Source organism: Aplysia californica, unplaced genomic scaffold (assembly GCF_000002075.1).
Source record: "Aplysia californica isolate F4 #8 unplaced genomic scaffold, AplCal3.0 scaffold00052, whole genome shotgun sequence".
In the NCBI taxonomy this organism is placed as follows: Eukaryota; Metazoa; Mollusca; class Gastropoda; order Aplysiida; family Aplysiidae; genus Aplysia; species Aplysia californica.
Window position 1 is genome coordinate 102386 of NW_004797322.1, and position 64424 is coordinate 166809.

At 41.4% G+C, this 64424-nt stretch overlaps 4 protein-coding genes and 1 long non-coding RNA gene across 6 annotated transcripts in view; 3 read left to right on the plus strand and 2 right to left on the minus strand.

Moving 5' to 3' along the window:
* Positions 1-3954, plus strand: part of LOC101848099 (pantetheinase) — a gene marked incomplete in the record, with an annotated part of 7922 nt that extends 3968 nt beyond the window's left edge. Inside the window, 2 exon segments of the mRNA XM_013079443.2 lie at positions 1-1250; positions 2008-3954. Coding sequence (XP_012934897.1) covers positions 1-1250; positions 2008-2157 — 1400 coding nt within the window.
* A 4714-nt stretch (positions 3955-8668) lies between these two features.
* LOC101859388 (peptide-N(4)-(N-acetyl-beta-glucosaminyl)asparagine amidase) lies at positions 8669-26106 on the minus strand. The gene is made up of 5 exons (XM_005092743.3): positions 25705-26106; positions 23233-23463; positions 18664-19873; positions 16353-16463; positions 8669-14522 (listed from the first exon to the last, which is right to left on the minus strand). Exons 1-5 carry the CDS (start codon positions 25936-25938, stop codon positions 14347-14349), a joined length of 1962 nt encoding a protein of 653 aa, XP_005092800.1. The 5' UTR covers positions 25939-26106; the 3' UTR covers positions 8669-14346.
* Positions 26107-28937: 2831 nt separating this feature from the next.
* LOC118477257 lies at positions 28938-35812 on the minus strand. The gene is made up of 2 exons (XR_004858250.1): positions 34504-35812; positions 28938-30033 (listed from the first exon to the last, which is right to left on the minus strand). It is a non-coding gene; the product is annotated as an uncharacterized LOC118477257 (long non-coding RNA).
* Positions 35813-37642: 1830 nt separating this feature from the next.
* On the plus strand, positions 37643-40983 carry LOC118477139. Of its 2 annotated transcripts, XM_035968333.1 has the most exons (3): positions 37643-38005; positions 38877-39030; positions 39957-40983. In XM_035968333.1, exon 3 carries the CDS (start codon positions 40197-40199, stop codon positions 40962-40964), a length of 768 nt encoding a protein of 255 aa, XP_035824226.1. In that variant the 5' UTR covers positions 37643-38005; positions 38877-39030; positions 39957-40196; the 3' UTR covers positions 40965-40983. The 2 variants fall into 2 exon arrangements, with proteins under 2 accessions (XP_035824226.1, XP_035824227.1); XM_035968334.1 differs by lacking the exon at positions 37643-38005 and having other exon boundaries at positions 38412-39030.
* LOC101859156 lies at positions 40968-42885 on the plus strand. Its single transcript, XM_013079449.2, has 2 exons — positions 40968-41700; positions 41848-42885. Exons 1-2 carry the CDS (start codon positions 41083-41085, stop codon positions 42589-42591), a joined length of 1362 nt encoding a protein of 453 aa, XP_012934903.1. The 5' UTR covers positions 40968-41082; the 3' UTR covers positions 42592-42885.
* The last annotated feature ends 21539 nt before the right edge of the window (positions 42886-64424 follow it).

Consider the following 64424-nt stretch of genomic DNA (forward strand, 5'->3'; position numbering starts at 1 on the left):
CACAAATCCTCGTGTTCCCAGAAGACGGTCTCTACGGCTATGAGTTCACCCGTGACACCATCTACCCGTACCTGGAGGCAATCCCTGACCCTGACTCAGTCACGTGGTCACCTTGCAGTGACCCTGAGCGCTTCCCCGAAACCCAGGTCCTGAGATGGTTGAGCTGTCTGGCCCAGAACAACTCCCTGTATCTCGTGGCAAACATGGGAGATAAAGTCTCCTGCGAGCCAGACATCGACTCCAAATGCCCGTCGGACAAACGATACCAGTATAACACAGCTGTCGCTTTCGGCCCCGACGGCAAGCTCTTGGCCAAGTATCACAAGTACAATTTATTTTACGAATCGCAGTTCAACAAGCCCAAGCCGGAAGTCAAGTATTTTGACACGCCTTTCGGCCGCTTCGGTTTTCTCATCTGCTTCGATATTCTGTTCGAAGAGCCAGCGGTACCCATGGTAACTAGCCATGGTATCAAAAACATCGTGTTTCCAACTGCTTGGATGGACGCTCTTCCTCTTCTTTCCGCCATTGGCTACCACTCGTCTTTTGCGAGAGGTTTCAGGGTGAACGTTTTGGCAGCAAATATACACCGGCCTGCATATCGCTTCCAAGGTAGCGGTCTCTACACGCCAGAGGGCATGAAGGAATTCTACTACAACAGAACAAACACCCCAGAGCCAAGACTCCTTGTAGCGGACCTAAAAGTCTTGTCGGAAACGCCAAGCAACTCCACATCTGAAAAACGCCACAACTCTGTCCGTGACGAAAAATGTATTCCGAGAGAATTCATCGATGAACTCAGCATTCCACCACACTTCCACTCTGAACAAGACGAGCAGCGAAACCAAAGATTAGCCAAAATCGATCCGCAACACCACATCGCAAGAACCAAAGATTTTTTTGTTAAAACCGCTAGGACCTCTGTCAGCGAACTCCGGGCCAAGCCTTTCAACAACAAAGGCTACACGTTCTTACCTCTGGACAGCGTCTTCCCATTCGCCACAACCTGTCAGGGTCAAGTCTGCTGTTACTTGACCTACGAACTGACCAACAAGTCCAGCTCGGAGTTATTCGTCCTTGGCGCGTTTGACGGCGTGTTTCACGGCAAGTACTACTTCCAGACCTGTGCTGTACTCCGCTGTCCCACGACCAACCACAGCACCTGCGGCTCCTACACCTTTGACTCGGACACCGGCTTCCGGAGACTGGAGCTCACGGCTGAGGTTCAAACCCCATTCGTCCTGCCTCAGGTAAGGCAATACTTACTTTACTTACTTTTACTTTGTACTTCCCCTGTATCCTTAGAATGTCGAGGGGAGGTGCAGGTTTCGGTTCTGTGCTAGGTGTGTAGTGTATTGCGTCAGAGATAGGTATGTTATGCTGTTCCAGTTCCTTTTTAATCCCCTCCAGCCAGGTCTTTCTTGGTTTGAAGCCGGATTCGTGGGTGTTGTAAGCTCTAGCCGCTTGTTTCTGGGGCATTCTGGTCAATGTCCAAACCATTTGACTCTTTGGCGCTCTATGAATTTCATTACTGGTGGTAAGGCAGTAGGTGGTTTAAAAGTGTCTATAGATGTGTTGGTAGATGTTGTTTTGGTGGTGGCCCACCCATTTCTTTTCTTAAGTCTTCGGAATTGATTAGATTTTATATACGTCATACTGTAAATTTGTTACTTTAACTCACACTGTCTCTCAAACCTCGTCCCCAAACCTCGTTCTCAACCCCAGATTTCATGTTATTTGCATCTGCTAGTTTTTAATCTTTAAACCCCCCCCCCCACACACACACACACACACACACACACACACACACACACACACACACACACACACACACACACACACACAAACACAAATCCAAACACACACACACACACACACACAAACACAAATCCAAACACACACACACACACACACACACGCACAATGACACAGTCCCTCCTTTTCCGGTGTCGACTATATATATGACATCTCACTAACCCACTCCCCTTTTCCCTTCTGTGACACCAGGCGGTCTTGTCTGACGGCGGTCAGTTACAACTCGCCCCTGCTGACCAGTGGGGCTTCCACCACCGCATGACACTCAAGTTTGAGCCTGGGCTGACCAAACCCCTCATAGAGGCCGCCATCATTGGCCGTGACTACGAGAGAGACCTATGATTGGTTGGCTGGAAGCTTCACAATAGATCACCGATGATTGGCTGGATTTCCGTGAATTAAACCCTTTGTTTGGCTGAATATCTGCGGCATAGTTCACTGATTGGCCGAAATGTTTGACAGAAATTGATTCGTAAAACTCATTACCAGGCACCGATAATATCATGTTCGAGTTTGAGACCCCTGATCGATGAATCCATATATTTTTTAAAATTATTATTCCATATGATGAAGTCCCCAAAGACGATTTTGAACCTCATCCGGCAGACCCAAAGCCTGGCAACCTGCAGTGTGTCTTTTCTCTCTATTGCCTGCCAGGATAATGTCTCATTTGTTAATTGTTCATGTTTCATTCCACAAATTCCCATACAGGCTCCTGATTGATCGGCTGTCAGTGTTAGAGATCCGTGCAAGACCAGATTTTTAAAAAAAAAATGTTATTGTTATACATTTAAACTTGAACAAAAGAAAGGTGAAATTTTTTGATTGCGTAAAAAAATCCAGTTCTTCCAGACTTGACGATTGTCCTATCAAGTGAGTAATACCAAGCAGTTTTAAAAAGGTTTTGGTATAAAAATTACATTTTGATGCCCCAGTTAGTGTTTACAGTACCAACATTTTTTAAAAATGGAAATTTAGATTTTTTTCTCGTCCATGTGCGGATTTTTTTCTATTCTTTGTTTCTATTAATGAAATTCAGGTCTTTATCAAAAGCCGCAACAAGTTATTGATCATTGTCAGTCAAGAAAGATGGTAGGTTTAACTCAGCTTGAGAGAAATCGGACCTTTGGCACCCTCCACGCGTTTCTGTTGTAGCCTGGACGTTCAACTTTAACAGAAGAACTGACATTGAATGTCCTGGCCACAGCAGAAACGCTAGAAGAAGCACGCCGATGCCTCGATTTCTCTGATGAGGTAAGCCTACTTTATTTCTTGGGTGACAATGAGCATATTATGTTCTTGTGGTTTTTGATAAATAAAGACCTAAACTTTATCCCGACCCCCCCCCCCCCCAAAAAAAAAAGAAAAAATCTCCCACGCGATCAGGGATAAATGACAATTTTCTTCTTTTTTAAAAATGTTTGACTTACTTTTTTAGAGACTTAGTAATATACATTACTCGTGTGAAAGGAAAAGATGTTTAGATGCAATCGAAAGGTGATACAGTCAAACCCCGTTATACCGCCACCTTTTGGACATGATTCTGCAGTGCGATCCGAGTTTAAAAAGTGACTTTTGCACATGTATTCAGACCCAAGAGTCTTCTTTCTCTCTAGCTCTGTGTCTTTCTCGTAGGAGAAAGATTATCAAGTAGCCAACCAGAGGGTGTTGTGCGCTGTGGGTAGTATGTATCTCTGGTGGTCCGTAAAGTTCGCTGAGGGTATGGTGGAACAAATGTACATTGGTTGATTAAATGACCGTACCACTCAGACAGTTGGCGGATGGCGGTGTGAAGACGTAAATACTATGTTTACGTAAGCACCCCTTTTCGTACATTGGTAAAACCTGGCAGTTAGTGGGCTGGCGGTAAACGGAGAGCGGTACAACGAGGTTTGACTACTTTTTTTTTTAGCAATAGCACCAGTATATAATGACTGAACCTCTATGTAAGGAATACTCCGATTTCATCTCAATGCCGGACATTGTTGATTGGTTGCATTAATATTACCTCAATCATTTAGTAAAATCTCATAAGGCTCATCATTCTGCTCCTGTCGTTTTGTTTTCTTCTTTTGTTCTGCTTCATGGTGGTGGTCAAATAATATAATATATTCCAAAGTCAAAGCCATCGAAAAAAAATCGAGTTTCTTTTCTTTGTGTGTATTTGTTTATTTTTTGTTTGTTTGTTTGTTTCTTTTGTTTCATTGGGGGGGGGGGGGGGGGGGTCCTTTTTATTTTTTTAATTTTTTCGGGGAGGGGGGGGGGTGATGTTGAGGAGTCTTGAAGGTGTCGTTTCACTTATAAAGTTATATTGAGAGTTTAGGAATGGGGTGTGTTGTCGGTTAAAATGGTATCAGTATCAGTATCAGTATCATTATCATTATCAGTATCAGTATCAGTATCAGTATCAGTATCAGTATCATTCATACATGATATTGATGCGCCTGACCTTGGTTTTACTCTCCAACAGAAGGTTTTGGATTGTCCAAGAAGTTTTCAAGGTTCTATCACTACCTTAGCTCACTAATTTTAATACCTGGAATGGATGTTCAATGGATTGATCGAAACTGCAATTTCAACGGCACTATCTAATTTTAGTCCTGTTAGCACCAAAAACAGATGTTACATATGATTATAACAATCAACAGCCTGTCCAACTATTAACTTAAAGGACGGAAAAGCATAAAGATCTTGATCTAAAATTCTTTACAAAAATATATAATAAAAATGTTAGATCTACCTTTTCACAATTTTATAGCTATATAATATAAATAATAAGGTTTATACTCAACCAAACCTATTTTATAAATACAATCTGATTAGTAGGCCTATCGTCTTTGGGGTCGGGGGAAAGTTTTAACATATATGTGCATAGAAATAGATAAGACATTTTAGACCTTCCTTGAGGGTACCAAAATAGTAAAATATTTGTTGCATGCCACGTAAAGGGGAGTTTCTTCTCTTTCAAGAATATGTGAGGCAGCGTGGTGGAATCAGGTTCTCGTCAAAATAAACAAAGTGAAGAAACATGCATTTTTCTGCAGGTTTGTGAATTTTCATCAAATTTTTGTTTTTTGACTCAACACCTTTCATGCAATTTAAAGAACTCATTCATGTGTGGATTTTTCTGAAAACCGTTGATTAAAGGCGCAAAAAAAAAGAAGAAAATTTTCAGTTACCGCTGACTCTTAAGCTAAGGATTTATAACAAATCGTTGGCGGCCGTTTCTCACTAATTTTACCTCTGAAAACAGGTGACCACCACGTCCTTCTTTGCCAAATATCTCGACTTATATTCAAGATAAATGGATTTTTTTTCACCCAAATAAAGACAAGTGAACAGGCTTTAATATGATTTCAATAACTCTATATGCCCAAAAATTGACGAGAGCCTGATTCCACCACGCTGCCTCACCACATATTATTTTGTGCGTTAAGTGCGTGCGTCTAATTTTCCAACATCTGTAGACAACTTTGCCTCATCGTATAAAATATTTTTTTAAAGACTAGTTGTTGTTGTTTTTTTCTGGGCGCAAGCTGCAGTAGGGTGTTGTGAGGTTTATTCTGTTTCTGCTGGTCCCAAATTTTAGTCTAAATGGATAATATAAATTATCAATAATTTGTAACATTGTGTATCACGTGAGAGAAAGGAATTCCGTTGTTTTCGGTATCAAGTAATTCCAAAAATTCTTTGGCAAAGTTATCTGCCAAACGAAGCTGTCGTTTTGCCAGATCGGTGAAAAAACGTAGTTTCATTCGGAGGGTTTTTAAAGGGGTTTTTTTTTTTTGTTTGTTTGTTTTTTTAAAGAATTAACGTGCCAGTTGAGTATAAGTATGAGTTTTACGACACTTGTGACACGATAAGGACGTACTATAAGTGCCGACGATTAGAGGTGTTACAAGAGTAACAAACACACAGAAAGAGGAGAGATAGGACGGCAAATTATACGTACCGCACCAGAGCACCCACTAACCACCCGCAATCGTGTCAAGAGATGTCACAGCTCTCCAAATACTAGATTGAACAGGAGAGTTATAACGAATCACGACGGAAGATTTAGCTTCTTTTCTTTCGAGATCTATTATTTCAAGGACGCTTCTGAATGAGGTTTTCTAAATTCTAAAACGTAAACTGTGTGGCTTTACAATTCATTAAATAATATTATGGTATTGATACTTTTACATTTTACTTTTCATCATTTTGCTGTACTACAGCCTGTAGTGAAAGTTGCGTGGTGTGTGGGCGATTATGCTTGTTTGTCTGTTTTAGTGTTTTACTGCACTTTCAACACAATACGGTCATATAATATGTGCCGAAGATTAGAGGTGTTACAAGACAGCAACAAACACAAAAAGGAGAGATAAGGACGATAGGTGTTTTATTGGAAAGAAGAAGCAAACCACACCAGAGCACCCGCCAACCACACACATACAATGTTCAATATAGGAGGAATTTGTTGCGTTGTTTTTTGTCACGGATACAGACGGGGAAAAATACGTTCCGTTCCGTTGCTTTCCGTGGTCTGTGGGCGGGTACCCAGAGATTTCTTTCATAACACGTGGATGGTTGGCGGGTGCTCCTGTGTGGTTTGCTTCTTCTTTTCTATCAAACATCTATCCTCCTTATCTCCCCTTCTTCTTTTTTATGTTTGTTACTCTCTTGTAACACCTCTAATCTAATCTTTTGGCGCTCTTATGACCTTGAGCAGTTGCGAGCGCCGTAAAACCTCTACTAAAACTAACTTTCATAAACACTCACGACCTTGTTCTCTGACGTAACCCCAGTTCTTCATGGAGCTCACCATTGTCCATTCCACTCAAATCAGAACCAGAAGAAGGGAAAGAAGGGAAAGGTAGAGTAGATAATCAACAACAGTGAGACGAGTGTTTTATTCTTCATTGTCTACGCCCATGGTGTGCACCAGCACAGCTAGCTCTAAGTCTTTATGCAGAGCCAAGAGCAGCTGCGGCCATGACAGTGCCCAATCTAAGATAAGGATACTTCAAATCTATGGCACAACCTCTCTGGCACAGTTTTGGGGGTCTTTTCTCTCTTTACTTCCTATACGTATCGTCCAAAAAGCTCTGTACGGTCAGCTTTGGACTCTTTTGTCTCTTCATGTAGACTATACATGTTATTATTATTATTATTATCATCATTATTATAATTATTATTATTATTATTATCATTATTATTATTATTATTATTCTGACAAGCGCTCTAACTTCTTCTAAGCTCTGAGTTGCCAGGTCAGTCAACTAAGGGTCCTTTCTTACAGAAAAGTGAGACCTCACTCAACGATCAAGCGGTTATGGAGCCTGGCTAAAAAAATGATCGATGTGTGTCTACTGAAAACCGGCGACTGAGAGAAGTGGTTCTGTGCTTTGTTGTCACATACACGAGATCCTAGTACTAGTACCCTTGGGGCGGGGTTCATTTTTAACGATTATCGCGGTCTTTCGGCTGAAATATTGTACCCTTTCACCCCGAGTTGGCTCCTACAGACTAAGTGGAGTAAAGCCCGCCTCCCAAACTAAATGATTTAAATTGTGTCGATGGGGGTAATAAAAACCTACATATATTTCTTTTTTTAAGATTTTTTTTTTTTTTTTGGTAAGTGTTTTACGGCGCTCGCAACTGCATACGGTCATATGAGCGCGTGGGACACACCTAATATTTTCAGTTGGTAGGAAATGTGGAATTTTGCCCAGGTGGCGGTCGAAGCCTACTCTTATCGATTTTAGACCACCAAGGGATCTTTAAAGTGCGCAACTTGCACACGGGCCCTCCGAGATTTTTTGCCCTTGTCCGAGAAGGCTAGGTGTAGATCTTTCCTACCAGAAGATCAGGGGTGTGGCTGAAAGACAGCAGTAAGAAGGAGCCAAGGAGTAGCCGTAGAAAAGCTGCAAAAAGAGTTATGAGCCCAGAGGAGAGGGCAAAGGAGGTGAGCGGTGGGTGCAGAAAAAGGAGACAAAAGCAGACGACAGAACATTGCTAGAGAGCAGAGAAGGGGGTGAAAGGAGACAATTTTAGAGAAAAAAATATTTCGGTCGCTACCCGAATTCGAACCCGGGACCTTTGAATGAGAGGCCAACACCTTAATCTCTAGGCCACAAGAGCCCCCTTTAACTTTAACTGTCTACTGAAAGGTGAAAACAAAAACGAATTGAAAACTTTCATGTAGATTCCTTTCAATGTAAGGCTCATATCACTTGGCAATTTTTCTTTGGTGGAAATAGAGTGGCTTTGTATGATATTGTAATATTCTTTTAGGTTCGGTAAAAGTTTTACAGCACTTGCAACAGAATAATCTATTGTATATTCATATATATTACATTTGTCAAAGTTTGTCATTTTGGTAGCCTACAACTTCCGAACCACTTAACTTTCAAATTTGAAAAAATTAATGGTGGTTCACAACCATTTAAAAGGTGCAGTTATATTAAGAAGTCTGAAGTAACTGTATAATTTTCAGTTTTTCATTTGTTTCGTTTAGATCTAATTTTGGGAAAGGCCGTCTTCTTAGTAGATACCATTGTAAACAAGTGAGGCTTCCGTTCACAGGCAGTGCACACTGCTTCCACAATAACTTGGCGATCGATTCTTTTGAGTCTGTTAACCGAACGGATACCCAGCTAGTGTCATATATACGTGTCGAAGATTAAAGGCATTACAAGAGACCAACAATGAACAAACGCAAAAAGGAAGCAGAGATAAAGATAGATGTTTGATACGAAAGAAGGAGCAAACTACACAGAGAACTTGCCAACCACCCACTATTAAAACATTCATGTCTGTTCAAGAAAAATGGGACAAAGACTGGTAAGGAAATTAAGAACTTCAAAGAAACATAACATGTTCAACATCTTTTAATACAGTACATGTAAATGCAACTTTGCGAAAGTTCTTTCAACATGATGTTTGTCCAGCCACTTAACTCAGGGCGAATAGATCTACATGGAATGAGCTTCCTTCATGATCATGTACATTTAGAATATGTTTTTTTCTAAAATGGAACGGACAGACTTTTTCCCCAAATTCAGCCATCACAGAGAGAGGACACAAAAGGACTAAACAATCCTCTTTGGTTTCATACTCATAGGGCACTGGTTCACAATGGTGGACACATATATGTGTATAATATATATACACATAAACATTTACAGTATAATATCGCAGGATTCCAGTAAAACAGAAAAAAAAAAAATCAAACACGCCAATAGCATGACTGGTTATTGCATAGCAGTGGAACTTCAATCAACTTCAGGGCTTTTTATTTAACTACACTTCACCTGTTTCAATTAAAGGCAGCCCTTGTCACAATTTTTAAAAATTAAACTTTGTGACTTTGCTTGATACTGATAGGCCTCTTCAACAGGGTTCACCAATATTGCCACCTAGAATTTCACAAAATCACATTTTTACTGCATGAACTTAAGGAAATAAAGCTTCATCTCTCATAATATAAATTTAGCCACATTCATACTGCACAATCCACGAAAAACATGATTTAAATAAGACTTTTGCCACTTGTAAAAACATTCACCTCTGACATTCTCGAATACATAGTAGCTGGTTTGCATAGGCCTATACTATATATAATGTTTACAAGAAAACAATCACCTGTTGCAACAGTCAACATGCAGTAAAACTCATTACCGGTAATAATTTCTATATATGCATATATTCAGAACAAATTTGGACTAAAATTATTTAACAAGACCAAAGAACATCCAGTCACCAGGAAGAAAAAACACAAAACCTTTTAAAAGTTAATCTCTTGTGTGTCATTGCGGTTAAATCAGGCTCTCTTTAAAATAATGAAATCGAAGAAACCCATATTTTTCCACCCATTGGGCAAATTGTATTGAAATTTTGTTGGGGGTGGGAGGTGGGGGTGGGCTCAACACCTATTATGTTCACTTAACCCTTTGTTCTATGACAGGACTCCTCACTGTAGAAGTTGACAGCTTGGGTCCGAAACAGAGAATTCAAGGTGAGTTAACAATAAAATATACCCTCTCATCTAAACAGTATTGGTATTCTCATTGTCGTTCATAATTTTTATGCTCCATGTTTTGGTGGTGCACATAGCCTAGATAAACCCTTTTAGTAAGAAAATGATGCAGACAGGCAGCAACGGATAAGAAAACGAGTGGGACAAATTCGTCCTGCCATGGGTTTGGTAGAATTCAGGTTCACTTGAACGCACACTTCCCAAGTATATTTCAGCACCAGTAAAGTGCAGTTCCATGATGCATATTTTGGATGTGCGTATTACGTACCTATTTTTCGTTTTATGTGTTTCTTGTTTCCACCATCCGAAGCTTAAAAAAAAAAAGCTACATACGTATTACAAACATGTTTTTGTGCCAGTTGTGAAACAAGATGTCTAGATGTAGGCGTCTTGTATAATTGCTCTCTTTGAGAAATCAAAAAGATGTTTTGCTTGGTTCTGTAATTAGGAAATTAAACAAAAAAAAAAGATATAGATTTTGGATCCACAATATTATAAAACAGAGAAGACAATATGGTGCCGAGTATTATCAAGTGAAAGAACTAGTACTGGATGAAAACAAGTACCCTGAATATTTTAGAATGTCCTCAGTATAAATGGATATGCTACAAGGATTCGCGGGCCCTGCTATTTGCAAGGACGCAACACATTATACAAACACAGGGTTTCTCTAACCACCTCGATCAAACGCTCATACTCATAGGTTTCGACTGAAAACTTCATTTCTTCTTTTGACAACAACTGACTGCTCTGCTAGTTAACTCTACTCTACAAGATACAATGTATAATAACACACTATACGCTACACAGTCCTTCTGTCATACGATAATATTGTCGTTTACCAGTATTCACTTCACCAACATTTCACTGTGATCAAACCTCATAAACGATATAGCCGTTGCTTACGAGGTATGATCATAACCATGGCAGTGCAATCATTCCTTGTAAGTGTCATAAAATAAGAAAATCAATATATGTTTTTAAAAAGTAACGAACCCTCACTTAGTCACTATTTTGAATGGTTTTACGTGAAATTGGAGAGGTCTGACAACACTGTTTTAACAAAAATTAGTTGGGTTTTTTTTTCCTCCAGGAAAAAATCTCTCTGGCACTTATGAGGTCTGATCATGGGGGCATCGGTATGTATTCTCATCAAAATTCGCAGCTTGATTCATATTTTAAAAACCATGAACGCGTTAAATACATATTACGTATCGCATGGAACTGATTACAGGAAATAGTGTGGGATCCGTATTTTCGTACATATTTTACCTGCATAAAATACATACGTAATATGGATGCAAAATACGTACCATGGTACAAGGCCTTAACTGCATTTCATTTCATATAATATAAAGCGTTCATAATTAATTCTACTACCAGGAACTGATTTGCTCTTTGCATTAAGATAAATAAACAGGTCTTTTGTTGTAAAAGAAAAGTGTTTTGCTATTTTGTATTATTATAATATACAGCAGAACCCACCCATAGGCCTTTTGATATCTGCTTGTTTGACATCCTGCCTACATTGACAATTTCAAAGTCCTTTTCTTGATCAAACATTATAAAATGTACTTGCTTAAACTTATTGCGACATTTGCTTATGCTGACGGCATTTCCTCGGTCCCTCGTATGTCAATAGAGTACAACCTGCTTATTATATTGACATGCTCGGGACTGAGGAAATTATGTTAATATAAACGAATGTTGATATAGCCATTTACATATTTAACGAATGTGACTATGAAATGTCAGTATGCAGGATGTCAATATATGTCAATATATAGTGAGGTGCAAAAAAACCCGCCAATTTTTTATGTTGAAGTAATCACCCAATGCTGAGTTCATAGTCGTGTGATGTGAACTCATATCACTCAACACTTGCCTTGAGCGTCTTGATTGGGCATTTTTGAACATTGCAAAGATATCATTGGCTGCGTAAGCAATACACAACTCACTGGGACACATTTGCAACTTGTTGTCAGTGGTGAGTTTATGCTCACTCAGTCCTGGGTGTATGCCTATAAAATCTGCGCCTCAAAATGTTGCATTCATATCGAAACAGACCAGCTACAGACATGCCAAGGTTATCAAGGGAAAACAGAGAAAGAGCTGTCGGACGACTGGCGGCCGGTGAGTCGGTGGAACAGGTGTCCCAGGTTTTTGGTGTCCACCCAAGCACCATTTATTAACCTTCGGAACCGATTACAAGTGACAGCGACAACAGCAGATCGACCACGAAGTGGAAGACCAACGGGGACAACTCCGGCCCATGACTGTGTCATGATTCGTCGGCACCGCCGTGATCCGTTTCTGCCGGCTGCAGAGACTGCCAGAACGACCATGGGAACGACTGAAAGCCAACTTAGCCGCTGGAGTGTGTCATGGAGGTTACTGACTGCTGGTTTTCACTGCAGGCGTCCTTACCAGGGAGCTGTCCTAACACCAAGGCAACCACAGCAACGGATACAGTGGGCACAGGCGCATGTCAACTGGCAGAATGCACAGTGGAGGAGAGTCCTCTTCAGTGATGAAAGCAGGTTCTGCGTCGATCCAGCGAACGGCCGTGTCCGTGTGTGGCGTAGAGACACGACTCGCTATGACGATAACAACATTCTGGAGCGTGACCCCTGGGTAGGCGAGAGCGTGGTGATATGGGGAGCCATGGCATTGAATCATGGAGTGGGACCTGTCATCTCTCAGAACATTGGTCCACGAAGGGGAAACGGCGTCACAGCTCAGCGCTACATTGTACAAGTCTTGGCATCTCATGTGGTGCCCTTTGTACAGAGGCATCCTGACTTCCTGACTCCTGTATCAACAAGACAACGCACGACCACATACCGCACGTGCTATCCAGAACTTCTTGGCGCAGAACAATGTCAATTTATTGGCACACCCACCTCTCTCACCTGACTTGAACCCTATTGAACATTTGTGGGACCTGATCCAAAGACAGCTTAACCAGACGCAGCCACGGCCTCGAACAGCAGCCCAGTTGACGGCAGCCATCATCCAGATCTTTGATGGCATCCAAAATGGCCAGATCAACCGTTTGACTAACTCTATGAACAGAAGATGCCTCACTATAATCGCTGCACGTGGAGGCCATACGCGTTATTAAGTTTGCTCACCAAGGTCAAGGTCAACGTGAGCTCAGATGAAAGTGCTGGACCCTCAGTTCATGTCAGCTATGTCGCTCAAGAAGTGTGCAAAGTTTCAGCTAATAAACACAACAAATAACTTAAAACCTATGTGTTGCATTTTGTCAATCAATGTGTTGTACTAAAAATCCGCGTTTCTTTTGCACCTCAGTATATATAGCCAATGTTGATAAAGTGCAGGAGGTCAATATATGTCAATATATATAGCCAATGTTGATAAAGTGGGTCCCACTATTTACTAGCAGCGGGTTGTGCGGTATTGTTCTATCTGTTGGGTATCGGGACAAAAAGTCACCCTTGACTTACCAAAATGCCCACTGTTGTATTAAAGTAGACATTGGACCTACGCACAATTAAAACAAACATTGTACGGCCTAATGGTATTATGACCCACAGTTGTGTTTTTACCATTTTTGGGTCATGGGACATGTGAGTCCCAGGAACAATAAGGTGTTGGAAATGCATGTTGAGACTTGTGAGTCCCACCCTACTTACTTTACTTTACTTTTCCGATCCAGCGGCCATTTGGGTTCTAGCCCTTCGGTCTGTCGATATATAGCAAAGAATGAGTCCCACCCTACAAAACACCCAGATAAAAATTTTGTACAGCAGTTTTGTTAGTTGAGATCTCTCATGAGTGTATTCTCCAAGAATCACATTGTTCTCTCTAAAAAAAACACACCCTCAATAAAGGGTTAAAAAGATTTCTACATGGGTTTTACTTTTAAAAACTAGATCTAGATCAATGATGCGAAAAGAGTAAATTTGCAGTTTCCAAGGACACCAAACTTTGCCGCCACATTCTTGCTTACTCTACACCTGACATCAGACTCCACACTTATTCAATAGTAAATATCTTGACTTCTATTCAAAATAGATGGGTAGGTTGTTTTTTTTTCTTTAAAAGCTTAACAAAAGAACAAACTTCAAGATTGTACCAATAACTCTATGTGTCCAAGAATTGATGAGCGACCAATTCCACTGTGTCATAACACATTATTTTTTCTCACAATTTCAATAGACACAACAACTTATTTATCCAGCCCACATATCTGTTCAACCATCATAGCTTTGCTTGTGAGAAAGCAAATGCTACGATGAAACTTTGAACGGAGCAAAAATCTTTCTGATCAATGAACCGTTAGGTTTTTTATCACCCGAGACAATAATACAATGTCACTTCCTTAAAACCCCCCCCCCCCAAAAAATGTATGTCATAGTGGGTTTCATTGTACCAAATCAAATACATCTATATCATAGCCAGGTTTTATTGTAGGCCCTACCATATCAGAGCAAGGTTCTACACTATTATGTCACAGAAAGGTATTACGGTACCATATCACAAAAATCTCAGTTGAGAAAGAGTCGCACTTCAAACGGGAACTCTCCTTGTGTCTGCAGCGACTGTCGGAACAGCTGTGTGTGTTGCCAGGCAACGTCACCCTTGCCGCCGCGCATGACTGCTGTGATGGTCAGTGTCTTCGTGCCATGCAGGTCAAAGGTCATAAAGTCTTGTAGAGATGCCCCTGAGAATTAAAACAAATCGTACACTGTGAGTTTTACATCCCTTTACACGCAGTGAGGTTAACAGAGAGAAAGAACTTCTGGTTTATAGGTCCATCCAGAATAAGATGGATAGCACGGAATCAAATGGACGGAAAACCTTGAAACCTCCGATTTCCAAGAAAATGGTGTGTGTAGTGGAGATTCACACAAAGGTCATCCACATTGCAGTTTTACATGACACACAAGAGAGTACAGAAATAATCAAGACAATGTTATCATAAATCATTGCAAATAATTTACTTGCTCATTTTAGACATAATTTATATTATTTTCAAGGTGGGCTGCTTTGACCTTGCCAGTCAAGGCCGACCTGGGATGAGTGGGATACAAAATACCACCAGAAAGACAGAGATACTTGTTACAATCCATTCGACGGGTAGGATTCAAATTCTGTTATATGGCGCTGAGCCCTGCATAATGTACTAAAGCATGCCAAGAAGCTCAGTCATTTCCACATGAAATGTCTCAGTCTCAGGAGAGTTCTTGGCATCACATGGCAGGATAAAACACTACAACGTGTTTACTTTCGACGGACCACGTCAAAAAAATACTAGCTCATTTATTCATTTACCTATGCCCACTAAACTTTGCATGGCACTTCTGCAGGCCAGTGACCAAACAAAAATATTTTCCAAAAACCTTGACCCAGTAATAAAAAAGTTTTTTAGTTTTTCTTTTTGAGTCCTTTATTAAAAATCCTCAGGGTAGCGTAAATTTGGAGCACCAAAAAAGACACCCTGAAAAAGTCTTAAAAGGACTTCCAACATCAATACCTTGACATTGGACAGCCTAAACTGACAGAATCAGTTGGAGAGCAGCAATCACAGAAGGCAGCACATAATATGAGGCATCACAAATTAGAAATGCTGCAGCCTAGAGTGAAGCCAGCAGACTGTGGACATCCCCAAATGAAACTGAAGCTTTTAAATGCTAAAAATGTGACAAACTCTTCCCTGCTAGAATTGGTCTTATTGGCCAAAGCAAAAGCCACAAAGGATCTTCTTAATCCTTTTTCTTCTATTTACTTTTTTTAAGAAATACCATTCACTGCAGATACATTGGTCATCATCAGACACTAACAGACAAACTGTTATTATTACTATAAGATTTCCATGGGCATTAATCAAACCCACATCTTTTGCAAATGACAAGCTTAGAGCCTAACCATTGCACTATAGAATCGCACTGAAAAGAATCACGTTAAAAAGTGTAGTACAGCATGTACAAGTGAATGAGTAACACCAATTTTTTCTTTTACTAACTGGGTTTTCCTGCCGTAAGAGGGATATTGTAAGAACACCAGTTTCTAACACTGCTCAGAAGTAGTCAACAATATAATAATAGCGAATAAAATTACATAAAAAAAAAAAAAAAAGTAAAGAAATCTACAGTCCATAAAAAAGGGGGAAGAGAGTAGGCCAATATTCCACAGCTGACACATACTCAGCACTCTTCTAATAAAACACACTCTATAAGATATAAGTAGCCACTTAACTTTTAATTTTAATTTCATCTGTCTCTAAAGAGGACCCTTGAAGGTGATCCATTAACCTACTTCTAAGCTTAACACCAGCCACTCTCGGAATGAACTATCATTAATTACAAATGAAAATTTTTTGAAATCCATAAAATCATACATTTTAATTCATTTTAGTTTTTTAAAATGGAAACAAGGATCCACAATTATTCAGTCATTCAAAAATATTCTATATCTACAAAATTGAAAGGGAAATAAATTAATAAATTAAATGATAAAAAAGCAACCAAACTTTAAGAACTCCAAAACTGACCATTTTGTGAGAAGCAGTTGTCTCCTGCACATATCTGCCACGATATCTTTCCATTCTCGTAAACGGCTGTCGAAGCTTTCAGCTCCATCTTGCTGATTCTCAAGTCAGTATCTGAGGAGAGCATTCATCATTTGTGACAAATCAAACATAGAAACAAACAATTAATGTTTTAGTACTCTCCATCTTTTCACTAAACTGAGGACACACGAGGGAGGGAGGGAGGGAGACAGAGTGAGAGAAAAAGAGAGAAACAGAGGGAAGGAGAGAGAATGAGGGAGAGAGAGAGAGAGAGATAGAGAGAGAGAGAGAGAGAGAGAGAATGAGGGAGAGAGAGAGAGAGAAAGACAGAAAGAGAAAAAATGGAAAAGAGAGAAGGCGAGAGAGAGAGCACAAGTGAATGCGTAAATTAGAAATGTATCTGCACGTAGCCTATCCCTGTTTATGTGTGTGGCGCGCGCGTGTGGGTGGGTGAGTGTGTGCGTGTACATGTGTATTATAACCATGCTTGCACTTATGAGAGCATGTGCATGAACATGTGAGAAAGTAAATGTAGGTGTGCATGTGTCTGTGCGCTTCTGTTTACACCTATCTGTGAATGTGAGCATAATATGTATTGGGGCTGGGAATACCCGGGAAATACCTGAGTACCCGTTGGTACCCTTAGAAACTTTCACTTCTCTGTTGGATTCTTAGAAATGCACACTAGTTGCTTCCATATAAGGACATTGAAATTGAAAATAAAGGCCTAGCCCTACCAAAGTATCCAATCGATTCTTGGAAACTTTCTGATATAACGTGCCCAAATATGGCCTTTTTTGTGATCTGCTGGTTTTAAGGGAAAGGAGGTATGAGAGTAGGCTAGTGGTGGGCACTTGTCGATATTGGCCAAATCGAGTACTATATGAATAAGAGAGCTCAGCATCGATAAGTACTCAGTACTTATTTAGGTTCGAAAGAAGGGACGTTATTTAAGTGCATTTGCATAGCATTTTAACAAAGGGAAGTAGAAAACGCAGGTATCCGACCCCAATACCCGGATAGTCGGTTTTAAGTTTTTTACCCAGGTACCCGAGTAAATACCGGGATACTTGCCCAGCACTAACATGTATGCTAATGTTTATATGAGCACGTAGAAAAGCTATCCTTTATATATATATATATACATAGCAATTAAAGGCAAAATAAACTCAGGTGACCTAACTCCACAAAGGTTCTTAAAAAATTCAAACTCTAACCAATAACAACAATCACAATGATGAGGATACTGGTAAATCCAATAAAATGTACAGTAATACTAAAAACACATGTTCAATAACAATAACTGTATGGTGATATCAAAACATTATCTATCAACCTTAATCGTAACACACTTCAAACACTTCCCAAGCATGAACAGTCACAAGTGTAAGCAGAGGCACTCAGTATTAATCCCTGAGGCGAACTAGTGTCAGCACCAAACAAAGTTCACATAAAATAATATCAAGATTAAGCTGCACATCATTCTCAACTTTCAGCACCATCATCATCACCATCATCATCATCAAATATCAAATAAGCAAAACATTTACTGCCATGGGGACACTATTCATACGTAAGGAACTTACTAAAATATCTGACACCAAATCAGGACATGGAACAAAAAAATAAATAAATTGATTTATAAAAAATGTTTAATCCACCCTACGAAATAACAGTTGGTCAGCCATCTCATATCAGACAGTTGTATACTAGTCTCTCTAAGTCATGACATGTCACAGCCTGATATTTCTTCATACACGCACAAACAAATAACAAAACAATATATGTACAGACAAACCCTTTTATATCATCCCTCTATTTCTCACCCAATTTTGCCAATGCAAGAAAAGGAGCCTCTCTACATAACACTGTCCAAGTTGTATGATCCTTACTTAACTGATTTAAACTTGCCTCGGAACACAGCCAGCAAACTGGCCACCAGAGGTACACAATACACAGAGCACCCGCTCGACAGCTAAGCAATGATAACCACCATATCTCTCACACACAACTCTGCAAACTTGCACTTGTCACCAATTTGCTCCCTCCCCGCCCATCCCATCTGACCACTGAAGTTTTTGACAAGGGGAAAGGACTCCTAATTGTCCACCATCATCTATTTCTGGTAGATTCATTACCTTGGGCAGCTGGTGCTATAGAACAGAAGACAACATGAAAACCCAGTTACACCTTCAGCCCTGTTACACTCCCCAGCTTATTGCTTGCCCCAAGGTAGGCGGCAAATACCAGGGTGGACTGTACATCAAGTTTGTAAATATGAGCAAATTCTTACCAGTGACATCAAACTTCCATGAAATCTCAGCACTACTGCCTCCATTCTGTCTCGCCAGGTAAACCATCTTCCAGTCATGCTCCTCTTTCCTGACAACATTTGAGGAAGAGTTGACGCAAGCCAACCAGCCAACCTGTTGTGCGTTTCCACTGGATTTGCGTACATATTTGTCTTCAGCGCAGTTGTAACATACATGTATAATTTCAGACTCCCTTTCAGATTCTGTTGGAGAGAAGACAAAATCCTTGGTGGATGCCACCGCGGCAGCAGCGGCCGCCCCATCACCGACTTCCCCCCGAGCTTCTCTCCAAGCCAGAGAACCCGTTGTTCGACCAGGGAGAACTTCTCCACTTCCTGTTTTCACTGTTAAAAATTCCACCAGCTCTTGTAATAGTCTGAGACGCAGTTCACTTTGACGAGCTTCAGGCAAAGTAGCCAACTTTTTCTTCCACAGTCCATGCACAGTTCTTTGAAGCCAAGACTCCCGGCATGCTTTGCGTCTTGACAAGAGTTCGCTGTGCTTCCCCGAGTAGCGCCACGACACATCTTGGAGGTCGTCCTTGGAGAAGGCTAGCACATAGCTCAGCTTCTTTCCCCAACCAGACTCATACAGCAGCGGTTTGTCACAGACATTCTCACACGGGTCACAGTGTAGCCATCGCTTCTGAGCCACAGAGAAAACCTCCGTCCACACATGGTCAGTCCAGTCAAGAACGTACCTGGCCTCAAACCCCAGAGCTCGGCAGCATAAGGTGAAGCAATCCGCCCATTCTCCACAACGCCCCCGCCTTGTTTCTAATAACCTGACAGCATTGGTGTAACGGGGAAACCGAGAAACATGCGAGCAAGAGTCACAAGTATGTGCCTCTACCCTAGATGCCCCAAAACGGAGGTCACTCTCCACAGGTGTCAGGCTTCCTGTGTTACGGGTCTGACCCCCGCAAAGCTCACATGGCACCGTGTCCACCCAGTGAAAAAACTCCTGTTTGAACCAGCGTAGCAGTGCCAGAACCAGGCAGTCCTGGAGATCCACGTTGAGGCCTGGGTTTGACCCCTCTTGCTGAAGTGATGCCAGTTTGGCTTTTGCTTCCGACTCAAGTCGCTCTATAGGAATTACAGCCCTGGCTCTTTCCTGAGAGGACTGGACTTCATAGTTTTGCACACGACTCATTGCTCCCATAATCCGATTGAGGAAATCTCTTTCTGAAGCCTGAGGGAGACAGATTAGAAAAAGTAAAGCTGAGTCATGTTCAACAAGTGATCAAGCCCTGGGATAAAACTTAACGAGACAGAAACAATAAATTTTTATTCAACCATGGTCTTAAGAAAACCTGCAAACAGCATTCTCTAAGTTATCACAAATACAAGAAAACAAATACTGTCAACATAATATGACAGTAACAAATATACTACAAATTTCTGAAAGATGAAGATACTTAGTTTAGTTTTAGTAAGTGTTTTACGGCACTTGCAACACAATAAGGTCACATAAGTGCTGAAGATTAAAATTGTTACAAGAGAGAAGCAAACACAAAAAAGGAGGGGAGATAAGGATGATATATGTTTGATAGGAAAGAAGGAGCAAACCACACCAGAGCACCCGCCAACCACCAGTGAAGATACTTAACATCATCATTTCTTCTGTATAGTAAACTGTAAACCTAATGAGTACTTTGGTATGAGTAAAGAGAGATCTGATTTCAATGATAATACAGTGGAGTCCACTTACAAAGAGTCCTGAAATAACCAGAAGTCTGTTACAAAGACACTTTTCTAAAACCCCATTTTTCTTCCTTCTTTACCTTTGGAAATAAAACTGCTATAGGGCAATCAGACAAACACGCGAGTCGGTTATAGTGGATTATTGCTGACTGCTGTGCTCATCGCATTGGCCATTTATAGAAAAACCTCGCCAGTTGAGAAACTTGGTGATTTAGCGAAACAAAGAATAGGAGAGCCCGCAAAGGAGGCCGGAGTGAATGAGTGGGGAGGGTGTGGCAAGCGCAGAAAAGCAGACAGCATCACGAGATAGGCCAGCCTAGTCTAGATTATCTAGCCTGGCTTACCATGCCTCTCACTTCTCCGATGCGGGAACGGGATGAAGAGGTCACAGTGCAGTGATTAATGGAGCAAATGTGTGATGTGCACAAGCAGACGGAATGCACCAAAGGGTGTGGTGGGGTTGGGGACATCACAGCGGGCGACTAGAGCCCTTTTTTTCAGATCGCCAACGCCGAGCTGTCAACATCGCTAGCGCTAGAGAAAGAAACCTGATTCAATTTTTGATCCAGAAATCAGATTCAATTTTTGATCCAGAAAGACCTAGATGTCATGTTGAAAAAAATCATCAGGAGGAGATAACAAAAAGAAATGAACAGAACACCAAACTCATAGATTAGGCCTACTATATCATTTCCCTTGAATTTATTAATGGATCCCTTTAAACGAGCGCTCATATGACCTTAGCAGTTGCGAGCGCCGTAAAACCTTATACTACATACCTTTAAACGACAACGCTGCTATAGCGGACATTCGGACATTCGTTAGAACAGGATTTTACTGTAATAGAAAATTACATGCACCCTGAGGCAGCACCATTGTACCTCCCTAGCATAATTGTGTTATGCATGATAATATCCTACACCATGCACTCCACCGGTCAACCCACGCAAAGTGGAAAAAAGAAGCAAAACCGAAGCTGAGGTTCGTCCAGCCGCCATCATACCAGCTTGCGGCCTCGCTCAGACAACAAGACGGCCGGCTTTTCTCCCAAATGAGAATTGGTAGAAAATCGCCCAAGCTGAGATCATACCTACACAAAATTGCGCCAGCAGTCAACTCAAATCTGTCATGTCAAGCCTGCAAAGAGGAGGACAAGACTATGGACCATAAAATGTCCTGCCAACTATCGTACCAAAACACATTTGCTGGGACATTTCAACGACCCAGGATCAGCACTGTTCAAGGGCCCCTGAGCAAGTATGGAGTTCCTGTGTGCTGTCGGCATCTCTGACCACTTAGATGTCAGTGCTGGAAGAAGAGAAAGAAAGACCACGCATTTTGACTTAATACCAGCTGCCTATGGAGTGCACCAATTAACTCAATTTGCAGCCAAGTGAAGGGAAAGGCTGCAAAAAATGCAAAAGAGTCAACTATTTTTGTACACACATAGTGAACATGCAGATAGTTAACAGATTTTCAAGTCCCAAATTTTTTCTTCTGTATAATTCGTATTCAAAACGTCTCCATAGTCAGTGCAAACATTTCGTACATTGTGAAAAAACTGGCATCATCCAGCGAGGAGATCTAACTAAACACCAGAGAGGGAAAGAAAGATAGAGAGAGATAGAAAGAGAGGGAGAGAGAGAGAGAGAGAGAGAGAGAGAGAGAGACAATGTTGGTGTAGCATATGGGTCATAATTCATGTAAAATTTTTACCAAAGTGTAAAACGTTGTTTGTTTCCCTTGATAAGGCCTACAACTCATACACATGAGCAAAATTCGTATATAATGAAAAGATTTCCATGTCCCGCCAATTTCACTACATGCATGCTGTACTGTGTTTAGCAAAACTGGTGTTATCCCCTCATTTCGCGCCAATACTGCTCATACATTGCAGTACTTTACTTTTACTTTTTATACTTCTTCCTTCCTCTGGTATCCTTAGGATGTCGAGGGGAGGTGCAAGTTTCAGTCCTGTGCTAGGTGTATAGTGTCTGTGATGGATATGTTATGTTGTTCCAGGACCTTTTTAATCCCATCCAGCCAGGCCTTTCTTGGTCTTCCTCTTGATTTAAAGCCGGATTCTTGGGTGTTGTAAGCTCTAGCCGCTAGTTGTTTCTGGGGCATTCTGGTTAGACGTCTAAACCATTTGACTCTTTGACGCTCTATGAATTTTATTACTGGTGGTGTTCCAGTTTGTGGACTATGGTCTATTTCTTCTTCTGGTGACGTTGATGGTTTTGCGGAGACACCTCATTTCCCATGCATTGATTTTTTCTTTCTTATGCCTTGTTTAGAGACCATGTTTGGCACTGGTATGTTGATGTTGGTATGAAGATGCTGTTGATAAGCTGGGATTTTATTTCGGTGGGAATGTTCTTGTGACTGGGCAGGGGTGCTAGCTGGTAGGTCACTGTATTTGCCTTCACAGTTCTTGTTTCTATTTTTTTGTCCATACGCCCGTCTTGTGTGAAGATGCTTCCCATATACTTAAATTCCTCTACTTGTTGGAGCAGCGTTCATTGCAGTGAAGTCTTTAAAGAATGGAGCAAGGTCTAGGACAGTATATATATTCAAAACTATGCTCCCTTATAGGGCTGACAGCTGACAGGCCTGCAAAGACCTCTCTGCAAAATCATTTTGAATTATAAGAGAGCATTCTATCGGAAGGGCACAATAATTATGTTATCACTCTGGCTTATGTGAAAAAATACTTTTAAAAAGACCAGACTGGATTTGTTTACTCTGTAAATAAACCAATGCAATATTCTTTTGAAATGTTCACGATTTTTTTTTTCAACCACAGGCAGCAGACTCAGATACCGTCTTCATTCGCTAACATCTTACCGCAAACATATTAAAATTTTGTTGAGCCGGGGAAGATATTGCAGCTGACGATGAGGCTCGGCTCTCAGCAACAGCTGGACTGGCAGCACTTATACTGGAAGGAGGCGGGGCAGGGGGACTGGCTGTCTGTGAAGTCCCTGACACTCTGTTTCGTTCTGTGAGTAAATCTGCCTTGATTTTCCCCACTTGCTGAAGACTTGCATTTTGTGGAAGAAGAAGACACTCTCCATCCTGCCGTGAGAAGAAAAATACAAAATACATTTAGACTATGGCTTAAAATCAAAGAAAAGTGACAAGACAATTTCGGATAAAAATGCTGATTTCCAGGAGTCTAGGGGTATAAACTTTGTAGTACATTCATATGACCTTAGAATATGTTTGCAAACATAATTAAACACCCAAGATCCCAGTGTCTCGGGAGAAAAGAAAATGTAGGAGCTCAGGTGAAAGGGACACACCAAGGGAAGAATCTACGGCGACCCATGTTAAGGCCCACAACTGGTAAAATGGTTTCCCTTCACTCTAAAATGAACTGACGTGACCCCTGGGTAGGTTTAGGTCAACCTTGATGACCAATCAGAGTGGCAGGAGGCATGCCATTTTCACTTATTATCCCATCGTGACTCAACATCTACGCCTAAGCATCAGTTGCCCCTCCCCTTTACCTATCCAAACAGTATATTTCCATCTCTTGACCAAAGACCCCGCCCAAAACTTTGTCATCACGCACCATTATGTTGTGACCATACCAATTAGAATTCAGTCTGAAACGCAAATTCGGGAGTAGAGACTACTGCTGCAACTGCAATGATCAGGGAAGAGTTCACAGTTCAATGTGATCCTGCCTGGAGCGAATCTGTAGGCCCTCCCACCCAGTGAGTGATATCAGTTAAGATAATAGGTGGAGAGTTCAGATGCATAAATTTAAAAAGGGGACCATATATGATTAATGAATGATAGAAGTCTGTGCATAGAAGCCTACTCGTAAAATTAATAAAACAATAAATCATAATATAAAATGGAAGAGATTAGCCATATATTTAACGACGACAAGACGGCTGGCCTAGCCATACTTTAAATAATGATGGCTAGACTGACAAAAGCAGCAAAAAATAGGCCAACAGAAATGTAAATAAATATTTCAAACCAAAAGGTGCCTTACTGACAGTGCATATTTTAAGCCTGAATAATTAGGCCTAGATCTACTAAAGAGACTTTTGTGTACTCAACAGGTTCCTAAAAAGGCCTTCTAAAATAAAATAAAAGTACTGCTAGAATGTTCAGGAAAATAAACTGAACTCTATTTCTGCAAACGGTTTTCGTTCTCGAGATTTGTTGATAATTTGCAAATGAAGTGGCCCACGCGCGCGCCTGTGTTTGTGTGTGTGTGAATGTGTGTGTGAGTGTGGGTGCGTGTGTGTCTGTGTGTGTGTGCGTGCGTGCGTGTGTGTTTGTGTGAGGTGTGAACGGGGTCGGGGGGAGGAGGTGGGGCGTGGAGGGATTTTTTTTTGTTTACACGTGATGGATTTTAGTTTTTGCTTTAAGGGAGACTAAATGCAAGATTTTTAGTTTACTCCCAAGGTTGAGTAGTCTTGTTTTCTCACAGTACCTTTTGAAGGCATTTCAAATGAAGTATAGCCCGTGAACGTTGCCCCAATCACAACTGGAGAACTGAATATTCAGACAGAAAGTGGCTATTCTCACCCGCCCGGAAGTTCTCGCAAGATCAACTCCTCCCCTCTTCTCTCTCTCTCTGTGTCTCTTTCTGAAAACTGTCTATCGGTGTGGACGATCAAATTGACCAAAACAAAGTTAAAAAATGATGTTAAAACACAAAAGTAAATTAATTTGGTTGTCTACAAAGATGCTACGGCTATTTAACTTTCCGAATCGAGCCGAACTACGCGGGTCGCCATTTTGTTTTGCCCGGAAATTCTCGCGCTACTCCTCTCTCTCTTTCTCTCTCCACTGCCCACAGACAAAATTGTACGCTTTTAGTAGGCTACAGTTGTAATGGAACGTTTGTTCACGGCACAGAATTCTACAATTTTTCTGTTATCACAGTGTAGAATTCTGTGGTTTAGGGGAACGCAAAATTTGGTGAACGCGCACCGGGTGAGAATAGCCACAAGACTCGCCTGCACTATTCTCACTCCGGGTGAGAATAGAGGTGGCCATTCAGACATGATTTTAAAATCTCTAGCTATTTTCCCGAACGTTCGGAGAAATAGTGTCGGCCAAGTGTTTTTATAGGTGTTTAAGGCATTGATTTATTGTTAGACGCCTTTGTTTTGAAATTATAAAACAGTTTTTTCCTTCTCCTGTAAAATTTACCTCGCTCGGGTTAGTCGGTTTTATTACAAAATACAAGGCCGACGATATAATGTAGATCTAGATCTATAGGAATCTCTACTTCGTGACTTTGTTCCCGGTTACCGGGTCTGTACACACAAAAGCAAGAAGTTCACTTACATCCGCTTCTTGGAACCCCATAGCAAAGAGACACTCAATGCCTCCAGTCACGTTCAAGAGTTTGTTTTGAACATTTTGATTTGCAATTCGTATCCTTCTGTACTTGGACTCAAGAGGGTGTTCTAAAACATTCGAGGCAAACTTGAGCAATATATCTGCAGCTGTTAAGAACTCCGTTACACTGTTTTCCTCAGCAAGTTCTTTGACAGCGTAATCAACCGTCGAAGAGGCCATGGTTTGTTTGAGACAATGAAAGTAGTCTCCTAAACAAGTTGTTTTGGTTTGTGAGGACCCTCCCGATTGATTAGCAACCTCCACCCAGGACACTTCTCTTCGTTCGTACGTGGTCTCACTCTAAATCTTTGTGACTTTGCGTATTGTTGAGTGAGGCATGGAAGGGGCAAGGGGACGTAACTCTCAATACTCTATTCAATGCTCAAAATGTATTTGCAGGATTCTGAACCGCGACAAATTAAGAAAACACGCCAAATGCCCCCCCCCCCCCCCCCCTCTATCTTTCTCTCTCTCTCTCTCTCTCTCTCTCTCTCTCTGACCTCCATGTGTGCAGTTCCACTTATTTATCCCTAATTTAATGTCAAGACATGCAGAATTTAAAAAAATGTTTTTTGTTTTGTTTCAGTTAGAGTTTTACGGCCTTCGCAACTACATAAGCGCGCAAAACACAACATAGTCAAAACACAAATTGGTTGCATTCCGGCGTAGAAAAGCTTTCTCACAGGGCCAATGCCACTGAAAACCCATATCAACGCTGGAGTAGTAGGCCTAACAAGTAATTAGCCCCGATATGAATCCTACAGATGGTATGAGCAGTCCCATAATACAGCAGCTGAAAAAATGCAACTTTTCTCACAATTCAGACCCTTTGTGTGCAACTCTCTGTGAAATTTGGGATGAAATGACAGGTGGTTATGTCCAATATTATGTAGCCTAAAATATCAAGTTGATGTTCAAAGGGAATTCGTGCTCTACACAAAACAAATGGCTCTAAAGCAACAACAACAAAAACAAAATAAAACCCCCAAAAAATCGATGAGCACAGTTCTGTTTGAATCTATCACAATTAAATAACGTTTATTGCATAGATAAAATTCTCCATTCATTGGATATTGGATATAGATCTATGCAATGTGTGTCCCGTCTATCAATATTGATACTTTTACTTTTTTACTTTGGTATCCGTAGGATGTCGAAGGGAGGTGCCTCCGAGGTGCAGGTTTCAGTCCTATGCTAGGCGTGTAGCGTCTCGTCTGTACCGTGATGTCATTCCAGGACCTTTTTTAACCCTATCCAGCTAGGTCTTTCTTTCCTCCTAGCCCGGTTCATGGGTGCTAGCCGCTAGTTGTTTCCGGGGCATTCTGGTTAGATGTCTGAACCAATTGACTCATTGACGCTCTATGACTATGAACGTTATTACTGGTGGTATTCCGATTCCGATTTGAAGGCGTATGGTCTTTTTCCTTTTATGCGGTATCTTCTGGTGACGTTGATGGTTTTGCGGAGACACCTCATTTCGCATGCATTGAATATGTAGCCTATTCTTTCTTGTGCCGTGTTTAGAGACAATGTTTGACACTGGTATGTTAATGTTGATATGAAGATGCTATTGATGAGCTGGGATTTCACTTTAGTTAGGGTGTTCTTGTGACTGAGCACGGGTGCTTGCTGCACACCCTTGCTTGAGTTAGCCACAATTTCCTCATTTCGGGAACACTTCAGCTCATGGTTGCGGACCACGCCCTTCGACTTGTGAACTTTTCGTGCCGCTTGGATACACAAGGAATACCACTGAAAGTCGTGGTCTTATCAAGTCCGGACAGTTCTTTTTACGATGCGGATTTGACGAGGAGTGCAAATAACTTAAAATAACATGTAAAATTTTGAACAATGTAATTTACAATTTTCCATACTTTATAAAATCAAGGATTCTGTTGGGATCAACGACGGAAAACAGGTCTTGCAGTTTTTTGCATCTAAAATATTTCCTTCGGGTGTCTTCGAAGTCTAGACATTCTGTTAAAATGTGTCTAATGCCAATGGTAAAACCTGTGTCGCACCCGACACAAAACGGCTTCTCTTCTCCCTGGCCTGAAGTAGATATTTGTGTCAGATGCGTATTCGAGTAAAAATGACTTTGTCTCTTCTGGAGAGGCCCGAAAGTTTTCGTGGACCCAGTTTGGGCTTATGTTGTGAAGTTTGTTGTTTATTTGTTTTTTCCAATGACTCTCCCACATACTGGAGGTGTAGTTTTTTACTTTATTTTTAGAGTCAGTGGTAGAGTGTTCGTCGTCGATCCCAACAGAAAGGACAAGGATTCCTTCGCCAGGAGGTCCACTTGCTCGTTTCCTTGGATGCCCACATGGCTTGGAAGCCATGCGAACACGATACTTTTCCCGGTTTCAGCCAAAGCGTGTAATATTTGTTGTAACCTAACTATTTTTGGGTGTGTAGGTTTTAAGCGAGGTAATGTAAGACAAAGAGTCAGATAGGATAAGAAAAGATTTGTTAGGAGAATTTTCTACTTCTACGGAGTCCAGTGCCATGTCAATGTTGTTTTGGAATTTGTTTATGGTGTCTGGGTTTGTTCTGCAAATACAGTCGTGTGCTGGGTTCTCTGGTGTCGAGCTTTGTATTATAATTGAAATTTTGTATTGTAGTTGTAGTGAGAGTTGTGTGCGTCTGACGAGTGATGGCATGTTTGCCTCGGCCTGGAGGCTCTCCACTGGAGAAGTGCGGAAAGCCCCCAGTACAGGGTGAGACGGAGTCCTTAGCTTTGTTAACTTTGTACTGGGTCTAGCATCTTCAGGATGTGGGGTTTTGCCGATCCATAGACCTGACAGCAATAATATATAATTATTATCAGATCTATAATTGTTAAAATGTACTATACCCGAATCATCATTACTAAAGGTAGTGGTATTGGTAGAGAGGAGGTAGCAGCAGCAGCGGTAAAAGTAAATTGTAGTAGTAGTAGTAGTAGTAGAAATAGAAGTAGTAGTAGTAGTAGTAGTAGAAATAGAAGTAGTAGTAGTAGTAGTACGACGAGTGGTAGTAGTAGTAGTAGGAGTACAGTGGTGGTGGTGGTGGTAGTAGTAGTAGTAGTAGTAGTAGTAGTAGGAGGAGGAGGAGGAGGAGAGGGTCAGCAAAAAAGCACTCGTCAGACTAAAAATAATAGCGCCAAACAAAAAGAGAAAACACATACACACACAAAACGCTTTGCATCACTGAAAAAATACTTTATTTTGATTTTTTAAAAACATCAACAGTCATCCTACCAAGACCAAGGTCTACAACTCAAATTCAAAGTTAAATTGGATTTACAATCACAAATGTACAATTTTATGACACCTCTCATTATACTCAATATAAATTAATTTAACATTTTGTATAGTAACCAAGAGACAGGAAGAAGTGAACCCAATGGAGTCTTTAGTCCCCTCTCTAGCTTCAACAGCATAAAGTCTGCCTCGACTATCAAGCATGGGTGAAAGTACTGACAGTGACAGGTTAAAAAAAACTTGGTGTCAGACAGCCCTCTCTGCTGAGGTGGAGGAAGAACTTGTAAACCATCTCCTTGTCTGTGCTGACTACGGCATACCCCTTGAGAAAAGTGACGTAAAACTTATTGTGAAACAGCATTTGAGGAGTACTGAGCAGACAGTTTCCGTCTTTAAAGACAACACACCTAGTGATGACTGGGTCAACCAGTTCATTAAACGTCATGAAGTGCTGTCAAACAGGATGTGCCAAACTATAAAGAGGGCAAGGGCTGTGGTCAATCCAGAGGAGGTGAAGTATTTTGATAATTCAAGACTTCTTTGGATGCTGTGCCATTAGGCAATATTCTGAACAATGATGAGACAAAATTTAGCGGATGAACCGCGGAGGAAGAAATGCATATTATATCTAGGAGGGGCGAGAAATACCCAGGAAGGGTGATACATTTTTCAAAGGGTAACATTTCAGTAATGTTTGCAGGCACTGCAGATGGTGAAATGATGACTCCATTTGTTGTATACAAAGCCACACATTTGTGAGAATCTTGGTGCAATGGGGGACCTAAAGGAACAAGATTCAGCAGAAGTAAGAGTGGGTGGATGGATGGAGAGAACTTTGAGGAATGGTCTTTAACAATCGTTGTGCCCAGGGCTCGTCGGCGAGAGGGTCCGAAAGTCATCATCGGAGACAACCTCAGCTCCAACCTTAGTGGTCCAGTGATAGATAAGTGCGGTGATCATAACATCCGGGTCGTCCTCCTGCCCCCCAACAGCACGGACAAATGTCAGCCATTGGATGTATCGTTCTTTGGCCCTATGAAAAATGAAAAGGGAGTGGCAGAAGGTTATGGAGCAACACAAGATGTCTCACCCAACATCAACTTCTTTAGGTAGTATTTCCATGTCTACTCTCAAAAAGCTAATATGAGAGAATGGGAATGAAGATGCCCCACAACCTAATCTCTGGATTCCACGCATGTGGTATCGCACCGCTCAACGCTGATGCGGTGTTGAAAAAAAATCCAGCTGCTACTCAGGGAGAGAACGAACGGAGGGTGGGGAGGGTATCCGAGGCAGTTCTCGAGTACCTACAAAAGTTCAAGTACTCACCAAGAGGCAAGCAGACACCTCGTGGATCCCGCAAATCGAGCCTGGGAAGTCGGTAACAGCAGCAGATCTTCAAAGTGCTTCTCGCCCATCTTCTAGCGACACCAGTGCTGCTTCATCTGCTACTGGTGCCTCTGCCAGTGCCGCCTCACCAACAGCCTTACCCACAGCTTCACCTGTTTGTGAACCTGCCAGTGCCAGTGCTAGTGAGTCTGGCCATTCTGACGAGAACATCAGTGAGGACAGCGACGAGGAATGGCAGCCTCCCAGAAAAGCACCAAGAAATCTGGTCACTGACTTTTAAGATCAATATGCCTGGTTAATGAAGCAGTACATTTCTTGCTCTTTTTTTATGCTCTATAGACTTTGTAATTTTGTATGCTTGATGTCTAAATCAGGAGAAACGGCCAACCTGTCTTTTCTGCTTACATGTACCTTTACCGGTACCATTTGGTTTTCTATGCTTCGATTTAGATGCACCGGCAGGTATGTATGTGTGTGTGAAGGGAGGGGGGGAAAGAAAGAGGGATAGAGAGGGCGGAAATGGGAGAGGAAAGAGAGACAAAGAGAGAGAGAGAGAGGGAGAGAGAGGTAGGAGCTGCTTATTGTATTATTTATCAATTTACTTTGACTCAATAGCTTTGAAATTATGAATTGCTTAGCTTCATTTTTTTCTCATTTGTGATTAGTTTCATTGATTTTTGTTTGGGTCTATTCTTATAACAGTGGATCTCTCACCTATGCTAATCCATGCAAAGTATAGGGTTTTACGGCGCTCGCAACTGCTAAGGCCATATGAGCGCGCGAAACACAAGTTGTTTACTTCCGCAAAAGTTCGCTGCACGATTGGTTAACTAATTTATTCTAAAATGCTAAAATGTTAAAATATTAAAATTGAGTGTAAATATATTTGTGATTTAAAACAACTCTTATAAGTAACAATAACAATTTTAGATAGTACGTTTTCATTTTACAATTTGCCATAAAGGCCAAGATCTTTTGCTGAAGATGAGAATCTCGTTGCAATAGAAGATATTTTGCCCGATGAGTCCCATGACCCTGAATCGACATCTACATTTGATGAGACATCAAATGAAATTATTATCAATCTGAAGAAAAAACTGTGTGCGGAAAGAGCCAAGAACTGGCGTCTGAAGAAAAAAATGAAAAAACCTACTTGTGCTGAAAAAACAAAAAAGGCCGACACAACCTTCACTGAGGACATGAGTACTTTAAGTGCTTTGCTAGATAAATATCTGCCCAAACATGCTCAGAACTTTGTCCTGTCCCAAGTATGTATGAGCAAGCTTGGTAAGAATGCTCGTAGGTGGAAATACCATGAAAAGAGTTTTGCTCTGTCAATATACCATGCAAGCAGAAAAGCCTACCGCCTCCTACAGCAAGTCTTTCACCTGCCCAGTCCTAAGACTTTAACTAAGTCGGTGAAAAATGTGAACATCCACCCAGGAATAAGTGAAAACATGCTAAAACTATTTAAGATCAAAGTAGACGCAATGTCTGAGCAGGAGAAGGTTTGCGCTATCATGTTTGATGAAATGTCTATTCAGCAAAGTGCGGTGTATGATCCTTCGGGGGATTTGGTGGAAGGTTTTGAGGATTTCGGAGTCCTTGGAAGATCTCAGCATCAGGCAAACCACGCCCTTGTCTTTATGATTCGTGGCTTAACCATGAAGTGGAAACAGCCTATCTCTTATGCCTTATCAAAAGGACTCACTAAACACAAAATGTTAACTACTTTGACTGTAGATGTCATTAAAAAAGTGTTAGAAATTGGGCTGATCCCAAAAGTGTTAGTATGTGACCAGGACACAAACAATCGTGCCGTATTTCATCAACTTCGGGTGACGACAAAAGAGCCGTATTTCATCTTGATAGGTCACAAAATTTTCTGTTTGTATGATGACCCTCCTCATTTAATATAATAATAATAATAATAGATAGCATTTGTATAGCGCATATCCCCGCTCAACAGCAGGCTCTATGCGCTTTACACTATATTATTACCCCAGCAGACCATAGAACACTCCGAAACATTCTCAGCTTCCCGGGAAGCATACAGTGCGAGCAGCCGATTAAGCGCTCAAACACTAACAAACTGACAAGATCTTTCGCTGTCTATAGCCGGGTACCCATTCCCACCTGGGTGAAGTGAGGAAAATTCGTGTAAAGTGCCTTTCCCAAGGACACAACGTCGGGCCCTTGACGGGATTCGAACCCACGACCTTACGGTTGCGAGTCCGAGAGCCTAACCACTAGGCCACCGAGTGTACGCAACAACATGAAGAGGACAGGCTTTGAGGTTGGTGGAGAAGATGTCTCCTGGAAATACATTGAAGAATTTTATTCAATGGATTCGAAGCAGAGTGTCAGAATGGCACCGAAACTTACCAACCGCCACATTCGGTTGCCTGCCTTTGCTCACCTCAGCGTCTCGCTTGCGACACAAGTACTAAGCCACACAGTCGCTGCAGGAATTAACTCCATGATGCCCATGGGAGCGCTACCACAAGAAGCCAGACACACAGTCAGTTTTATTAAGCAGTTTGACAAGCTATTTAACTGTTTCAACAGCAGGTCTCTTTCGAGCAGTGGTCCGCTGAGACATGCTATCACACCTGGCTCACAACATGTCAAGTTCCTTGAGCAGATAGCACTCTGGTTGGAGACAGTAAAATAAAAAAATAAAACTGGCACACTACCATGTATCGAAGGCTGGAAACTCTCTGTAAATTGTTTGTTACAGCTGTGGGAAGAGCTCAAAGCAGTACACAACTTCCATCATCTAGTCACCAGTAGACTAAACCAAGACTGTTTGGAGAATTTGTTTTCCATCATTAGAGGAAAAGGAGGACACCGGTTCAACCCGGATGCTAAGAATTTCAGGAGCAGCCTCAGGCAAGTGATGGTGAACTCAGTCATGGTTGCAGGAGAGCGGAAAAATTGCAAAGACGACCTGGATGCATTTTTGTTCAACATTGAACATATCACCAGCAAAGGAGCTCCCAGCACTGTGAGGACTAGGTTACAACAAGATGTGCCCAAGCAACTCCAGCAAGCCATGATAACAACCCCAGAAACTGTTTTCACGCAATCTGAAGAGAACATATTGGCATACATTGGTGGCTATGTATCCTCCAAACTTCGGCCCATCCTCTGCGAGAGCTGTGTGAATCTTGTTTCCTCAAACAAAGATGCTTCCAATGTGACCACACCTTTCTGCTAGAGAAAAATTTTGACTATGCCAAAGTTGGTTTACAAGCACCATCTCCAGCTCTTCAGCATCTTCTCTCCACTATGGAAGACTCTCTTCTTCTATCACAAACTGCTCGGTCGCGATAATGCGTACAAAAAAAACAACTTCAGTACAGTTGGACATTGAAAATGCAGAAACAGGTGTGCTTGCCTGCACTGTCCTCCACAATTTTGTTCTGCAGCGAGAGTCAGAGGCTGTTGCAGACCACGAGCAGTGGGAGCGGCATCCACTCTCCCACGACCAGGCTTCAGGGGTCGGCCACAAGCCTATGCTACATTGGTGCAGGATAAGTTTAATAACTTTTTAAATGTCCTTTGGCAATACTAAGGTGCAATGAATTTGAAAGCACAAGTTTTGGATGATTTTGCTTGCTTGTTTGTTTATATTAAGTTGGTTTATTTGTCTCATGTCCCTTTTTCGGATGCCATATCAGCCATCTTAACAATTCAATCGCCCTCAATTTTTATCTTCCTTCCAAGTAAGAATCAAGCAAGAATTTGTCTTCAACCCTTCAACAAGATCAGGTGACTACTCTTTTGAAGGCGGAGACCTACAGCAACCCCCCCCCCCCCCCACAAGTCATTTTATAGGAGTTTCTTTGAATACTCTGCTGAAATGGTGAAGGAAATGGACAAAGAAGTGGCCATTGTGGCAATATCAGAAATTCATTCCACAAAGGTTAAATATTCATCGGAACCCTCACAATAATTTCCCTATCCTTCCCTCTTTTTCTGTCTTTTTTCTGTGTTGTGTGGACAGGTCTGTCAAGGTAAAAATCTACACATTCATAATAATGCAGGGAGATACGATAAAGAGAATACGTCAAAATCATCTCCCGATATTTCAAAAACGAAAACAATAGAAAACTTTAGCGTGGACACATGTGTTTGTACATCAACATACCTTTCACGTTTTTATTTCATGTTTTACAAGTGCTCAATGTGGCCACCACCGACAGCACGGACAACATCAAGCTGATGAGAGTTCCTCCTGATCACGCAACAGGATGTCTGGTATGGGATGGGACGCCTCAATCTAGTGGTTTGTTTTTCGATTGTTGGTCCAACTGAAGACAACAGGAGATTAACAGGCAATAAAATGGTGCAACTGGTCACAATACGCTACACGAGATTTGAAGAGGGAGGGAGAGCCAGTGTTGGGCACACTACACTACAAAACAATACCCCCCATGTGCAGGGCTAAAGAGGGGTGGGGGTGTGTCTTCCTCTCTCTCTCTCCACTGTCTGTAAATCTGGAAAAGCAAAAAGAGAGTTTTTAGAAATGGAGGTGCAGTAAAGCATTCGGAAAGAGCATTGTACAAAAAGGAAAGCATTAAAATAACAACGTACTTTAGCTACCAAGGGGCGATATATTCTTCTCACTTGTCATGGTCAAAGTTTATTGAAAACCTATGTTGTAAAGTAGCAAGGCTCACTTCCAGAGCAAGGTGGTCAGGTAAAAGATTATGAGCACTTGGACTTTGTACGGTTGTGAAGTACGAGGTATGAAGAAATATATGACAAAACAGAGCAGGTGCACTTAAAATTCTGGATTTTGTTTGAGTGAACCCCAAAAATGGCTTTTCATTCAATATCAAAGGAGATGGGAAAATGGCAGAACCATAAAAACGTTCAAAATGTTGTAACTTCGAATTTTATAATCTCGGTATCAAATTAATCCGAAAAACAAGCTCTCGCAAAGTAAATCATTTTCACAGTTCTAAGCATTGGGTGAAACTTTGGGTTTTGGGGTGTCTACATTGATGTAGTTGAGAGCCTGGGCGACGAGGAAATTCAGCTTCCCGTCAAACCCTGTCATTTCTCACCATCTAAAATTGTTGGACGGGAAAAAGGAAAAGGACGTCATAACCAAGTGTGACTCAACAAAAAACAAGAATAGCAGCCAGGGGAGAAAGAGATCTCCTCACGTGTGCCCTGCTCGCCTACATGGTAACAGTTTTGCTATTTATACCACAGGTATTCTAGTCCCTGCGGAATATAAGGAAACTGTGCTACAGTTTATTGAACTTTACCGAATGCTAGCCGTCTTGTGGAAAGTGAAATAAAAAGAGTATAGTATAGTAACAAGTAAAGAAGAGAGCTCGCATACTCAGCATATTGCGCCCTAAACCTTATGGTTGAAACTGGCAAAAAACTCTTTGTAGTACCTTACCTGTACAAAGAGAATGTCTTTTATATATTAAATATATATATATGGGTTTCTCTTTCTCTACGTTTAAGTGTATGGGTGCGATCCACCCATGTTGTCAGGAATCAGATAAAATCATTTTTTCCTATATGTGGACTATACGGGTGTGATCCACCCATGTTGTCAGGAATGTGATGGGAAATATGTTGTCAGGGATAGGGTTAAGAAACTCCAAGACCAAGTTTTTAAGGAACCATCACTTCCTTTTCATTTCCATCATGGCTGGCTTGAGGGCAGGTAAGATTGTGTTCTTGTCATCGGTTTTTATACTTGAAGCAAGCAACCCCATCGGCTTAATATGAAGCGAGTGACCCTTCAGATCTCTTGACATCTGTGTGTGCTGTGACATTTATCGATTGAAGTGGTTATATTTTACATATATTATATCTAGAAATTTCAATTGTCTCCACTGTTGGGTCCAGCCATCACATGATCTCACATTGTTTTCCAAGATGTCCATCATGACAATAACGAAGGTTCTTGTCATTGGTATCGAGCAACCCTAGATTATTCTAAAATATCTCATAATTACTTGTTTCTAAACCCATGTGAACCTATATATATTCAATTATTATTTCATGTGGTGAATTCCAATTGGTGCCATAGTAATAGTCACGATGTTCAGAGGTTAAGGATCACTGCCATTGTTGGGGTTGCTTGCTGTTTATTTCTACAATCTAGGGTATGACAATACTGAAGGTTCTTGTCAGTGGTAGCTAGCGACCCTAAATCGGATAAAACGTCTCATAATATTGGTTATAAAGTGATGTGGATGTGATACTCATCTTTTTTTTGGATTTGATGAATTCCAATTGGATCTGTAATAATTTTCAAGTTGTTCAGGATTAAGGATCAGTGAACTTAGGGGTTGCTTGCTCTTTATTTTCTTAGATAAAAATTATGACAACAATGGAGATTATTGTCAGTGGTAGCCAGCAACCCTAGATGAGATAGAATATTTCATATTAGAGGTTCTAAAGTGATATGGACTGTTAACATAACATTTGTTTAAAGTAATTAATTTAAATTTGTGCCGTCATAATTGTTTTTGTTGCTCTGAATGCAGGATCACTGAAATGTAGGGGTTGCTTGCTCATTGTTTTCTTAGGTAAAATTATGACAACAATGGAGATTATTGTCAGTTGTAGCCAGCAACCCTAGATGAGATAGAATTCCCGTATTATTGGTTCTGAAGTGGTGTGGACCTTAAATTTAATGTTTATGACATATAATGAATTCAAATCAGTGCCATAGTAATATCTCTGTCGTACAGGATTAAGGGTCACTAGATAGCAGGGGTCACTTGTTTATAATTTTCTTATGACAAGAACTCTCTTGTCATTAGTAGCTGGTAACCCTAGGTGAGATGGAATGTCTCATATAAACTATTTGGGCCTTATTAATTCAATTAGGACTTCAATATAGTGAATCCCCATGGGTGCCACAGTAATATTCTTGTAGTGTAGGATTTGGGATCATGTAAGAATGGGGTTGCTTGCTTCGCTTTTATGAAATCTGGTTCGATGACAACGTATAACTTCATCATTCAACATTAGTGACAATGTATTTTCTAAGTGACATAAATTGTCATAAACTTTCTAATTTGTACTTTTATTTTTTAATTTTCACCCTGTATGATTTTAAAATGGGACACAAAATGAAGCAGTGTTGTCCTTAAAACAGGAATTGGAAACTGATTATTATAGACTGCTTGTGGATACAACCATAGGGGAGGACATTGAAGTTATACAGTGTGATCCACAAAACAGCCCAGTCAAACTAAACTACCTTTTGGTTTAGCTTGCCTCATGATGTCCATACTTGATGTGTTAGTTGTCAAATTTGTCAGATATTTGGTTTCTTTTTACACCTTTACGATAATGACAGCAAGTTGTCTGAACTTCATTTTGATAGATTTAAAACTCTTAAATAGCATCAACTAAGCACACTGCCCTATCCTCTTTATTTCAGGGCTGAGGCCTCCAAAAGAGAAGGTAGTCCTACCACCCAAGCCTAAACAGTCAAGAAGCAATGCCGAAAAATGCCAAGCCTTTCGTGAACGGCTGAAGCAGGATGAAGTCAGGTGTAAAATTGCCAAGGAGAAGAAGGAGGACAATCTCCTTTATCGTCTCAGCCGAACCCCTGAGCAGAAAGACCTGTTGAGAGAAAAGGCCAGACTCCGCCAGCAGAGGCGAAGGTAAGAGCTGTCCGTTTCAAATTGTCTTTAGAATTTAAAACCTTAAGCTTTAATGCCCACATTCACATGGTTTCTACTTTTCAAAAAGTGCTTTTAGTTTAATGTTGTGTGTTCCTTTCCTTGCTAGAGTTCCAAGTTTGATTCCGCCGGGGGATCATTTGTATTTTTCCTGCACAGCCATGCAGATGGGACGGTCTTTGGTGTGGTTGACATTTTTATACAGTATTTCATTGGGATCCCCAAATTATAGTCAAGCCTCATTATACCACCAGCCCTGCTTACCGCCATGTTTTGCCAATGTACGAAAAGGAACGCCTCTATAGTATTTGGGCCTTTATACTGCCGTCCGCCAACTGTGAGTTGTACTGTAAGTAATAAATAAATGTAAATTTGCCCCGTTGTACAACCAGCAATTTGGCTGTCAGAAGAACACTACACATGACGCATGACACCCACACAGCAGCTGCTTGATAATCTCTTTCAAATACACATCTCTGCAAGATCTGCCTATTTTAAGCATCAATTGACTCCTGATGAATTTATTTTATTCTGAATACAAATTTATTTTGCAATTGTCTTCTAATCTACTTCATGAAACTGAAACGATCTTAATGTCGATAGTGCTAGAAAAGGGATTCCAGTAACCCTTTTCAAATGCTTTTAGGATCGCAGTTCCCAGTGCGGCATGTGTATGGAACCCCTAAACAAAAAGCCAAATTATTAGACAAAAGCTGTAAGAATCCTGTGCTCTCATTTAATTAATTACTACCTCTCATTATAATCTGTGGTGTGAGAGAAGCCAAAATCCTGGTGGATTTATCACATTATTGTGTAGTTGATTAATTTTTTTTTTTTAATGTTAATGTCACAGGGCAGAACTAAAGAAGATCCGAGCTGAGAGCAATGGCCAACTCCCTCAGACTACCCCTGGGAAAAAGAAAGAGGAACCAAAGAGTCCATTCGTGACTAGGAAACAGGCTCAGTTGGCGGCTGCCAAAAAAGAGAAAAACCGACTTAGTCAGCAGGTGAGATCCTGTTTTTTTAAATTTTAAAAGCTATTATAAAATTGTGAATTTGCTTGTATTGGTTTTAAAATCTCAATTTAAAAAAAAGAATTTCAACAGTTTTGTTTGGGGAATTTGATATAGTGCCAAGTTTGACCTAGTCTTTTGTTTAGATTGATTTTTATTTAATTTATATCTTTTTTTTTTTTTAGGAATATAGTAGGGAAAGTTCTCAATGAAAGATTTTCAGTGTTTGTACAGCAGAAATCTAAATATAACAGGGATTGTAGAACCAGAGTAAAATCCCTGTTTTATCTGGTCCCCCAAGGCAACAGTCAGGAAGAGAAAAACAAGCGGGAATTTGAAAAATCATTGTTATAATTCAACAAGATCCGTATAAAATTAGGTAGAGTCTGTCACAAGTGGTTTCAGCTCTATAAACTAGGTAGCGTAAACTCGGTGGCGGGGAGCGGTGCGGCGCTGGCCGGGTGGGCGCTGTTTTTTTGCCATTATAACGGCAGATCATGTTTGAAGCAATAAAATACTATTTGCAATGATCTCACAGTCTTGAAAAAAATTAGGCTCTATGTTATAGGGGTTGTATTCTTTTAATGTGATGTTTGGTGCCCTTGGTACTTTTTTATTACCTGTCAAACATCGGGTTGAAGCCAGTTAGCGACTTAAGCAAATATGATTATATTAAAAACAGCTGCCATTTTCTTAAAAATTGACTGAGAGGTTAAAGAATGGTATGGAAATTCTCAGATATAGGCCTTTCATATGGTACACATAAATTTGTCATACAGCTACTTTGAAAATTTAGTTTCTGGTCTATATAAACATTTTATGAGAAAAAAAACAATTTCTTGAGAATTTTTACCCCTGGTGGTAAGCACAAGTTTGAAATAAAGCTCTTTGTACTCCTTTTTTTGGGGGGTGTAAAATAGAAAAGACGTGCCAACATGAGTGCACAGAAGAAGAGGAGGGAGCTGGAGAAACAGAGGGACCGGTACCGGAGGCAGCAAGAGAGGCGACAGGCAGAGGCACCACAGCCACGTAGCAAAAGAGCTGGGGGCATTGTTCGGGCGCTGTTTTCCCTTAAGGAAAAAATTTAATTTTCAAGAAATAAGTTTTCCCTCTGGAAGTCTGATTTCTTGAAAAAACTACTGAAACAGAGGGATGTAAGTATGGTGAAGGACTTAAGTTCTTATTATAATAGGGGCACTGCATGTTCTTTTGGGGTTCCCCATTTTTTGGAAAGAAATGCCATTGATTTTCCTGGCAAGAAAGGGTCAGTAGACCAAAAAAAGGTCCTGACCAAATCAATGGTAGTTCTTTTCAAAGAATTAAAAAAAACCCACCCCAATGTAAAGATATCCTTCGCTACTTTTAAGCGAAGAAGACCCCAAAGTATTTCTCTGTCTTCCAGCAGGAAGTTTCTTCAATGTCTCTGCGAAAGATGCACAAATGTCATGCTCCTTATGGAGGTATTAAATAAAGAAATATCAAATAGAATTACCTCCATTGAGGCTCTTGTGGAGCAGACTCTCTGCCAGAATGTGGAGAGAATGTGTATTGAGCGACAATGCCCGAACTGTGGGGTTAATTCTCTTATACAGTCCATAAAAGGTAACATAGAGGATCTCACTGTCGTTCGAAAATGGTCGAAGTGGGAGAAGAGTGAAAAGGCCTCAAAAGACCTAGTCTTTCACGAGAGCCCCCTCAGTGAGATCCTCTCATTACTAGAGAAAAGTGTTCATGAGATTGCCAAGCACTTAAAAGTCGCAGAGTGGCAGAGAAAGCAATACCAATCTCTTAAATTCTCTTTGCCCCGGGGTCATGCTATGTGCACTGTGGACTTTGCTGAAAATTACTTGTGTAAATTTCAGAACGAAGTCCAGAGTGCACATTGGTCTTACAGGCAGGTTTCTGTACATCCATGTGTTTTTTTTTAATAAATGTAATGAGGCAGACTGTCACAAAATTATCACAGAGTATATAGTGTTTTTGTCTGATGAGCTCAGACATGACTCTCATTTAACTAAACATATTCTTCGTCGTTGCATTGAGAGGATGAAAGAAAAGGGTATTGTTGCCCTTCACTTTTTCAGTGACGGCTGTAGCAGCCAGTATAAAAGTAGGTACACCTTTCTGCATCTGTCTCAGCTGCAGGAAGAATACCAAAATATGACAATCACCCGTCATTTTTTTGGGTCCAACCACGGAAAGAGTCTGTGTGACTCATGTGGTGGGGTGGTTAAGAATGCCGCCACAAGGGCAGTACTTTCTGGATCTCATATTATCCAGAGTGCTGAACAGATGTTCAACTTTTGTAACGAGCACCTCAGCATTGCTCAAGACAGTACTTGTTGTCATTTGGAGAGTGTACGGTCTTTTGATCTTATCAATCCAAGTAACATAGAACGTGTGGAAACTGGTTCACTTCAGCCAGTTAAGGGAACTCAAACTATTCACAGTTTGCGTTTTCCGTCCACAGGGTCCTTAGAGACCAAGCTATTATCATGCTTTTGTGAAGTCTGCCCCATTGGGGAAAGGGGTGTGTGTGTAAATGAACCTTTTACGGGAGAGTGGTGTCAGCAAAAGATTGTGCGTGTGCGTAAACAAAAGAAAAAGAAATCTGTCAGTCAAGCCGTTTTGCCTGTTGTCCCTGTCGTCCCTGTTCAGTGTGACATTGTCCCTGTTCAGCGTGACATTGTCCCTGTTCAGTGTGACATTGTCCCTGTTCAGTGTGACATTGTCCCTGTTCAGCGTGACATTGTCCCTGTTCAGCGTGACATTGTCCCTGTTCAGCGTGACATTGTCCCTGTTCAGCGTGACATTGTCCCTGTTCAGCGTGACATTGGTGTAGCTGACTCATCATCAAGGGGTGTTTATTTTGCCTCTTTGCGGGCCAAATTAACCAAGTGCAACACATTTGAGCAGTTGCAGTCTGTCTGTAGGTCAGCTTCAGCAGAGATGTCTCTGTACCCAATGCCAGTAGTGGCACCAAAACGAGTTATAGATGTCGGCATTGTGGATGCAATTGCTTTGAGTCTTGTCCCCGACTACTTGAAGCCTTTACACCCTGTTCTCACCATAGCCGATGGGAACTGTGTTCCAAGAGCTTTTAGCCTCTTAGCCTTTGGTGACCAGGATCACCACAAAGAACTTAGGTGTAGGATAGTCATGGAGCTTGCCTTGAACTCTTTTGATTACTTGTGTCTGAGTTCCTCAGATTTGAATTTGTTACATGTTCTCTCTGATCACCACTGTGGTGATATCAAAGAAACCTTTGAAAGAGAGACTGTACACATTGCCCGAAACTCTGTGTACATGGGCATGTGGCAGATTATGGCAGCTTCCAATGTTCTGGGAGTGAATGTTTTTTCAGCCTTTCCTCAGAAGAGTATGAAAGTTTACCAGTCTTTTTTCTCCCGTAGACTAGTACCTCGGGGCACAGCAGTTGATACTACCATTGCTATTTTGTGGTCTGCAACAAAAGAGCACAATGAATTAATGTCTGATGAGCACTGGACAGCAAAACCATGTGGTCCCTCTTATGGGGTTGACAAGGTTTGTTGACGTAGACTCTGACCTTTGTTAAAATCTATCAAAGATCATCATGTACGGCAGAAATAGCCCTTGAAGTATTTTCATCATATCTTGGAGACCACAAAAGAGCATCGTTGTATAAGTGGGAAATTTTTAGAACATTTTTACTCCGTATTTCACTGTTTTAACAGTTGGTTTTTATATTCTCTTCTCGTCTCTTCCTGTTTCCTTAAATTTAAATTTGACAGGGGTTTTGTTGTGGCCCCCACATTCCCTGTTGTATCAGGTTTCAGCTGTTGCTTTAATTTGCAACGTATACCCTTTAGGCCTATGAGCCATTAAATGCTTGGCAATCTCGTGTTGTGTTAATGATTTATAAGTTGTACACTGAGACAAAACCGTACTAAATGAGAAAGGTGCACCATTATGAAAGTGGAACGAACTCAGTTGCCTGAAAAGGGTAGTTTGAGCATGTGTGGCCTAAATAAGCTAAACCCCCCTCCCTTACCTCATTTAGGCCATATGTGGCCTAAATAAGCACTCCCTATATATATATATATATATGTACAATTTTTACTCCTCACCGTCACTGTTAGCGACTCTCCAGGGTGGGTGCACCGACTGGTGCTGTCGGCACTGCTGTCGAGAGTCCACGTGTGAACCTTTTGAGCACAATTCACACAAACAATACTGCGCACAAGCGCATTTGCACGAAAGATGCCTCAGGTGGGTACAGGTCAGTGGACTAACTCGGCATCGCGGAGAACTACAACACACTTATGGGTGGTGTGGACCACTTCAATCAAGTTTTAATAAAAAATTACACCCATCCCCATCACAACTACAAATGGTACCACGCCCTGTACCACTACCTGAAAAACATCTGCTCGAAGGCCGCAACGTCAAGGTGCAATGATGGCCATCTGCAAAAGATTTTCGAAAGTTGGCGGTGGACGTCCTGATTCAACCCCATATTATGGTACAGCAACAGACCGGGAGACTCCAATCAATGCTGTCGATTGGCTAAATACTGCAAAATTCGGACACTTTCCAGCAAAGTCTGCCGACCCTAAACACCGCCAGTTGACATAGTCTGTGCATCAATCAAGAAACAGGCTCCATGTCGTCATTATTGTCTGACGTTCAACATTGCACTGTGTGCTGAAGACTTTCCGCATTTACTGCATGGCAAAAGACTTCAGGAAGCAAGGCACCAGCATGCTAAGTTAAATGTCTGTGATTCCATGATGTTCACTGTACACTTTGACCGTGCTGTTGTTGAGATTTCCATGCTGGACAGCAACAGGAACCCACTAGAACAGCAGAGAATGGATGTTAGTTAGCCCATCCCAGAGGAAGAAATGAAAGTATTTTTGGGAATCTGTACACGTCTATTGTTGACTTGCCTTTCAGGGGTATGTACTGGGCACCACAAACCAGACAGGCTAAGCAGACGTGGTTGACAACACGACAGTAAATCATTTCGAAGAGATATTTTCTCTGTTGCATCTGAATGACAATGTCCTCATGCGTAGCAGAGGGGGCACCCAAACTTTTTGTGTGTGTTGAGTTTGAGTTCTTTCTGTCTTTAAAGCTGAAGCAAGTAAAAATATGAATGAACTTTGAAAAATAAGTTTGGAATACCCATCGTTAGACAGAGATAAATTAGAAGGAAAAACTTTGGAAATAGGTGTCATCCAAGTACATGCACCAATATCAAAGCATGACAATGAGGAAGTAGATAAATTTTATGAAGACATTGATAAGGCGATCTAACAACTAAAATCTCAGGAAGTAAAGCTAGTCATAAGGGATTTTAATGCGAAAGTAACGCAGCGAACAACTCACAGAACGGTGCAGGGAAAATAATTTCATGATTTCAAACACCTGGTACGAACACCCCCTGCCCAAAAAGACAATACACTATATTTTTGTGTGTAGGGAAAGCCAACAGTGCACAAAAGTCAAAGCTACAGATCAGGAGTGAGGAAGAGCAATATATGGAGGAATAAAAAACTGTTCTGCTCGAGATCAAGAGACACGGTACAAAGAATATTTCATAAAAAAGTTGCGACATGTCTTTCTTTACGATAGGGAAAAGTGAACTTATTACAACAGCTAAAGGCAACGGTGCATGCGAAGTACAGCAAGTCCTGAGAGCCAAGACACAATTATCAGATAAAGTTTGCTCAATTAAAATACTCAACAAATTACATTTCAAACTTCATCAGCCAAGATTTTGCAATTCCCACATAAGTAGGCCTACCTGTAGTACAAAAGAGCAAAAATGGCCCTCCAAAAAGTACAAGTCTCAGGTAATTTAGGCCCTGTTTGTATTTCATTTGAATACTTCAGACACAAAGAAAATTTGCATTCTTAGACCTTTTCTAACAGACCAAGATGAACCCTGTTGCTTTAAATTTCAAAACTACACATGGAACTAACTAAGCCAATAAACCTTACTTAGTCTTTCAAATAGACTACTGCTTGGACTTTTAGAGCTTACAGACTCTCAATCGCCCACAAAGCCCGTCTAAAAAACAAAAAGGTGGATCTATTCCTTAATAACTAATGTGCCCCCAAAAAATGTAAAAATTTCTTTTTAATTAAAAAAAAAAACGCAAGGAGATCTGATTAAATTCAAGTTTATGGAGGCAGGAAAAGAAACGGTGCTGCAGATCTATGTAACCAATTAAGTGAACCAGTGCAGTTTTTGGGTGTAATCAAACTTCAACAAATCTGACTTCACAACAGCAGCACTTTGTGGTCAGTTGCTGATATCCAAGGAACCAAAAACTCCCTTTACCATGCATGACATGAGGAAACATACACTACACTGATAATTTTTGGTACTCCCACTGGAACTCCAGTAATGTTCTAGTTCTGTTCCACATGTCTTTCCAGAGCAGCAAATTCATGGGTTGTGAAGAGGAGATCGACCAACTTCCCTCCATCCGAAGCAAATGACGTGATGGGTTCATGGCATATATTGATCGAGGGGAAATCTCAAAATCTGGCAACAGATTTGCTCTCTAGCTTTTTAACGCTGATTACAAGATCTGTGGAGCCAGACTCACAACACCAAGACATTTGCCCTTTACTTTTTCTTCTTCACCCACAGGTGAATCTTTTAACTCATTTTAAGAAAATCTACAAGCACTGTCAAACCTTCCTTGCCTAAAAACAGAATCTGCCTAGCTGTGCCTTCATATAGGACTAAATAGCTTTTTAAAAAACAATGTAAAAAAAAACTATTCAAAACAATTAGTCGGATACAAAGGTGGGTCTTTCTTTTTCTTTTCGGTTCCATCAAAAGCGGGCTGCTGTGAAATACAAACAGGGCAGAAATTCTGTCTACTGAGGTTGACATTCTCTGGCCTCTCCTATATATATTGTGGTTGAGCAAACGTTTTCTGACCTAATATTTATGGTGTGTTAACATTTTCCACTTCAAATTCAGTTTTGTGTTGGGGCTCCTGATACGACAACAAATAAAATTAAAGCAAAAGGGACGCCGTTTCACTTATCAGTTGGAAACTTATCTATAAAAAAAATGTTTTATTCTGTTCAGGGAACAACTCTCTCTCTCCACACCAGAGACACGAGCACAGGTCACGAAATTAACTTTTAAAATCTCAGAAAAGATTTCGACATTCTGCTCAAGTCTACATTTAAACTCCCACCCAGACCCTCTTCTAACCATGCCCACTACAATTCTTTTGGGGGGGAAATGGGATTACTTCTTTCACATCAACAAGACAGCTGGAACATCATTAAATGAAAACCTGGGAAGGACGAGCAGACTCCAGAATTTTACCCTTTGCACATAAAAGGAAAGAAGAGCTGGTCAATACAGCAAGGAAAAGTGGGGCTTTTTTTAGGAAAGCAGCTGTGACCCTCAACGAGACAGTACTGTAAGAGACTTCTTAAAATAAAAAAGAGGTGTTTTTATGCACCCATAAACTCACTTTAGATCATTTAAGAGTGTGGGCTTGTTTCCGATCATGCCTGTCAGGGTAACACGGGCTGAGAGTGAGCGGGATACAACATCCCATAAACAAAGACAGAGATACTCGATTAAGATTTCCTTTTATGCATGTGACACCTACTACAACACAACGCTGGTCTGTGACTGCCAATAGAACAGGGGCATATAAATAGACCCACTACCTTGTCTGTAGGAGGTGTAACCCCTTCAATGACGAAGTGTTGCACATGGACCCCAACCCTCTGGGATCCGTGTGCGACACTCACTTTGGTGTATCTTCCTTTTCTCCTTCCTTCTTTCTTTCTCCTTCTATCTTTCTTCCCACCGCTGACCTCATGTGCAGCAAAAAGAGAGGTCACCCATCCCACAGAGTGGGCGCCTTGTTGACCGTGAGGTGCGACCCGTGCGGAGGGAAACCGGGCACCTGGCGGTTGAGGTAAGATCAGTCTACGGACTGTCCCTCACCAACACACCTCTTTGGCCCAGGTGTTCCTCTTATGTATGTATAGTATAAGGTTTTACGGCGCTCGCAACTGCTAAGGTCATATGAGCGCGCGAAACACAAGTTGTTCACCTCTGCGAAAGTTCACTTCACGACTGGCTAACTAATTTACTTTAAAATGCTAAAAAGTTAAAATATTCAAATTCGGTGTAAATACATTTGTGATCTAAAACAACTTTTAAGTAACAATAAATTTTTTAAATAATATCAAATTCACTCTACAACTCGCCATAAAGGCCAATGGCCTTTATAAAATTTAAAATTCTGCTGGGAACAACGACGGAAAAAATATCCTGCAATTTCTTGCATTTATATTTCCTTCGGATCTCTCCAAAGTCTAGACATTCTGTTAAAATGTGTCTAATGGTAAAATCTGTGTCGCATCCGACACAGAACGGCTTCTCATCTACCTGTAGGAGGTATTTGTGGGTCAGGGCCGTGTGTCCGATGCGCAATCGAGTAAAAATGACTTCGTCTGTTCGGGAGAGGTCCGAAGGATTTCGCTGTTTCAGTTTGGGTTTTATTTCATATAGTTTATTATTTTTCTGGTTTTCCCAGTGGCTCTCCCACAGACTGGAGGGGTACTTTTTTACTTTATTTCTAAAGTCAGTCTGTGGGAGAGTGTTTGTCGTTGATCCCAGCAGAAGGGATGAAGCTTTCTTCGCCAGGTCGTCTACCTGCTCGTTTCCTCGAAAGCCCACATGGCTGGGTATCCATGCGAACATGATGTTTTCCCTGTTTCGGATAGTGTATGAATTTTCTGTTGTAGCCTAACTATTTTTGGGTGTAAGAGTGTGTAGTTTGTGAGTGAGGTGATGCAAGACAGAGAGTCAGAAAGGATTAGGAAAGATTTGTTTGGAGAATTTTCTACGGAGTCCAGTGCCATGTCAATGGCAGTGGCCTCTGCAGAGAAAATGGAGGCTTCAGGATGGAGTCTCCTCTGGTGTGTACTGTTGGGAGATAGGGTAGTGGCGCCCACTTCATTGTCTTTTTTGGAGCCATCTGTGAAGATGAGCTCCGCACCGGGGTATTTATCTATCTGTGAAGATGAGCTCCGCACCGGGGTATTTATCTATCTGTGAAGATGAGCTCCGCACCGGGGTATTTATCTATCTGTGAAGATAAGCTCCCTTCTGCAGACGAAGCAGTGGGTCTATTTATATCCCCCCGACCCACTGGGGGTACTGTGAAGATGAGCTCCGCACCGGGGTATTTATCCATCTGTGAAGATGAGCTCCGCACCGGGGTATTTATCTATCTGTGAAGATAAGCTCCGCACCGGGGTATTTATCTATCTGTGAAGATGAGCTCCGCACCGGGGTATTTATCTATCTGTGAAGATGAGCTCCGCACCGGGGTATTTATCCATCTGTGAAGATGAGCTCCGCACCGGGGTATTTATCTATCTGTGAAGATGAGCTCCGCACCGGGGTATGTATCTATTGGTTTTTTGTATTCTGCTTTAAAAGTTTTGGTGTTTGTGCTTTCTTTGTTGTGTGTGGTCAGCTGCAAGTCTACTTTTGCCTTGGTGAGGTGCCATGGAGGGAGGTCGGGGAAAAGAAATTGTATCATTGCCTATAGGCTCGAAAGAAAGGAAACGGCTCATGATCCTCCTACAAAATGCAGGAAATCACGAGCATAACTGTGAGGTAAGGAATTTTTGTTGCTGAATGGCCCTAATTCTTTCAAAATCAACAATTTTTGGTATGCAATAACTGAGTTTGGTCAATTTATTTTCATGATAGGTATTTACTGAAGTTTTCTCACATCCCTATTGTTCTGAAATCTATTTTCTTAATAAGAACATGATCAAGGGCATATTAAAAATTTGTGGCTCCCATCTTCAGGTAAGTTCATTTGTTATCATAAGTATGAGATTGTGCATTGCTACATCAGGTCAAGTCAGAGAATAAAGAGATTGTCCCAAAGTTATTAAAGTTAAAACCTTGATACTCCATCTGGTCTTACTTGGTTGTTCAACTTAAAGCTGGTGTTTTATTTTAAAAATTATCTATGTGTGTGTGTGTGTGTGCCCAAGTTCGTACGTGTCTGCCTGCACAAAAATATTTTTGTTATTGACTGAGGTTTCAATATGCTCCTTCTTATCCAGGTTTTGAGGAATGGTTGTGGGGAAATCACGGTAAGCAGGCAACCCACCATCCAAGAAACTTCCAGGCCTGAATTGTATCTCCCTTGCACAGAATGCAAAGCATGGATTTTTAAAAAAAGCCTCAGCCTACATTCCAAAACATGTCCTGCTGGAACTCTGACAAAAATTTCTAGAGAAACAGCAGGATGCCGCAATCACCTTTCCTTCAGCTGGATTCTGATGAGGGTGAAATTGAAGACATCATCTCCAAAATGAAAGAAACCAACAAAAACCCAAGACTTCATCAGATCTGCATGCATGATGTACCCGTCCAGAAAATTCTGCAGAGGGCTTGTCCACAAATTAGGACCTTTGGAGGAGCAGCGTCGTAAAGACAAAGACAACATCAGAACGAAAGTTAGGGCAGTAGGTAGACTTGTAAGACTGAATGAAAAATCAAATCAGGATTTGGACTTGTCAGCTTTACTCAAACCAACACATTTCCGGCTGATAGTAGAAACAGTGAGAGACATGGGCCTGGGTGTGGTACTGAAATGACACTGAGATCTAGCACATCAGCTAGTCCAGTTTGGACTTTAATACACCCTTTTGGACATTAAGTACGCTATAAATCATCAGAGGTGGAGCACTCGGTCCCCTTGAGGGGCACCAGAAGGTTAAAAATGTCTCCAAAATACCACATGGAATAATTATGTCAAAGTGGCAACCCACGAGCCTCTTGCTGACAATGAGAAAGTTGGAGCGCTGAAGAGTGAAGGAATTTTTATGGCCAATATGAAACGTCTTGAATCAGACAAAAGTGCCCCACTTATTAGAGAAAGAAGCCAGGGTGTTGCTGATACTGTTTTGTGCTCTGGATGTAGGGTTTTTTATGATGCTAAAAGCATCTTTAAACACAAACGGCTATGTGAAAAAAATGCGTCAGACCTTTCAAAGACAATAAAGTTGAATGAATTGTCAGGTAATGCAACTCTAGCTGGAGTTGATGGTGACTTCAAAGAAAACATTCTAGATAGGTTCAGAAAGAATGAAGTGGGAGAGATTTGCAGGACAGATTTTGTGACACTTCTATTTGGGAAGAAACGGAGGGTAAGTCCGTTAAAAGGAAAGAGCAAGTATTACAATATCAGAAATGAGGGTTCTAGCGAATCTAATTTTGATATTTAGACAGGAGTGTGGTGATGGGAAAGCATCTGGACATGACATTTTAGATTACAGATGGTTTGATTTTCTGGAAAATGCAATATAAAAAATGTGTGCAAAGGACTGTGGGCAGGTAAAGGCTGGATTGAAGGTTACCAAGAGCTCACCCCGAGGACACTGATGTCGCTGGGAAAGGAGCGAGCCCTCATGACTCCCCCAAACGTGGAAAGATGGTTTTGCGACCTGAAAAGCCATGTGGATTCTCAGGACCCCACCTTTCTATGTGACCCATCTTGCATTTTCAATGCGGATGAGAGCGGATTCAGTTTTGATCCCAAGTCGAGAAAGGTGTGTTTCATAAATTATATAAATGTTGTATCCTTTAAAGGTAGATCAACTGATATTTAGATTGTTAATTCATTATAACTGCTGAATCAGCCTGGTTACATCTACTTTGAGCTCAAAAGGATCTGCTTCAGCTATGAACTCACTCTATTTAACATGAACTTGTCGCTAAATATGATAAATTATACATTCTCTGTTTTATCAGAAATATTGCATTATGGAAACTATTCGGATTTAACTGCAATAATAAATTTAGTTCACATTAAACTGATGCCCATGTAAGAGCAAACTTCTTCACGCCAAATACTTATCGGTTCATAAGATAATTGAGCTCGACTTTTAGCGTTATTAAAGGGAAAGCTTAAACTTTAACGCTGTATTCCCTTAGGTGATAACGTGGAAAGGGGTGAAGACAGTTTACACAGTGTCAGCGAATATGAAGACACGGATCAGGTCACAGTGTTGGCCAGCATGAATGCTGCGGGGTTTTACCTCTACCTTCACTGTTGATCTACACTTACAAAAGGTTACCCGAAAAGAACCTGTAGGAAGATTTCCCTGAGGTTTTGCTGCAGGTCAGAAAATTAATAAGTTGTCCAGTGACGTTTTTTTAATTAGTTTTGTTTTTAGTTTAGTAACCGGTAACCCATTTGCAACCCAAAATAGGTCATGTAAGTGCCAAAGATTAGAAGCGTTACAAGAGAGTAACGAACATTTAAAAAGAAGTAGGAGAGAAAAGGATGTTTGATATGAAAGAAGGAGCAAACCACACTAGAGCATCCGCCAACCAGCCACTACATCTACGCTTTTCTAGAATTTAAGATGATGAATTGTTTCAGCTGTCCAGTGAGGCTTTTTTTACATTTCAAGATAATGAAGTGTTATACTTTTTTTTTAAAATACTCTTAAATAGTATATAAATGCCATAAAAGACAGTGTCCTGCAGCCTCCATACTGTAGACAAAGAAATTAAACGTACAAACTTAAAAATGTTCTTTCACAAGTGGATGTTCTGGTGCATAATACATAGCTTAAATACTCCTGCGGGTATCTGACAACGGCTGGATCACCTCAGACATTGACCCTGAACAAAGAAAGCCGTATTTCTATCACGTGACCGGGAACTCTCGAACATTCCATGTTCCTGTAGTCACATGACGGACGTCTTCGAGTACACAGCTGGTCTGGACTTCTACGCGGAACGGTAAGTGCACAAGGTGGCTAAGGCACATTTGCAGACCTCAGCCTCATGCCTGGTCTTCATGTCCAGCGAGCCTTCTATGGCAGCGAACACGGTAAAGGTGAGGCTGATGTTTTTTCTAAACTGATTGCCGCAGCAGTCAAGGGCGGGAGGAACTTCAGGGACGCAAAGTATCTGTTCGACTGGGCCTCCGAATTCCACTCAAAAGGGGATGGAATGAGCAGGCACTCATTCTTCCTCATTCCTGTCGGGGATGTTCCAAGGAAGAGACCACGGTCTGAAATTTCAACAGTGCCTGGTATGACCTGTTTGTTTTTTTGTTTGTCAGTTTAATTTTTGTTCCCATAATCTTTCACCACTCTGTCTTTCTATATCATCTTTACTGGTGTACCCATTTTGTCTCATGCACATTTTTCAGGTACAAGAAAAATGCACCAGGTGGAAAGGCTGGATGATTATATTATTCGGAGTCGGCAGCTGGCATGCTTCTGTTGTGCCTGCAGAACAGGGTTGACAGCATGTTGCATCAACAAAGAAATTGTTGGCGCCTTCACCACGCACAAGCTGAAAAAGAGGTAAGCTTTATGAGGCAACATCTGTAATCTATCTTTGAATTGCCAGCATGTGTGGTTCACACTTTCTATCTGTGTTTAAGGGAGAAGACTGTGCATAGTTTGTAATTATCTCCACAGCTCCACTGTGCTGGATGATGCAATGTTGGAGGACCCAGAGGAAGCTGCTGTAATTTTAAATTTGGCGTAACTGTACTTCAATATATTTTGGAAATGTGTATTCATACCAGATATATGCAACTTTTGAACATTTATTGAGCATGTAGAATGTTCTGTTTGTACCTTGTCTAACCTGTGGGTTCTTTTTCTTTTTTTACAGCTTCCGTGTGGGCGATTATTTACGCTGGACAGCGTCTATGGGTAAGAAGACTAAAACTTACAATGTCCTGGTAAGCATTGATTATAGTTATAATTGGAAGAAGACATAAACTGCAATACGTTACAATTAGCACTGCATTCAAAATAAACCAAATGTTAGAGTGAGAACGGTCTATGAATTGAAATGAAATAGTCTTACCGTAGGAGTGACTTGCAACGTTGACAAATGGTTTCGTGACTTTGGTGTTCACAGGTCCTTGAAGTGATCGAACCAGGCCATACCTACCACGTCTCTTGCATGCGGCAAAAGCAGGAGAGCAGCAGCAAACAAACTAGAGATGCCTGGTTCTTTCCGGAAATTGCTGACTTGACAACATTGACAGTGGGGGTGGACAATTTGAAAAAACTTGGAAGACCCCCACTTTCAACCTCACAAATCCCTATATTTTTTAATTAATTAAAGCTTTCCTGTGATTTTAATTGCTTATGCTTTTTGTCTTTAATTACTAGTCATAATGATGCATGGTTTGTGTTTTTATCTGTTTAAAAAGGAATTTACGAGCATGTCTAATAACCCGTCCGACTCACCATGAAAATGTTTTAATTACTCAATTACTCTTCTTCTGAGACATATTATGCTCCTCTCCAAGGAGTAGTGTAAACAGTATTCTCTTTTTTATCACACACACTTATTTGATATACATTTCCCATTGATTTTCTATGTTTACATCATGGAGTATTTTTTGAGAAATAACGGTCCAAATGATATTTTTCCAATTTTCAGGGGAGATAACCCAATAATTAAATATACAGTAAAACCTGTGTAAGACGGTCACCCATTGTCAAGGAGAAAAGTGGCCGTATAAGACAGGTGGCCGTCTTAGGCAGGACTGATCAAAACGAAATAAAAACAACCATTCCCATCTGAGGTCCCAATCGAAAGTAGCCTCATTGTTGTTGTTTTTGTTGTCGTTGGTTTGTACATGTATTTTGTTTGTTATTTTGTTGCGGATTTTGTGCAAAGGTGACAATAAAACGAAATGTATCAGACGAGGAAGACCGAGTGCCATGTTAAAACAAACACATTTGTCGCCACCACTCGGAGAACGAGCGACGCTTCTGTGATGGGTTCATGTTGACGTCCTTTTTTACTTTGTTACAGAGTGGGTAAACAGTGACCACTCATCTCCCTTAAGATTTGTGTACGAGTTTTGGGCGGGGCTTATGGGTTATGAGGGATCACATGCTTACCTCACCAGCTGCTGAAAATTGGTACCCATTGGTCAACAATGGGAGAGGCCTACGCAACATGACCGGTTGGAGGGACTACCTAACAACGACAGGTGATTGAATTATGACGGCTCACCCACAACGCCAGGGGCCAATGCACAATTGACGACAAAACGTAATGGAGTCACTATAAGGTGGCCGTCTAAGACAGGTGTTATATTACTTAGTGTGATAGGGGTTGTGTGTTAAAATATGGTGGCCGCGGCCGCGTTGGACAGGTGCCCGTTTTACACAGTTAAATTATATAGAAAAAACGCAAGGGGGGAAATGGAAAGTGGCCGCTTGTACAGGTGGCCGCCAGGGCAGGTCCGACTGTATTTATTTTGCCTCTAAATTGACCATTTTCAGGTTAATTTTCATAAAAACTTGTAATCTTATACATTTTAAATTGCTTTTTAATATTATGAAGAACTCAGGGATGTTTTGCCTTTTGTTTGACAATTACAGATATTATTATTCGTTTCGTTTTTCGTTTTGTAAAGTGTTTTACGGCGCTCGTAACTGCATAAGGTCATATGAGCGCGCGGGACACACCCAATATTTTCAGATGGTAGGAAATTTTGAATTTTGCCCGGGTGGCGGCCGAAGCCTACTCTTATCGATTTTAGACCACCAAGGGATCTTTAACGTGCGCAACTTGCACACAGGCCCTCCGAGATTTTTCGCCCTTGTCCGAGAAGGCTAGGTGTAGATCTTTCCTACCAGAAGATCAGGGGTGTGGCTGAAAGACAGCAGTAAGAAGAAGCGAAGGAGTAGCAGTAGAAAGGCTGCAGAAAGAATCAGGAGCCCAGAAGGCAAAGGAGGTGAGGGGGTTGGGGCAGAAAGAGGAGACGAAAGCAGACGACACTTTGTTTTAATTTGTATATATTTTATGTTGTCTTACATTGGAAATTTTCTGTTAAGTATGAAAGGATGGAATTTCCCAGTTAGCTGATGGATTTACCCCGCCGGTAAGATTTCTCCCAAATAAGTAAAAATTAATTTTTCAAACAAAACAGTTGAGGAATAACAAAAACATAACCAGTAAACTTTAGGTAGGGAAGAGGCGGGAGAGTTGAGCTGGGAGGCGAGTTGATCCACCCCTCCTATCTCTTTAATACGGCTAGCTGCTGTATTGTAAATAGCCTCCCTTACAAGCACATCCCTTTCCCAGAGTCGTGTGTCAGACGTGAGAAGCTCATGACCATTGTGTTTAATCTAGATACAGAACATTGATTTGGGAACTGAAAAGTAAATTTCTAGGTAAGTTGCATTCTTTCTCATCTTGTGTGTATGAATACTGCAACCTAGATTTTGGACATGTCCTGCTGTAGACTGTACACTTTCTCACTCTGACTGCTGGAGTTTTAATTGTTTGTGGTTCCAGGAAGGCCTGTGTTAGGTCTAAAAATAGATCATCCCCCCCATAAGGTGAAGTTGTGCCAGTTTGAAAAGGAGGGTTGAGCCAGGTGGCTCAACTCTCTCATATCACAGGAGAGAACTTCTGGTGCCTATTTTCCATAATTCAGCCTGTTGGTGCGACAACTGGGCTACATTATTGAATGAACTGAATCTGATCGGATTTTATTTCAATTAGATCTAGTCTAGTAGTTGCCACTTTAAGATTGCATAATATCAATGAATTGTAAGACTTTTTTCTACAGAATTGGTGCTAACACATTCAATTTTAAATGAACTTTCCTCTGTTTTCTTTATTGCAGGACCATGCCTAGAGTCTACAAACGGACAAGCACAAAAGGCACATCAAAAGATGTTCTGGAAAGAGCTCAACAGCGGGTTCATGATGGTGCAAGCATACGAGCCTCGGTGAAAGAGTTCAATATTGATCGGATGACATTGGCACGATTTATCAAGAAACAGACAGCTGAACCAGATGCCAGTTTTGGATATATGTCAATTGCAAAGTGAGGAACATGATATTTGCACCTCACATGGAGCGTGACCTTTCAGATCATGTCAACCAGCTGGCAAAAATGTTTCACGGCCTGTCGAAGGAAAAGGTGCTTCAGCTTGCATACAAGTTTGCCACTGCTAAAAGTAACAGAGTGCCATCATCCTGGACAGTCAACGAGAAAGCAAGACAGGATTTCTGGTTGTCCTTTTAAGAGAGAAATGGACTTGCAATCAGGTCACCAGAGGTCACATCTCTGGCCAGAGCAAGTGCCTTCAATCAGCACACAGTGGGTGAATTCTACGAAAACCTTTCCACAGTGATGGATTGCTACAAATTTTCTCCAAATGACATCTATAATTTGGATGAAACAGGTGTCCACACTGATCAGGACCCAGGCTATGTGGTCTCAGAACGTGGGATCAAGCTAGTTGGATCTGTCACCTCAGCAGAAAGAGGAGAGCTTGTCACACTTGTGTACACAACAAATGCAGCAGGATCTGTGATACCTCCCATGTTCGTTTTCCCTAGGGTGAACTTCAGAGAGCATTTCTTGCGTGGTGCACCTAATGGCTCCATCGGATGGGCGAGAAGTAGTAGTAGTAGTATAGGGTTTTACGACGCTCGCAACTGCATAAGGTTATATGAGCGCGCGAAACACAAGTTGTTTTCATTCCCAACAGTTCACTGCACGGTTGGTTATCTTTTGGAGTTTTAAATGCTAAAATATTAAAATTCGGTGTAAATATATTTTTAATTTAAAACAACTTTTTAAAATAACAATAAAAATTTTTAATAGTACAATTTCACGTTATAATTTGCCATAAAGGCCAATGGCCATCGTAAAGTTCAAAATTCTACTGGGACCAACGACGGAAAAAATGTCTTGCAATTTCTTGCATTTATAATATTTCCTTCGGATCTCTCCAAAGTCTAGACATTCGGTTAAGATGTGTCTAATGGTAAAATCTGTGTCGCATCCGACACAGAACGGCTTCTCATCTCCCTGTAGGAGGTATTTGTGGGTCAGGGCCGTGTGTCCGATGCGCAATCAAGTAAAAATGACTTCGTCTCTTCTGGAGAGGTCCGAAGGATTTCGCTGTTCTAGTTTGGGTTTTATAACATACAGTTTATTGTTTTTCTGTTTTTCCCAGTGGCTCTCCAACAGACTGGAGGTGTACTCTTTGACTTTATTTCTAAACTCAGTCTGTGGGAGAGTGTTTGTCGTTGATCCCAGCAGAAGGGATGAGGCTTTCTTCGCCAGGTCGCCTACCTGCTCGTTTCCTCGGAGGCCCACATGGCTAGGTATCCATGCGAACATGGTGTTTTTTCCTGTTTCGGATAGTGTGTGAATTTTCTGTTGTAGCCTAACTATTTTTGGATGTAGGAGTGTGTAGTTTGTGAGGGAGGTGATGCAAGACAGAGAGTCAGAAAGGATAAGGAAAGATTTGTTAGAAGAGTTTTCTACGGAGTCCAGTGCCATGTTATTTGGTTGGGTTATTTTGAGGGGGTAATTTGGTGGGATATATACTTGTCTGTGGAGTGTGTTGTTGTCGGTGTAGATGGTGGTACCACCGGAAGCAATCTGGTTCTCCGCGTGAATGTGATGGTACGCAGTAAATCCTCTTAAGTCTATGGTTGAAGCCGGGGCAAATTTTGTTTCTTGAATACAGGCCACCCGTGGGCACAGTGTGGCCTGTAAATGTTGCAATACTGCAATGGAAGGTCGGATTCCGCCGGCATTCCATTGCAGGACCGCCATTATATCTTTTTAGCTTTGATTTTGGAGCTCATAGGCCCCGGCTGTTATTTTGTTTGGACAAGAAGATGGTGATTTGGAATGATATTTTATGGCATTTTTTTTTCTAAAATCTTTAATAACTTGGTTTAGTGTTCTTGATTTCACGGAAATTAATTCCAAGTTGATTTAAATCTAATTTTGTCTAAATCTAGTTCATATTCGGATAGATCTAGAATCTAGATGATACTCCATTGCTTTACTTAATTTCAAATATATCCCATTATATTTGCTGCACTGTCCATTTTAGATGCCTTCCAATTCCACCCAACTTCGCCTGAGAAGTATGCAGCTCATCTTGAGAAGGAAAGACTGAGATCCAAAGCGAGACGAGATGCGAAGAAGGCTAAATGGGAAACCGAGCCCCACACAAGAGCTATGATAGCTCTGAAAAGGAGAAGGAAAGGGAGCAGAGAAGGTTTGTTTGTGTGCACAAGACATAATTAGCAACTCATTCAAATCTACTTTTGTGAATTTTTAGCTGGAGCAGATTTTTCTACAGCCAGCGGCAAACATTAAACAACTCAATCCCAGCACCCTTTTTCATGTACAGGTGATGATGTAAAATGTTTTTGTTTTTTCAGCAGACACATGGACAAACAATTTAATTTGTATTTGAATTGTTGGTCACTATTTTCAGACACTAGTACCATTTTGTCATCTCCAGGATTCGAATGAAGAGAATGGCACAGAGGAGAAGAGCTGAAGAAAGGAGGGAGCTGCGTGACTGCAACAACTCAGTGGATGAGGACAGGCCAAAGAAGAAACCGAAGGACATGACTGAGGAGGAGAGACGAGCCCATGTTAATGAGCTCAGGCGCCAATCCAGAGCTCGTCAGAACCCCCAGAAAAAAAGATGGGCCAAAGTGAAAAATGCAGAATATCAGAAGCAGTACAACAGAGAAAGGCAAAAGGCTTCGTCACAAACACAGCCTGCTACCACTGCCCCAGTGGCCCAGCCTCAACCAGCCCCAGTGTTCGCCTCATCCCCACCTTCCACCACAGCCCCAGGGTCGCCTCACCCCCACCTTACACCACAGCCCCAGTGTTCGCCTCACCCCAGCCTCGCCCGGCTCCGGTGTTCGCCGCCTCACCCCCACATTCCACCACAGCCCCAGTGTTTGCCTCGCCCGGCCCCTGTGTTCGCCACGCCCCACCCCGGCGTTTGCCTCGCCCCAGCCTCGTCCGGCCCCAGTGTTTGCCTCACCCCCACCTTCCACCACAACCCCAGTGTTCGCCTCGCCCGGCCCCTGTGTTCGCCTCGCCCAAGCCTTTGCCTCAGCAGTGTGTTCCTCCCCCCATCTTCATCCTGTCACTACCCCAGTATTTGCCTCCTCACCCCTCAACGCTCTGGACTCATCAACATCAGTCCCCAGACAGTCCCCGCTTCCTGTAACATCAGCTGCACCGCCCTCAACAACTCCCATAAGGGCGAGTAAAACAATGAGGAACTTATCATCGAATATTAAATCGGACATTAAAAAGAGAGTGAGAACCCCTGAGGAGTACGGCGATGTTGTGCGACACCTGGCGACTCCCAGGACGTCAGAAAAGAGGAGGGCCCTACTTTCTGTAGGGGTACAGCAGCACCTCGGTAGGCCATTACAACCTGTGCCTCAGCAGAAGGTACAGCCCAGTAGAAGGAAGCGTGCACCATCACTGGTTCAGACTCGAGCTTTCCGTGATGGGCAGGTAACGACTTTCAGTATTTCTTTTCACCTTTTCATTCGTACGTATATACATATATATGAAAGTTATTACTACCAATCTAAGTGGGGTCCTACTTTTGTGTGTCTAGGTATGTTTTTTTTCTGCCCATTCATTGATGGGCATCCAGCAATACTTTTGTGAAATGACCTTTGATGTTTTGAAAAGCATTTCAGTATTTGAAGACAAAACTTGACTGTCACATACACTGCACTTCACTTTGAATGAAGTTTTCAAATGGAATTTTGTCATCAATAATCATTTCAATGGATTGTCCATTGTTAAAATATTTACATCATAATTTATCCGCAGGCTTTCTATCTGCGGCAGAATGTGGCCAGAGTTTTGCTTCATAAGAGGTATGCCATGAAGGCTGGCCCAGGGCGCATCATGCTGATGACGCTAAAAGAGGCCTTCATTTTGCTCAAGGTACGTATTTTAGGAAACCTCTCTACATTTGATCTTCTTCTTTATTAGCTATTGGTTATTATTTCAGAAGGCAGGCGTTTCTGAACAAAAACTTTTGGTCTCTTACATCAAATCAAGAATTCATATATTATTGTCTATATTATGTGAAAACATTTTGTTCAAGTAATAATGCCATTTTATTATTTTGGTTTGCTTTCAGAAGGAGAACCCAGATGCCGCAGTTGGATTCACCAAATTCACCACCCTCCACCCAAAGACAGTCCGACTGATTGGGCAAGGAACACCGGAGACATGTGCGCGCATGTACTGCCTCAATGTCCGGCTAAAAATAGAGGTCCTCAATCGAGTGATGGTTCGCAATCTAGAAGATTTCCGGATGCCGCCTGAAACTCGATTGTTGGACCTTTTATTGTGTGCTAAAGAAGCAGGCAATGACTGGCACCACCCTGCTTGCCTAGAAGGTATGTTTTGTTGTGTCATTCATTGTAACTCTTATTGCAAGTCGCCTGTCAGACAAGAATTTTAACAAAGGAAAGGATATTCTTAACTGCCTATTTATATATTTCACAACTTTGGTTACAGGAAAATGCAGTAAGTGCCAGGATCCCCCGAACTTCCTGCAAGGACAGTTTGGCCGTTATGGGGCCACCATCACTCCCTGGCAGCATTGGGAGCGCATCTCCAAGGAGAGGAGGATGAGACTTGAACTTTTGTCCAAGCAAGGGACTCTGGAGTAAGTTTCTTATGAGCTGAATTATTTTGAGCCCAATTTTCCAGGTCCTGTTTTATTCATTTATTGTAGAAAGCACTGAAGTATTATGAAAGGTTTTGATGCTTTAAAGATATTTGCAGGTAACCATGGTAATGTTCAACCTCTATAGTTTCTTGTTTGGACCTTCAGCTGAGATGTAAAACCACTTTCTAGGAAGGGTGGAAAATAAAATACACATACTCCCTTTCATTTTGAAAATGACATGAAATAGTTAAGTATAATGTCCTCTCCCACAACACTGAAAGCAGTATTAACTTAGCTCGATTGATGGTTTATTATTTCAACCATATTCCACTTTCTTTGACAGGGAACTCCTGCAGGAGTTCATTAGAAAGGACCTCCCCCAGCCAACCCAGGGAAACACCTTTGTGCGCCACCTCCACACCTTCTTTTGGCAGCACCGCCAGTACTGCCATCTGAAGGACACCCTTCAGGCAGACGAAGCAATCATGGTGATGGACTTTGCCGAAAATAGGAATGCCTCATATACCGTTGAGGTGAAGAGTGCACATTTCGGCAAGTCTCAGATCACCATGCATCCCATCGTCTGCTTCTACCGAAGTGGTGAAGGACTAGAGAGGCACAGCATGGTTTTCATGTCAGACGAAATTTGTCATGATTACCATGCTGTGCACCATTTCACTGTGATGTCCTTGGAGGCTTTGGCCAAGGCAGTACCCACTGTACAAAAAATGTACATTTTCAGTGATGGCTGTGCTGGCCAGTACAAAGGAAAGGGCACCTTTGCTGACCTTAGCCTGTACACTGGTAAGAAAATATTTTCATCGGTTGTGCAGTGTTATCCTGCTCTCTGTCTTTTTTATGTTGTTGGCTTTTTTTTTCTTCAATATAAAATTATGCCCTTTTTGTTAATAAGTACCCACATCTCGTATACACATGACTTATGGTGTACTCTGTGCCCCTAATTCATTACAACATTGAGATATTTCAGGTACAGTTCTACTGTTTTCCCTTCTCAGGTCAAAAGATACAGCGCGTTTTCTTTGGGTCAGAGCATGGCATGGGAAAGGGGAGGCTGACGGTGAGACTGGGGTCATCAACCAGGCTGTGGACCGGGCGGTCATCTCTTGTTCTTTTTCTTCCAACATTGCAACCATTTCCTGTCCGCTCATCAGGTCTGGAAACTTGACGGTTTTCCTAATCTTTGTCCAGGGGCATCTAATGGATGGTATTGTTTTCAGAGGATCTTGTCTAGGAGTTGCTGTCAATGTCAAAACTTGTGGTGGACTTGCAAGTTCTTGGAAATAAAGTTTCCACAGCTTAAAAAGGTCATCTCCATCTGTCCCTTCTTCCAGAAGCTGGAAATATAGCTGCAACGTCTGTTCACTCACTTGGTTGCAGATCATTGAGTATTTCCTCAGTGTGTCTGAAAGTCCAGATGGTGTAGTTTGAGATGAAGTTGTTGGATGAGGCTGAGAGCTGGTGATTGACTGTACAATCACTGCGGTGGTCTCAGGAGTGGGAATGGAGGTGGGTGAGCAGGTGACTGACTCGTTTATTGCTGCAGATGGTGAAGGAGACTCAGATTCAGATGGGAGGATGACAGTACAGGATGTGGAGCCGAGTTCACCACACAGTTTTTATATTGTAATGCTCACTATCTTTTGGGTGTGGAATCAGCTTGTCAGGCTGCTCTCAAGAAAACAGAGGAGAATCAGACCCTTGGGCGTGACTGCCTGGACGCTTACGCCAGATATTGTGAGTCTGCACCTGCAGCATACAGAGTCATCCGACACACTGCTGATTTGTTGAGACCACGTGGAGATGAAAAGTGTGGGTGCCGAGAGGAGTGGCTTGCCTTCTGTTCGAAAAAAGGCTTCAAATCTCCAATAACAAGTTTCAGGTGCAACAGATTCAATAATGTATTTGAAAATGCTCTTGCCATTAGCATGCACAAAGATAAAATATTGTTGTTTTTTGAGCGCTACTGCACAACATCCAATTTAAAAATTAGGAGTGTCATCGCAGATCTCCAAGACTCAGATTTGATGGGACTGGTTGCAGTGTTGGCGTACTTGTCTATTGTGTTCACCACACCGTATTGGAAGTATATGCAGAGTAACAAGTCCTATTCTACTTTCCCTGTTGTTGTACACATTTTTAGCCAGTTGTGATAATGTTGATACAGTTCAGGCCAGTGGTCTCAATTTTCTTCAAGAACAACTTTCTTCATCTGAAGTTGAAGCAATGAGTACGGTGGCTTCATCATTTGTAAATTCTACATCTGCTGCAGTGTTGTCGCCTATTGTGCAGGGTATTTTACAAACTACTCAGACTCAGTTGTCTGATTTCATGGAAGGAGGAAAGTACCACATCGATTCTCTGAGTCCAGAAGTTTCTTCATTGCTTAGCTGTTGTCCTTAAATTAATTTAATCGGTGAACATGCATTTGGAGACTTGGACTTTGACTTACACAGGAGCAGGCACAGTTCTCTTCATCACCGTTCGACCCTTCACATTGTGAAGCGAAATAAGACAATGGATTGGATTGCCAGCAAAGAGGAGGAGGAACAGAGAAGGCTGTTAACTGAGGCAAGAAAGGGAGGGGCACTACTGAAGGCAAGGCACAAGAGGCAGGAAGAGATTTTCAAGCTTAAAATTAAAGAAAAGATCGAACTGAATGAAATGAAGAAAAAGAAGAAAGAGGCAGAAGAAGCAGAGAGAAAGAAAAATATTCTGGATAATATTATGAAAAATGGTTTGTGCAGGAGTAGTGGAGATGTGGAGAAATTAGTAAAAAAGAAGGGTGCACTGTCAGCACTGCAAAACCAGCTAAAATACCACAAATATATAATTGGGGTTAAAGGTTTAAAAGTGACTGGCAACACAGAAGAACTGCTGTGTAGATTAAAGTCTTTCCTGCAAGATGGTTCTTGTAAAGATTTGGAGCCACCTCATAAAAGACGAAGGATTGAGGACTCAGAGGTGTCAGTGGAGGAGGATGAAGAGGAATCTCCTCTGCAAGCTGAACCATTTAAGTTCAGTGTGCAAGGTCAGTGGGTCGCTGTGTTTTATGACCAGTCCTTTTACATCGGCCAAGTCACTGACGTCGAAAATGAGACTGAGGCAACAGTTAAATTTTTAGCACCAACAAAACTGCGCCAAGATGTGTTCAAGTGGCCGATGTGCGATGACATTGCCAATGTGTCAGCACAATTTGTATTTCGGTGGGACTTGGATATGCTACCCATGGGCACAGACCTCCGGACTTGGCGTGCAGCGGATATTGAAGTCATCAGATCGGCATACATGTCACTGAAGGCTTAAAAGGATGCTCACCAGGTCACCGTCGCCCAAGTGTGCATGATAACAAGGTCTGTACATTGTTTAAAGTCTTGTCTTTAAAAGTCCTTCTAACACTTTCTTCATAAATTATTAATTTGATGTCGTTGCATGTGTTTGCACTAACCCCACACTGTCTCGTTAGTTTTTAAATGCGTTCGGCGAACAAAATACACAAATTATCTCCCTTGCATCAGCCGATATCACAAAAATGACATGCTCATTGCATTTTGTGAACAAAATTACATGTATCTGGCAAGTTTGATTAACTTCCTTTGAAAATTGAGAAAGTTATGACAATTTTCTAAAAAAATGTAAATTTTAAAAATTTTTCCGATTTTGCCATTTTTAGCTCGGGAGGCTGTTTTGGATAACTATTTCTGAGCTGCTGTGCTGCTCAGCCCTCCCAAAAAAATTAAACCATGACTGTGCATTCATATCTATAAGATCCCCAAGTTTAGAGACCATATTATACTGATTTCATGAAATATGTG

What these genes read in the sequence shown, in the direction of transcription:
- LOC101859388 (XM_005092743.3), bottom strand. Translation starts at nt 25,938, where the DNA reads ATGGCCTCTTCGACGGTTGATTACGCTGTCAAAGAACTTGCTGAGGAA. An exon ending in AAAATTTTAATATGTTTGCG is followed by an intron (nt 19,874 to 23,232) that starts GTAAGATGTTAG and finishes TGTCTCCCTCAG; the next exon opens with GCTTCAGAAAGAGATTTCCT. An exon ending in CAACTGCTTCTCACAAAATG is followed by an intron (nt 14,523 to 16,352) that starts GTCAGTTTTGGA and finishes TTTAATTCTCAG; the next exon opens with GGGCATCTCTACAAGACTTT.
- LOC101859156 (XM_013079449.2), top strand. Translation starts at nt 41,083, where the DNA reads ATGAAAGAAAAGGGTATTGTTGCCCTTCACTTTTTCAGTGACGGCTGT. An exon ending in TCGTCCCTGTTCAGTGTGAC is followed by an intron (nt 41,701 to 41,847) that starts ATTGTCCCTGTT and finishes GTTCAGCGTGAC; the next exon opens with ATTGTCCCTGTTCAGCGTGA.
- LOC118477139 (XM_035968333.1), top strand. Translation starts at nt 40,197, where the DNA reads ATGGTGAAGGACTTAAGTTCTTATTATAATAGGGGCACTGCATGTTCT.